Source organism: Astatotilapia calliptera, chromosome 7 (assembly GCF_900246225.1).
Source record: "Astatotilapia calliptera chromosome 7, fAstCal1.2, whole genome shotgun sequence".
NCBI lineage: Eukaryota > Metazoa > Chordata > Actinopteri > Cichliformes > Cichlidae > Astatotilapia > Astatotilapia calliptera.
In genome coordinates this window covers 41,661,685-41,733,773 of record NC_039308.1, presented here as the reverse complement: position 1 = coordinate 41,733,773, position 72,089 = coordinate 41,661,685, and the positions used below count along the sequence as shown (strand labels likewise).

Genomic DNA, 72,089 nt, shown 5'->3' with positions numbered 1-72,089 from the left:
TATATATGTCACGGTGTACAAGGTGGACTCACACACTGGACTCCGGGGATTGATGCACACAAGGGAATTTATTAATGAACAATGTCCAATGAGTGTATATACAAAAGGTGCGGGGCAGTGCTATCTACAAAGGTGAGAGGGGCAGGGCTGCGGGGGAAATCCAGGTGAACACTCTCGTCTCTCTCCAAACAATCCAAACACGAATCCACTCGAACACTCGTCACTCAGGGAACACCAGGGAAAACAGTCCAGAGGGCGATTCTCACAACGATCCAGCGAAGAACAGCCGTTGCTTCCTGGCTTAAATGCCATCCACACTGATGAGGCAGAGGTGTTTCCTCCTCCGAGGGCGTGGGCCAAGGGCGTGAACCCATAATGAGTTCTGCCCTGGCGAGAGAGCGAGAGAGAGAGCGAGCGAGCGAGCGAACTAGAGAGATAGAGAGAAACAGCTGATCAGCGACCAGCTGAACCTCCAGGCCGTGACAATATATCTTAAAAATGCACAGCGTGTTTGCAAGAGTTGTAGTTTCTAAGCCTTCTGTCAATTATCAGCCAATCATTAAGTTGATCTTGACGACCTTCATGGATGTAACTCAAATTTGAACAGATTGTTAACATGACCCCACTCTACACCCCTACAAAGTTTTATCAGAATTAATTCAAAACTTTTCACACTATTGTGTCTAAAGATAGAAGTAATTACACACATGTGCATACACACAAATACTGCCAAGATCAAAAACCAAAAAAATGCACCCTGTTGGACCCTAACTCCTCTATTCATTCATTCATTCATTCATTCATTCATCTATTTCCTCTGCTTCCATAAAAAACTTTAGTTGTAGAAGTGGTGGATCGACCAACTCACTAACATTTTATTTTGGATGCAGGCATTTGAATGTTAGAGACAATAACAGGCAGAAGTGGATTCTGGTAATGAGATGGCTGTTTATGTAGTTGTTATTTTTTGTGTTGATTATTATTTTAGTTAACACCTTTCTAATGAACAGCTGTTCTCTATTTGCTGGGTGTGTGTATCACTCAGTTCTTCTATATAGAGCTAGACTGGCTGCAGAAGAAGAATCTGGCATACGGGTCAGTGATTCTGACTGACATGTTGTAGCTGCTTGTATTATTCTGCTTGTTTATCATGTTTTTATTGTCTTTTATAATTAACAACAGCGTCATGATCACAAACAGGTAGACAGGTATATTTGCCTGGCTGTTCTTTTCCATCTTTAATGAGCCAGAGATGGCTGCTATAATCATCTGTGTTGTTCATTAGAAAAACTCACACTTTTCTAATGAACAGCTGCGCTATGACTGAGAGTGCTAGCCAGCACACACCCACGTGTATTTTTATTCTTATTCCTCCGTTTATACAATTCATTCCAAACAAACAGAGATATACCTTGAAACTGGGTCTTCTTCCTATCGTTCTGTAAACCATGACTCACATAAAACTTAACATATCTAGAATATCATCTATGTCACAACCCTCCAGACTTAATTTCTCTCATTGTCTTGACGTTTATTACATTTAGTTGCCTTTCTTGCTGAAATACAGTGCATTTTACAAGACAGTAGACAGTTAAATAAGAACAAGTTTGAAATAAATCCCATATAGTTATAGCTGGTAATGCTTTAATGAGAAACCTGAATAACACTGAGCTGATTTATTTTTTAGTAAAAAAAATGATTTGTGACAGCCTGGGAAACAAATAAAATATTTCTGTCTAAAACATCTACTGGAAGCTGGATATTTATGTGTGGCAAAGATTAAGATGTTTTTGAGAATCCTGCTGTCGCTGCTGTATCACTGACTAATGGAATTATTTAATTCCAACAGTACCCACATGCTGACTATGTATGTGGCAGTATGGCATTTTTAAAAAATATACAAATCAACTTTTTTTTAAATGCAAAATATTGTTTCCATGTTAAAGAAATTCTTAAACTTTAAAATTTCTCCCAAATGTTGTTACACTTCGGGATCTAAAGAAGATTGCGGCAGTGAGGATGGCTGCTGTTGCTCGGCATCCACCTCAATTTTGCATGTTTTGTGTGTTTTTAACACTATTTTCTAGGTTTTTTTTGTAACATGCAGTGCACTGATAATCTATGACAGACAAACTCTTTTTAGACATTTGACAGCATTCACAATCTGGGACCGCACCAACATACTTTTTAATGAATGGAGGTGCCTTACCTTACCAGAGTGGAAACTACCCTGGAGGAAAAGGGGAAATGAGCCAGAGAATGACAACACCATTCCCCAATTACCAGCATTCTTCTTGCTAACGTCCAAACTTTGGAAAACAAACTGGATGAACTGTGGGCCAGGGTGACTTTGCACTGGGATTGTTAAAGACTGTAATTTCTTTATTTTTACGGAGACGTGGCTTGATTCCTCAGTTCCTGACTCAGCTATTGTCCTTGTGGGTCTTTCCATTAACCACCAGGACTGGACAAAGGTCTCTGGTAAGTGCAGGGGAGGTGGTGTATGCATAATGACTAAGAAGTGGTGGTGTGTGGATGTACAAACAGTTTTATCAGGGTGCTCTCCTAATCTTGAACACCTCATGATCAGATGCAGACCATTTTATCTGCCTAGAGAGTTTAAAACTGTGTTCTGTTCCACTGTTTATATTCCCCTCCATGGCAAAGCCATGAAGGCACTGAATGAGCTGTATGATGTTTTCGACTGGCAGGAAGCACGACGCCCACTTACAGAACAGAGATGAGAGACTTGACATCACAGTGTCTGGATGTCAGAAAGACCAAAGAGCTCCCTGTGGACTACAGGAGACTGCAGGGCATACTCCCATTTACATGGAGGGGACAGAGGTGGAGAGAGTCAGATACTTCAGGTTGCTGGTTATTAACATAAGTGAGGATCTGAGCTGCCGACATCACAAATGTGATCACAAAAGCAACGAGACAGCGGTTCTTCCTTCTGTGGCAGCTAAGGAGGTTGGCATGGACCGCAGAATACTCGCCAACTTCTGTCGATGCACCATCAAGAGTATTCCTTCTGACTACATCATGACCTGGTAGGAAGTTGTAATGCTCTGGACCACAAAGCTCTATGGAGGGTGGTCAAATCAGCACAACGAATCACCAGGTCTGAACTGCCAGCCATCCAGACCTTTACAAACAGCGCTGTAGGAGGAAGGCCCAGAGGACCCTGTCTGATCCCAGCCACCCCAGCCATACACTCTTCAGGGACAGTTTCTACCCACAAACCATCAACCAACTGAGCTGCTGAAATATTGAGGAGGATATATTTCCTTTATTTATATAGTTTATCTTATTTTTATTTAGTGTTACTTATGTGCAGTTTTACTCTTCTCTGTACAATATTGAGGGGCCTAAGAATTTCATTGCTGGTATTGTTACCTGTATATGGGAGGGATAGCACTATGTTAGAGGAGAGCAGAGTTAATTCCAAGCTTCCAGAGATCCATGAATGTTGTAGATATGAGGATTGTGTACTTGTGAGTTGAGGAGGGAAAATTTCAGGAGGAGGCAGCTAGGCAAGCTTTGTGGGTGTTTGGGTCAGAAAAACCAACCACTTCTGTTACTGAGTCCAGAGAGCAAAGGACTCCAGGAGGGCAGGCAGGTAGGTGATAGGTGAGTATCCGAGTCCAGATACAGGCCATATATGGCCTGTATCTGGACTCGGGTGACTTTGCAGATGAGTAGTGCATTATTATAGTGCATTGAAATGCACTATAATAATGCACTACTCATCTTTTTGTGTATAAAATGTGTTATATGATAGGTGGGAATGTAAAAAATTGTTCTATTTTGAACAGCTTCATCTGACTAATATTATACAAAAACTTCCACTAAGAGCAGAATTTTATCAACACCTTTGACCAAAGTGTGACCAAAAGGTTCACAAAGACACGACGTATTTCAGGACAGCTGGATGACACTACAGGAGGCTGTACAGACCTTGGTATTTAATAAAGTGACGATGGCAGCCACAGTTTGACAATGAATACTTTGTCACTTCACTAATTGAGCCTTAATTCACCCAAAATGACGACATAATTAACTGTACAACAATGTCATTCACCCAGGATCTCTCCTCTTCACCCATTCCCTCTGTGGTCTTGTTAAGAGCCACGACTGAGCGACAGACAGGAAATCAGATCATAAAGGTGTCATCATGTCACCTCATCACTTCTGTTCCCATTTCAATTAACAGATCACTTCTGGTCTGTATTTTCAGGACAGATTTCCCAGCATGTGGTCCTGCGCTGCTCTTTGCTGGATGATTGCTCAGACATTTGGCAATGGAATTCAACACTTTATATTGGTTGTTGCGATACTTTAAAGTAAAATATCTTATCTATTTGCACCACAGTTTGAAACAATCACTAACACTTGTTTCACTTCCATGATATTTTCAGAGTTCAACTATTCAACAACTTTCTCTATTTACATAGCAACCATATTGTCCTTATTTTGCCCCTAATCATGTTCTGCAATAATTACTGTTGTTCTCTGGATAAAGGGAATTAGCTGTTGTTCACACTTGTTTTCCCAAGAAAATTCTCCAAATGCTCCAAGTTAATCAGAATTTGGTTGGTATCCTCATCCTATGGTAGCTGGGATGGTTTCCAGATTATCTATCTACTTCACAATATAATATAATAAAAAAAGTCTTTCTATACACATCAGTGTCAAATCATACACTATGGTATTAGTTTTTTTACCTGAGCCTTTTCCCTTTTGTTGACATATCTGTAGACAAAGACGTGTTTGACACTCTCACACTGCCTACAGGATTGTGTTGTACAGGGGACTGACAAATTAAAGAAATAACTAAAACGTTTTTCATCTTGTAAGTTTCAGATGTCATTGAGTAAGGGGCTTTGGCACACGATGTAGGACCCATTATTCTAAGTTTATTCATTTCAAGTTGTGCTAAATCAGGAGCGAGCGTAAATTTGTTTGTTTATTTTATCTTGTGCTTTTTGTTTTTAAAATGTTCTTCGTCGTTATTGTTCTATTAATGTAAAAATAAAATAAAATGTAAATTTTATTTCCTGATAAAGTTCGTTAACCAAATACGTTGCTACGGAGAAGGATTAGAGCCACTGGGTGGGCACGTCTTTTTTTCATCTGGAAATGAAAAAAAGACGTGCCCACTTTTTTCCCCAGTGGCCCCAATCCTCTTCCGTATGTTTATTACATCTTGTACAAAAGTAGTTTTATTTTAATGGGTGCCACTAGCACTGTTGTGCACTAGTCTGAGTACAAAACGGTACTCGAAGTGTTCTGTATTTAATTTTCCTAGCGGAACTCAAGCAGGCGGACCATAAATACACGGGCTGTTTTTAAGGGGACTCATAACAGCGTAGAACGCTATGTTGTCTCGTGTGTTAGAGGTATGTTCAGTCCTTTAAATGTAGGTCTCTGGGAAATATAGAAAATGTGAAACCATAAGCGCCTTCGTCGACCACATTTCGTCTGTTAAACTTATCTAAGCGTTACTTTGTCGTGAAGCTCGCGTCTTTCTTGACCCCGGCACACCTCTGAGCCCGCAGGTTCACACTGAATAACTGCCTATCATGTGTGTACCACACTGTGTTTGTGCAAGTTAACCGAGATTACCCACTGTAATTACTAATAATTTCAAACGAAGAGCTCTCGTTTTGTTGCAGTTCGTCCTGCGGCAGTGTGGAATAACTGTAACCCGTTCAAAGGTTGCGGTTTGATTTGACATTTTTAAGTGAGCACATTTTACTGAACTGACTGCTAAAGGTCCTAAAAACAGTTCACATATTTGCAAAAGACTCTCCTTATGATGGTGAATGCAATTGTCTGATGTCAGCATCGCACTTACGCAAGAATGAACCAAACAATAGAGAAGGATCTGTATGCTGTCCTGGGAGCAAACCCCTCAGACTCGGTTCAGCAGCTCAGACACAGGTACCAGCAGCTGGCCTTACAGGTAAATCCATTCTCTATTTGTTCCATCTGTCTATAGACCCATACTACCTATATGCATGCAAAAGCGGTCTACCCTCATGTATTTCCATTTTGTTGTCCACATTGTGTGCCTTTTCCCTCATTTCAGTCCCTGGAGCTGACCAGATTTTTTTTTTTTTTTTTTGGCTTAGGCAACTTACCTGTGTATTTTTTAAGCATAAAAAGGCTCTTAACTAAGTGATGAACCAGTGTTATGTCTATACATAAACAATTTGGGAACAAATCCACTTTAGATGTTATCTTTACACACTTTGTTACTAGCAGCCAGTTCCTTTTGTTTGAAAACAGAAAGGTCGTCCTGTTTTGAGCCACCACCTCATACCATTTGGAAAGCATCTGATCATTGCATTGTCATCATGATAAGATTGTATTAAATGTGGCGTTTGTATTCATTCTCACCACTGCATTTACACCTGATAAGTAATGCAGTGGAAGCATATGCAGTTTTTTTCTAATGACATATCTTAAGAGGAGGTGGATAAGGGATCAGCCCCAGCACATGTGGAACTCCATGACTGTCATTTGTGCATGGAAGGGTTTTGTTTGCATGAAGAGAAGCTAGCAATAAAATGCTGTCATCAGTTTTGTTAAATGGCGCACAGATATTTAGCTGGAGGATAGCTATTAGCGACAAGTGTGTAAAGCTATTAGAAAATTGTTGGCCAAGACTTTTAAGCCAACTGACCCACATTTGACTGCCTTAGGTGCCAAAAGGTGCCCAGATGAGACTGTGCTGTCTAACTAATTTCTGTGTATTTCTCTGTTACATACATTCTAATGGATGTATCTAGTATCAATAATAAGCTGTAGCTCGGGTGGTAGAGCAGACATCGACCTATCACAAGGTAGTTTGATTCGCAGCCCCTCCAGTTTGCATATCATCTTTCAACTTGCAGGAGAGATAACCCAATGCATCCATGAGAGTGTGACTGTGTGTGAATGTTAGACAAGACACTTGGGCAGGAATAAAAGTGCTTTTAGTGCTCATAGTAGAAAAGCACTGTGTAAGTGCCAATCCCTTTGTTTTTTTGGACAGCTGTCTGGGTCTTCTGAGCCCTCCAAATGTCAAATATTTGCAATAAGTTCATACATAGAAGATGAGGTGTCTGAATATACGTTTGTTTGTGTGTGCACAAATCTGCAGTACCACCCAGACCGTCTTGGAGGGGATTGTTCTTCCGAAGCAGAGTCTGGTGTGAAGAAGTTTCTAGAAGTTGACGCTGCATGGAGGGTCCTTAGTGACCAAACCACTAGGACACAATATGACTTGCAAAGAAGAGGTGGGACTTTAAATTGTGCTTCATTTACTTTATTTACTGATAAGGTTCGTGATGGTTTTCTTTGACGGGAAAAAATGTTTTGTATTACTTATGTTGATGTAGTTTTATTTTTCACTGACCAAGACTGGCACAAAAACGTGAAAATGCATATCTTCTCTTTACATCTCGTGTTGTTGTTTGATGGGAAAACACAGTTTTCCTATGTTTTTTTTGCTTTGTTTTGTTTTTTTTAAAGAAATGTAAAACTTTAATCTTGAAAATTCAGACTTTTTTCCCTGGTTTTCGCCCCAACTTTCCGAACTCAATCATCTTTTTTAAAATTTGAACCTGAATGTTCAGCATGAATGCAGTATATCAGCGAAATGCTACAGCTCACCAGACATTATTAATAACCTGGGTTTATTTACCAGCAGCAGAGTACAGTGAATGCACAGTCCACCAAAATTTGCTCTAACCTCAGTCCTGGAGCAGAAAAGGAATCTCTTTCAGCAGGCTGGATATATTTGACAAATATTATGGATGGAATAAAGTACCAGTACTTCAAAATATACAATATTTATACACAAGTACCAAATATGAATACTGTCATTTAAATATGCTGGCTCTGAAAGTAATGATGTATGAAGTAGGGCTGCCACGATTAGTCGACTAGTCACGATTACGTCGACTATCAAAATTATCGACACGTCGTTTGAAGCTTTGTAAGATCCCAAAAGATGCAGGAATAAGTAGTAGGATTTCCGAGTGTAATAACGGACTGAAACAGAAGATGGCAGCACTGCATGTACAAGGATGCCAGCTGCCGTTAAACTACGAAGAAGAAGAAGCTGTGTCCGGTATCGTAGCTGTGTCCAAATTCAGGGGCCGCATCGTCCTGTGGCCGCATTTGTAGGCCGATTACGTTACAGCGACACCATGAAGACTGTCCAAATTCAAAGACTCCGACAAATGCGCCCTTCATTTCCCCAGATTTGAAGGATGGGTCGGGTGCATACTTCATGGCCCAACCTATCCCAGAATTCATAGCGCGGCCCAGCTCAGTTTCCTTTTTTTAATTTTTTTTATTTATTTTGCGCCTGTCCCGTTTGGCTCTTTTGCCATCAGAATTGTTGTCTAAAGGCAAAGAAAGATGCCCAACGGATTTACTTTACCAAATTGACCATCCCAGCCTTGCCGTAATGGTCCATTTGATTCACCTTTTATTGTTCATTTTATTTTCACTTACTGAATACGGGACAGACTTGACTGGGGGAAAGAAGGGGAGAAAGAAAGAGGGAAAGAGAAACAGCTGAGAAGAGGGACGGGGGAGAAGGGCAAAAAACAAAAACCAACAGAATGGGCAGAAAAAAAAATGCATATATCGATCACCTGGATCACCTGCTGAGAAAGAAAAAAGAAAACAAGCAGAAGAGAACAAGAGTAATAGAATAAACAACATCACAATGATATATGGGAATATGACAGTAAATACTAAATATTAAACATTATTGTGCAGCACATAAGATCAACAGAACACAGTGTGCTTTGAGGTAGGAGCCAAAAAGGGTGTAGTTTGTGGGTGTGTACACCTGTGAGCATGGACGCGCTTGTTTTTTTTTGTTTTTTTTTTAAAAGGTTCCTTCATGTAATGATCTGCTAGAGGGTGTGGGGGGGCCACAGCCCCGTCCTCCAGGGCATGAAGCAGGTATGGAGGAGATCAAAACTCCAGACATCCAGAGGCCCCCAGAACACAAGAGACCAAGGAAGACCAACAGAGGGGCAGCCGCGCCACTGTCCCAGAAAGAGCTGAGGAGAGTCCCAGATGAGGGCTCACTCAGCAGCCGCGGAGCAGAAGCCAGGGGGAGTTGCAGTGACGCGCCCGTGAGCTCCGCCGGCAGCCAGCCGTGTCTGAGTGACCGAGCCCCAGGCCGAGAGGCCGGGGGCACCCCACCTCCGAAGTGGCCCGAGCCTCCTCTGCACCCTGGTGACATACCCCTACTCCAAGGTCCTGCATGTGTGGGTGGTTGTGGTGGAGCGGGAAGAGGGAGGCAGCTGGAGATGGGGAGGGAAGGAAGGGAGGGGCAAGTGACCAGCTCAGTTTCCAACAATGGCAGCAGCTAGCTAGTTTTAATGTTACTCTTATTATTCTTTCTGGGTCACAAAATAAACGTTTAACATATTTTCAGGCAAGAATTTATCTGTGTAAACTTCAAATATCTGCTCAGTTTATCAAGACACCAAATATTTTCAAAAGTGCGCCGACGTTTTCTGAGACGTCTGTTACCCACCAGCTCGATAGCTAGCCGGGGGCAAGGCTCACTAGAGCCGTGAGAACACCGGACTCCCGGCAAATCGTTTTCAAACCCACCGCCGTCTTTCGCTACTTAGGTTAATAAACATGATATATAAGTCACTTAGAGAACTTAAAATGTTATTGTTTGGCTTTTTTCAGTATTTTATTTGTTCCTGAGTAAATCGGTTTGGCTGAGATCAAAGTTATAGTTTTTACACAGCTGAATAAACGTCAAGCAGACAGCTGATTATCATAAGTGTGAGATGCTCGAGAATATACTCCGGTGTCCTGTTATATTTTAGATAGCAAGGAGCAGACGGCTGAGTTTATTAAACTCCACCGAAACAATCTGCAGATTTCATTAAAATTTAATAAACTGTCATCTTGTCTTTATTTTTAGTTAGCACATACCTTAAACATACCAGCTGTAAGCTAATGATAGTTATATAAGAGCAGATGCTGCTGGTGCAATAAGCTGTACGTTTTACGTCCAATGGATGCATGATCTGATTAGTCGACTAATCGCAAAAATAATCGGTGACTAGTCGACTATCAAAATAATCGTTTGTGGCAGCCCTAGTTATGAAGTGTCCAGTGACATTGGGATTTATGGGTTGGCTGTAGCTCAGGACGTAGAACAGGTCATCTCCTAATCAGTAGGTTGGTGCTTCTGTGTGTGGCTACTCCAGCCTACAATCCAAATATCCCTGGGAATTAGACAAGTTGCTCTCTGATGCATCCATCAGACTGTTAATGTGTATGTTAGACAGAAAGCACATCATACAAGTGGTAAACTGAATGGGTTTATGACACAAGGACCCAATGCACATAACGTTATGGGATGCCTGAATGTTTATGTATAATAGTTTTTGTCCTTTTGACAAGTTCAATTCAGTTTTATTTATATTGTGCCAAATCACAACAACAGTCACCTCAAGGCACTTTGTATTGTAGGGGGAAAGACTCTACAATAATACAGAAAGTCAGAGAAAACCCCAACAATCATATGAGCAAGCGCTTTGGAGGCAGTGGGAAGGAAAAACTCCCTTTTAACAGGAAGAAACCTCCAGCAGAACCAGGCTCAGGGAGGGGCGGCCATCTAACACGACCAATTTGGGGTGAGAGAAGGACGACGGGATAAAGACGCTGTGGATGAAGCTCCGGGCAGCTTTTCACCTGCCACACACAAGCTCACACCACACAGCTCCATCAAGTTCTCCACCTCTGCTTTGGGCCCCGGAAGCTACTCAAATAGGGAACCCATGATTAGACGTAATTTTCACTTAAGTGATTTTATTTTAAAATAAGTCGTATCAGTCTGGCTATAGCCTAGCCAAGGTGTTAACTTACTCACGTGGTGAGTATGGATTCACTGCCATCTGCAGTCACTGTGTGGCAAAGGTTTGTTAAAAATAAAATATCCATAGATGGTTTCAAAACTGTAAGAAATAAGATATTTGTTTACCTCTGGTGTGTTTTATGCGTATGTTCCTGAAAGCACTCGTCTCTCCTTCATTCTTTATCCTATTTTAAATTCGGACTAGTATAGCAGCAATTATTCTTCACACAGTATTACGCTAATTAAAAGCTAATCAAAGTTTAGCACTAATTATGCATGGTTCAGAGTCATTATCACTGTCAAACTGCATAACTTGATAATGACTGTTTTCTCAGTGAATTGTAAAAACAAAGAAAAAGTAAGTGTGAACATCTATCTTTTCACCCGTCTGTCCATCCTTCCATTATCAGTATGTCACTCAGTTCATTTATCCACCCTACAGTCATTTGCACTATTGTAGTGTTTACTATCGTCTATCCCAATGCACTTGACTTGTAAAAACCCGATATAAGATGTTATCTGAATGAATACAACTTTTCTGGGGGTTAAGTAGGAAAAAAGACTGTAAAGTTCAGAATGATTTACATTTTTAGTACATTTTGATTTACATTTTGAGAGCAGACTCTGACACAATAACTTTAACAGCAAATGTTAAATAATATTGCTTGTTTTTTCTATAACTGCAGCTACTAATAATGATGCATTGTCACTTCTGCAGCATGGACACTGAAACAGGATTGGCCAATAGATTCTACAGTCTATGTGGATGACATGACCTGGGATGATGGTAATGACACATTATGTACACTAAACATTCCCCCGGAAACCATATTTAGAGTGGCAGGTGCAAGTAAAGCTCTTTGAGTGCTCATGTAGCGTAGAAATGCTCTATACAAAAATCTGTCCATCTAAAGTAAATTGTGTGTTTACCTTTATGAACCACCATAGTGCAAAAATACTATCTTATGCCTGTGAAACTGTGTCATCTTTGGCCTTTTTTAACTAGATTCTACTAAAGAAACTGGAAAGAAAATAATGTTTTGTTTTCTTTTTTTACAAGCTGCTGGTAACAAAGTGCCTAAAGCTGCAATTTAAAATTAAGTTTTTGCTAAATTGTTTGTTGTCTGTATCGACACAAGGCGTTCTCATCACTTGAGTTGGGTGGGTTTTTTTTTTTTGACTTATTCATAGATTAGTGGTAAATGACAACTGTTACACCCCACTTAAAAACAAAGTATTATCTGGGGTGGGGGTAATTATTAACTGCCACATAGTTGATGTCAGTAAAACACTGTTTATTTCACAATTAACCAAACGAACCAATTAGGCCCAAAATAAAACACAGGGAAGCTCTGTGTCAGGTAGGGGTGCAACGATACACAAAATTCACAGTTTGGTTTGGTTCAATACTTTGGTGTCACGGTTTGATATTTTTTCGATACAAAAAAATGTTCATGCCTTTTTAATTTGTCATTTATTAAAATTATAAATATATATTTTAACTCAAAAGTACAGTTTTTAAATGTAATGTTGCTGAAAAAACAAAGTAATAAAAAAAATCTGATCGAGAAATCACTCATCTTTGGAAAAGAGAGAAATGTCTCTTTCCAAAATAAAAGCTATACTATCCGCTTCTTCTGGGCTATATTCTCAGCAGCATATTAAACATATCAGGTCCCCATAAGGAGAATCATGTGCTAACGGCTGTCTAAATGACTCGGATAAAGTTTGTAGCATGCATGCTTGTTGTTTTTGTCTTTGCACTAGGATGATGTCGCAGTAAATGTGCAGTCATATTCGTTGTGTTCCCACTAGTGCTGTCAGCGTTAATCTTGTTCAAATGACGTTAACGCCATAACGTGGTAAATCTCCGTTAACAAGTTACCGCGGATCGCCCCGTGCGTGGGGCTGGACGGTGTCAACACGTTAACGAGCTAACTGCGCTAACGCACTAGTTCCCACCAATGTAATTGAGCATTGCGTGGCACATCCGACATACTTTTTTACTTTAGTCCATGACGCGCTTACCTTCAGGGTCATACGTCACATGAAGACCAAAATAGTTCCAAACGCCAGATCTGAATGAGGGTGGGGGAGGTTCAATTTGCCATGTTGCAATGAGCTTAGCTTCTGTCTTGCTAGCTTGCGCTGCGCTCAGTGGATCTGCACTCGACAGTGCAGCCTAGGCAAAGTAGTCAAATGCAGATCCACTGAGCGCTCAACACAGACAGCATCGTCAGAAGAAAAGTTGATAAAATAAATTAAAAATTTTGTATTGTTCGATACATATGCGTACCGAACCGAAAGCACTGTATCGAACGGTTCAATATCGATACGAGTATTGTTGCACCCCTAGTGTCAGGGTCTCCAAGGCCAAAACGACAAACAGAACAGCCCAGTCTAGCTAAAAAACAAAGTAAGACCACTCTATCTATAAGAAAACAAAATACAATGACTGTGCTCCACGTCTTGCCACAAAACATGAGAAAAATGGTTGAAACAAAATGGCAGAAAACAACTACATGCTTTCACTGTGGTTCACAATTCTCTCTGTAAAGGGACACCTTTACTCACAAATATTAAAAACCAATGTTACACCAAGTTTCATAAATTGACACCGCTACAACCTGCTGCCCAAACCACTGCAGCTCACAGCCCAGAGAAAAGGGAAGGAAAGAAGGCACGGCATTTTGAGATACGGTGGCTGACGAGCTGCAAAACATCTTAGCTGCTGATTATGAGGCAGACCTGGAGCATAGGAGGAGCAAAAGCTCTCTCACATGGGGAGAGCCCCTAGAGGTCAGCGACTGTAACAACAACAAAGTTCCCTGAAAATAATTAGCTACAATAAGTGGACTAAAAATGTCCAAATGAAAACTTTGAATGACCTACAGAAAGGACTCTTACTTAATACCACTTTAAAAAATTACAAGAACTCAGGCTCAGCACTATTTTTGTTTTCTCAATTTTTATTTACCATTTCATGCTCTGTCTGTATATTTTCACGAGTACTGTCCCAGATGTACTTGGTTACAGCTGGTAAATTTCTTCCATCTCTAATTTTGAAAGTGTGTTCTTTCAGATCAGGGTCTATATACACACTCCTGTCGCTGTGGAGGAGTATTCAGTGTCACTGAGGAGGAACTGGAGGAGGAGCCACAGAGGAAACGGCAAGATGAAGGTGAAAAGGAAACTGAGGAAGGACCGCACAAAGGAGCAATTGTCTGCTGTGATACCTGTTCTCTCAGTGTGTATGTGACGTGGTCAACTAATGAAAAAGCTCAAAAATGTCAGTAATATTAATACTTTTTTCTTATAATTTCCAACTCTGACTCTGAGCCTTTCTTATAATCATTAGTATTGACATTTTCCTTTCAAGTGTGCACCAGTCAATTATATGATCAATACTGGCTTAAAGCTGAGACTCTCAGCTCTTAAATGTATTGCATTATCCACAAACCTTTATTTTGGAATCCCCTGTTTTTGGTATCTCAAATGTAATTGGAGAAATCGACACTAAACAATATTATACAATACTACAATATTATAGCAAGGACCACAACAATCCGAGCAGGCAGATCTTGAAGAAAGAACTCCCTTTTAATAGGAAGAGACCTCTGACAAGAGCAGGTTCAGGGTGAGTGATGGAAAGAGACGAGATAATAAAAATCACTGGTTCTTACCTTGTGGAGAAAATATTTTCTCTTAAAGTTTTCTCTTCAGGGTAGACTTTGATAAAACTATGCCTACTCCAACAGCAGGGGTGTCAAACATGCGGCCCGGGATCCAGAATCAACCCAGCAAAGACTTCAATCTGGAGCACTGGATAGCTTTGGAAAATGTGAAAGGGGGCATGGATTTTGAATTTTAACTGTATTTCCATACAGTTGAAAATCTATGGAAAATGTAATTCCATTGTGTTCTTGATAGCCAGCTTTTCCTGGTTATTATGACCTCTCTCACAGCCATTCATGCTACCACAAATTAGTTATGAAACAGATAAACAATTAAAGAAAAAACCCTGGTTTTTGTTTTGTTTGTTTGTTGTGGTGATGTATATATGTATTGCCTTAAACAGTATTTGGATTCCAAAAATGCAAGATGGAAAGATCATCTGAAATATTGTGCAGTATACAGTTGTATTTTACTTACTTGTGCTGTTTCACTGCAACGTTTTCACCCTTCAGCTGTAAAAACCTGATTGTCATCCATCCCTGGTGGCGAGGTGGGCGGTATGGCCAACCAAATTTGTGAATACAGTAACCCGAGAACAAGATTATGTAGGATTTTTTTTAAAAATTGGTACCATTAGGTGCATACTAAAAATCTTGGATGAGTTTGAAACTTGCGAACTCGAACTCAAGGACAGAGGTTTTCTAACGATTGTGTGAATGCTATAACTCAAGAAGGAAATCACCATAGGTCACAGATGTCAAACTCCAGGCCTCGAGGGCCGGTGTTCTGCAGGTTTTAGATGTGATCCGTTTGGCTCCGCCCATTAGAGTGTTATACTTCACTGAATCCCTGCTGCTGTCAACACCCAACCACTGCAATATGCATGTGTCCGTTCTGCTGCCGTTAGTAAACTATTTTTGAATCCTATACAAAATGTATATACATATACTTACTTACACATATCTAATAATTTTGCACTCTCCCTGCATGGCGGTCTTTATCCTTTAAGCGCAGGCCTTCTACCAGAGGCCTCGGAGCTTGACGGTCCTGTGCACTATCTTTGCTGTTCCTAGGATTGTGGTCTTCTGTACAGTGATTTCACATGTTTTTCCTGAGATCTGCTCGAGTCATTCAGCAGCATCTTTTCACAGCCTGTACTGGGATTTTTCCTGGTGTGTCTCTATGGATCTTGTGCTTAAAACGTTTGCCTGTGCTGCCATGATAAGTCCCTCTGTGCTATCTTTCAGTCCAGCTCTGTCCAGCCACTGGTAGGATTTCTTGGTATCCGCCACTTCTATCCGCCAGCGGGGCATGCCATGCATGAGCCTGTTCATCCATGATGGTTCTTTTTCTTGCTTCTCTTCTTTCTGTGATTTCTGCTGCCTGAGCTGTTCACTATCAGTTGTGGCCATTTTCCCGTTTCTTGATGTACTTGGGGATCTTTGTTGTTTCATCCTGGACAGTGGTTCTTACACTCACTACTCCCCTGCCTCCTTCCTTCCTCTTAGCGTACAGTCTCAGGGTGTTGGATTTGGGGTGAAACCCTCCATGCATGGTAAGGTAAGCTTCCTTGTCTAGATGTCAGTGGTTTGTACCTCCTCCGTTGGGCAGTTGATTATCCCAGCAGGGTGTCTGACGACTGGCAGGGCGTAGGTGTTGATTGCCTGGATCTTGTTCTTCCCATTCAGCACTTGCCTCACTCTCTGCAGCTATTTGGTGGTAGCGGCTTTCCTAGCGGCCTCTTCATGGTTCCCATTTGGCTGTGGGATTCCCATGTAGCTGTCAGTTTCTGCAGTATTGCCTTCTGGAGTACAATCCCACAAGTTCTGACTACCTTCCTTCTCTTTGTTGTGATCCAACTACACTTCTTCAGTCCAAATGGCACTCCGATGTCATATATATACGTTTATGATTTAATAAAATAAGTAAATACGTACACACTCAAACAACCTTGAGTATTGTCAAAACACTGATAATATGGTTATAAAAACTATAAAAGAAAACACAGACACATGTGCACACACACACAAGCATGCTGTGACTCAGAAAAAAATTATCCTGTGACTACATAGAGGTCCTAACCCTCCAGTTGAACCCAGTACCCTAAATGACAGAGCTATTCTCCCCTCAGCAGGGCTGCGACAGACACACAAAGGGATAACGACTGGTAATGACTCTCATATCTTTGGTCACTCAGCCTGCAAAGGTCACATCTAACAGGAGATCTGAGTGATGATCATCTTTCATCCATCCGTCCATCTTTGCATTTTTCAAAAATAGGAGTTCAAAATGAGGGGTGAGGGGCAAATAGTTGAGATTTGACAGAAAAGAAGATGAGAAGGAGTGACACATATTGTCTAAATTTTTCACTAATTATTTTCCTCTCTAGCAGTAACAGTCAAGAGTGCAGGGGAGATTATGTGGGTGGGGGAAGTGGTGTGTATATGTCTGTGTGTGTTGAGGGAGTGGGCAGGAGGAGGAGTTGACAGCTGATGTGTAATTGAGGGTTGGTAGAATATTGATGTGACAGACACAGAGACATGCTGAGATGTGCTGGGACACAAAATCCATTTCACCTGCTCACCACCTACAATTAGGCTCCTTTAGATCACTTTCTAACCATTTTCTGGACAAAAACTCATTACACCCCACCCTGTTAGGACCCCCTTTTCTCATCACACTGTAAAATCTTAAAATCCATTTAATTAAACCAAATGTAATTCAACTTATTTATTTTTTCCATACATGTTAAAAAAGATAAGGTTAGAATAAAGTTGGACTGTTTTTGGACTGTAGTTCAGAGTGAAATTATATAGACTAGATTTTGGATCTGTTTCATTATTAATTTTACTCCAATCATGTCAGTAATATTTTACAGAAAACTGACCTTAGATCAGTTTATTGATTGAGTCACAACCGATGCAGGGAAGCTAAAAGCGTCAACATGCCTCACTGAAAGTAAAATCGCTGCTACAGTGATATGAGTCTTCTGGATCATGTAAACTGAAAACACACGCAAGCCAATCAACCTGTCAAGAGAGCATGATGATTTCTAATGAAAGACCTTTTTGATGGAAGGAATGATTCACGAACAATGTGGAGCATAATAAGAATAGAACCAAGCAATAATATGATATTTTAAAAAATGTAATTTCGATTGAGTAACGTCTTTGTAAATAATTTGTCTTAAAATTCATTACAATCTAATTGAAAGGTTAATACATTTAAATATCAGAATGATTTAAATACAAATATTAGCAATGCTGTTCCTTTGAGAATGTGCCAATCTTGAATCCTCCTTTTGTTTATTTATTTATTTTGGGAAAAAATGGCTTAGCGGCACTGTATATGACCCTACTACTACCAAAGAAGACTATGTATACTGTATATATAGAATCCAGTGTATTTAAGTATCTTATTTTTGGAAAGTTGAAGTCATTCACATCCATGAGTTTTGGAACCATGACACGTCCACATTGCACCCATCTTTTGATGGATGTTTTCAGCAGAATAATACATGATGATGCATGATCATTAGTTCACTGTACTGAAGTGGCATCAGTCACCAGATCTGGATCCAGCTTTGGGCTGTGTTCGAACAGAAGATTTACGTCATGGATGTGCAGCCAGTTAGTGATGTTAATATGAACCAAAATCTCCGGGTTAGGAATGTTACCAGGACTTTGTTGAATCTATAGTAGAAAGAATTAAGTCTGAAGAAAAGCAAACGAAGGTCCAAATTGCTGCTTGTGCGACATACCTAATTAATTGGCTGGTATTGTATTTTGCCTACTTTAAAAAAAACAAACAAAAAACAAACAAACAAAGGGAACTTACAACAATATGACTATAACCATTTAGGAAGGGCTTGTGTGACAAAGCAAGTCACACAAGCAATAGCAAAACACAACCGACCCCTCTATGTTTTGGCATTTTTGGACTGGACATAGAGGGAAGGCTGCCTACTGAGAGGTACACAGAATAGAGGGCAGTGTTTCCTGGCTGAAGTTAAGCTGCTTCATTCCTGGTTTAGCGTGAGTAAGCTCTGATGGCTCACAAGGCCCCAAAAGGCCTCAGGCCACCACTCACTTCAGTGTGCGCTTTGCTTAGTCTGCCCTCTCTGCCTGCCCCCTGTGTCTCTACACTCACCCCCCAGAATGCTGCTGTCTTTTTATTATCAGTGAGATCTGTTTATATGTAGAATTTGAGCTCATTAAATGAAAATGTAATTATCAGTTGTACTTTATTAACAGGTTACTTTCTTTTTTTAGATTAATCTCTCAAATTGTATGCTGTTTATGATATAATATAATATAAAACATGTAATATAAAGTTATTAATTTAACAGAAAATAACATTCTAAAAAGCACAGCTAAATGTGGTTGCTTTTTGTTCATTTTTTTCTTAATGCTTTAATGCTTTATGTGTTTTAATTGAATTCTTTCCACAGAAAGTGAATCAGGAAAATGTACAGGGAAAAAAATCAGTCTTATTTGGCTAAAATCTCTGGTACATGATTTTGACTACATAAAATATATTATTTGACTGTTTTGGTTTCTACTTAGTTTTATCACTGATAACATGAAAATAATGGAAAAAAACAACTTTGTATTTCAATAAAAAATGATCCCAGTGTCAAATATTCTGTAATGATTGCAGCTTAAAAGCACATATAGATTTGATAAAAGATATATGATGATATATAAACAAAATCATATTGATTATCTAATTATAAGTTAATGTGCAATCTATACTCTTCCTTCAAGAATACCCCTAATCTCTTCCTATCTACATCATGGTACAACAGTTTGAATCTACCTCTAATGCTCCTGCCCTTAATTCCCTTACAACTGATATCTACACACACACACACGCGCACACACACATTATTTCTACTTTCTTTCTCTCCACCACCTGTTTGGGGCTTTTCTATGTGGGACGCTACGTTCAGATGAACAGAATAAAGTTTTGGGGGTGTTTTCTGTGTGGAGTTTGCGTGTTCTCCCGTGTATAGGTGAGTTCTCTATGGGTACTTCAGCTTCCTCCTACAGTCCAAAGACATGCAGTTAGTGGTGTTAGGTTACGTCTTTGGTACAGGAACGTCGCACGACACCTTCCACAGTCAGATGGTCTGTGGGCCACTCTTGCTCTTGTTGTTGGTCTGTCAGCCGTGGAGGAGAGCGAAGTTCTAACACACAAGCTGAAAAGCATTTAATCATAACTAATGATTAAATGCAGAGTGATGTGTAAACATATGAGTGAAAAAAGATGACTGAAGAAGAAACCCATCAGCCTAGGCTTATTGTAGCATAACTACGGGGATTCAGTAAAAAAGAGGAAAGACCTATTGGATGATGTGAGAGATGCATCTGGGCCTTCAGGTGGTCCATGTGTATGCGTTTGCTGCACTGGTAGTAAAAGCATACGTGGGCAGACAAACACAATTCTAAGAGACTGAGACCTTTATTCGTCAGACTGTGCTGATGAATAAAGGTGGTCATAACAAATAATGACTTTCAAGCATGTTACAATTGTATGAACGCTGTTTTTGCCTTATATGCTATATTTAATTGTATGTTTGCACATCTTTCAATAAATCAGTGGACCCATTTCCTATTTTTGGAATATAAAAATAAAGGAGGGATGGCTCCAGTCTTTCACAGTACTCTACATGAACTGCATTCCCCTGCTAAAACCTGTACAGTGTTAAAAGAAAAGGAAGAAGACAGATAAGTGGAGAGCGGAGAGTCCATCATTACATGCTGAGCAGCTCTGTGGACAGCTGGAAGCCTCGCTTCAGCATAAGCCGAATTCTGTTCTGACATTCAAACAGTATAAAAGCGTTGACAGGAGCAGCTTTTCAAATGTGACCTGATTGCTGAGAGCAAATGTTCTGTTATTAACAGCGCTTCTGCATGTGCTGATAAATGAAGTGAAGCGCAGAGGACAGCAGACCTGTCACTTCTTGTCACTCCTTCTCTTTCTCTACAGGACAAAAAAGGATTTGAACAGAGCAGTCAAAGAAATGTCAGAGAAGAAATGTCTTTAGTTTTCTTCCATAGTGTTCAGTAGTTCAACAGTAATTAATGATAGTGATTTGGAAACAAAACAAATGAGTAAACAGTAAAATATTTCAACATAATTGCACGTTCCATTTTATACTTTACTTTAGCAAACTTATGTTTACAAAGTGTGATTTGGGAATTTGTACATCACACTCCATATTTTCCATTATGTACTTTTATAAATAGTTGTGAATTATTGTGCAGTGACTTTTACAGAAAGGCAAAAACAATGTGGCGACCACCACCACACACACATAACAAAACAGAACAGGACCAGACTAAAACATCAAGCATTGTACTGCCTGTCTTTTAACTGTTACCGAAAAACATTGACCATTTTTCTTTCTGGTATTATTTATTTATTTATTTATTTATTTATTTATGTACAAAAAAACAATTAAAAACTATGAAAACACAGAACTATCAAAATTTAAAATGAATGTCCTCACATGTGAATCTCATTTTTCTGAGAAAAAAAAAACAGGTAAAAAAAAAATCAGGTAATTCTTTGTTTTTACATTCGTCAGGTCCCAATCAGCCCAAATAGCAAAGAGAAATTAAAAACGCATGCCATGAAAGAGGTCGGGTCTTAGAAGGTTAAGATAATCCAGTTCAGCCCAGGCACAACGCATTGCTGAGGCAGGACAGCAATGTGTTGTCGATGTGGAGTTGTCGTAGTGGAAGTACTGACCAGCACTCAGTCCCAGAAACTGGAAAAACGCTTGCTCTGGTGTAAAGCCACAGTACTCAGCCAAAAAAAATTCTTCCTCTGCTGACAGGAGGCCTTCATTTGCAGGCAATACTATGGCGGCAGTGGTAGAGAGAAGCTGGAGAGTGAGTGGCGGGTGGTAGACTGAACCTGCCCACTCTTATGTAAAGGGTTGGGTACAGGAAGAGCAGTCAAAGATGAGACTCAGTGTCTTTGAGCCCCCCTCAAGCTAGGCTCCAAAATAAAGCGACTTGCACTCAAGGGCAAACCTAAACTCCTACCACAACATTTTTTACAGGAAAGAAGGAACTGCCTCTTGCCAATCACTCAAAGCCGAGTCCACTGGGTCCATACTGGTATTAAACTTCTATCACATGTTGCTGTGCGACAGGCAGGTAGTGGACCCAAATGCAGGACTTGTGAGATAGGAAAATGAACTAAAGACGATAGCTTTAATGCTGTAAACTGGGGGGGGGGGAAACAAAGACACAAATAATCCAGGAATATGTCTGGGGAACTAAAAAACACACTAAGCACACAACATGAGGAAAATTGCAACAAGAATAGAAAAGTGGATATTTAAATACACACCAGGTAATTAGGGAGATTAAAACACCAGGGAACACAGCTGAACAAAGTCAGGAAAAACAAGACAGGGGAAGCAAATCCAAACACAAACCACACGAGATGAGGAACTAAAAAAATAAAAAAGGAAGTGAGTAATATAGAGACCCAAACTAAGGCATATGAAGCTGAATTAAATTGGGACCACGGAGATAAGGCACATAGAGGCCAGACAGATACAGGGCCACAGGCAGGGGTCAAAGAAATGAAATGAATGAAAAAACCTAATAATGAACAAAACAAATCATGAATTCAAACCAGAACATGTAAAGTTGCCACAACCTACAGAAAACCAAGCCCGAGCCCAGACTTGAATGGATTGAAAATATCGGTTCCCAATATATTTTTTTTCCATAACTGGGCAAAGTCTAATCGGCCTTCCTGTTTTGGGGTGTGACCAGAGATTTGCAGCTTGTTGTAAACACTCTGTATTTGGATTTGACAAATCTACAGCCTGTCTGTGAGGCCCTACTCTGTACCCTGTGGTGCAGTCAAGCAAGCTTCCACATTATTTTGCATTATGCATATATACTCTGCATTGCAGTAAGATAAAGTAAGATCTTTTTTTAACCGATCTTCAAGTTAATGTGGTTTTAGCATTAACAAACACATCAAATTTTTCACTAACACTAAACAAAACAAATAATGTAATATGCAACAATGTGGAAACTGAAATATTGAAACATGATAAACTTACTAAAACCTGTGTGAAACTAGAATTTATATTTATATAATTACAGCAATGTGCAGCATAAAAGAAAAAAGTTTTAGTTTATATCGATTCAGTTTGATTTTCAAAATAAAAGCCCTTCACAATTGGTTATTTAAATCAAGTGTGATAACCAAAACAAAACCAGTATATACTAACTGTGAGAGAGTATACTTTAGAGCTACAGTGACACTAGCTTGTGGAAATAGGACATTTCCTTTTAAAAGTAGTTTGAAAAAAAGAGTTTTCAGTTTGAATCAGTGAATACTGCAAGAGTAGAATTCAGCTGTCTTGCTTGCCTGTAATAACATGTGATCTCGGTTCCAGATCAAATGTTTCTTAAAAAAAAAAAAAAATTACACATAACATAATGTAATTGCAATGAGGTATTTCTGTAGTCTATTGATACTAGATAGTGGAAAAGGGGTGGGATTAAATAAGCTTATGCTTCTTCCTGCTCCTTTTTGAACATGAACGTTATTTGGAGTTGTGGTTGCTCGTTTTCCTTTTGTTTTGCTTTGTTCATTTGTCTCTTTTAATTCTATTTTGTTGTACTTTTTCAACATGTTCAAAATAAAGATAAAAAAAAAAAGGAAACAGTACAAAAGTGCGCAAAGGTGGTAAATATGTCCTTATTGTGAAAATATATATATTTTTTAAATATTAAATAATTACAATATTTCACATATTGTCTTTGTACTATTACAATCATAGAATTTCAATTATTGCAAATGATTGTACTGTAAATCATTCTGCCTTTGAGAGTTTTTAAACATATTTTAGCTGCATTCAAAGGAAATGAGGAAATGAAAGCAGCAGGTAAAATCTAATTTATTAAATCCCATGGTAACATTTGATTCAAGAGCTGGTCAAGCCTCCATTGACAAGATAATGGTAATGATAATGATGATTGTGTGCGTGTGTGTGCGTGTGTGTTTATGTCTGTGCATATGTGTATGTGTAACTTTGTGACACCAATGAGGGAACTGTTATGACATGCCCGTTGCTATAGAAACCTCTGGGTGGGGCTATCTGTCAAGAATCATGTCTATTCCCTGAGGAGCACACATAAACGGTGTTGTTTTCCTCTGTGTGTGTGTGTGTGTGTGTGTGTGTGTGTGTGTTCGCGTGTGCACACAAGTTTATGTGTTTGAGCACATGCACACATATGTTTGGCTGGCTGAAACACAGCAGAGACTTTCAGGTTCCCTTTGTGTGTCATTTTAGTCCCCAGGGCCTAAAGCAAAACAACTGTAGTCACCAGCTAAACGATGACAAACACTGTTTGGGAGACTGATTGTGTGAGTTCTGTATCTGTATATGTGTAGAGGACAGAAATTGATATTAGCAACTGGAATCTGCAGCCCTAAAGAGACTATTTCTGGAAATTCCAGACTTGAAAGAAGAAAAAAGTATTTAAATGATATGTTTTAAGCTTAAATATAATTAATTAATTAAATGTAATTAAATTATACTTAGTGTGCTTATATTACTACTGCTTTGCATTGCTTGAATAAAATTGTACTCATCGTTCTGTAAGACCAGGAAAATGAGACTCTCGGCTTTTGTTAAAAGCTCAAAAGTTATTCCACAGATTACCATGAAATTTAATACAGATACAGAACCATAAAGATCACGTTTTCATTTACCCTGCAGAATATCACATTTACTGTAAAGTTTCAGTATTGATTCAGTATTCTAATAGACTAATAGACTATCAGTTTTAATGATGTGACCCACTGATTTTTTCTCAGCCTTGCAAGGCTGTCATTCCTTTTTCTTTCTTTCTTTCTTTCTTTCTTTCTTTCTTTCTTTCTTTCTTTCTTTCTTTCTTTCTTTCTTTCTTTCTTTCTTTCTTTCTTTCTTTCTTTCTTTCTTTCTTTCTTTTTTTTTAATTAAATGACTACTAATTTAAAAAGCTCTGAACAGCTGAATTAATGACGGGTGCCTTGCAGGAAATACTATCTCTCTCTCTCTCCCTCTATCATTTTGTTTTATATATATGTGTATATATATATATATATATATATATATATATATATATATATATATATATATATATATATAATAAATTATCCTGATGTCATGTTTTTATCCAGTTGCTTGTATACACCCCCTTAAGGCCCAAAATATGACATTATTCCAATTTGTTAAAAATTGAGAATTTAATAAACCATCTGACAAATTTGTTGAAAAAATACAATTTTTTTTAATTCCATACATTTTTAATTTGCTACATGTGCTACATGTAGCTTTTTTTTCTTTCTTTTTTTTTACAACAACAACAATTGCTTAAAAATGTGTTGTGCAATTTATTTAGAGGGGAAAACAATCACATCGATAACATAGAAGTCTCAAAAACTCACAAAACACTACATGTGTCAGAAGAACACACACACACACACACACACACACACACACACACACAGAGACCTCATTAAATGATAATTCTAGCATCTCTCAATGACAATGTATTCAAATTGTGTAATTTATCAGTGTAAAGCTGAAGCATTGATAATGCTGATTCTGAACTACTTTTGTGTATTTGATTTAATTTAAAACACATTTTGCTCTTGATTATGCTTTGTTTTATATGTGTTCAGCAAAATTTTATTTTATTTTTGTAAATTCTCTGACATTTTTTTCACCTCCTTCTAAAAGACAAACTAATTAATGTTTTATTTTTTCCCCATGCAACCACTTATTTGTGATGTGCAAATACATTTCTGTCGTACCGATTCAGCACCAGTACTTTAGATTTCTGAGTTTTCTGAGTTGCTCAAGGGCAATTTGACATGTAAACTGGAGTGTCTGTGTCAGCTTGCTCGACCTCTTCTTCAACCCACAAAAAAGAAAAACAAAAAAAATGAACGAGAATTATTAGCATCGCCTATAAAAGCAAATGTTTTACAATTTGTTATCTATTATTCATTTATTAAATTGTATAAAACTGTCAGATTTCCAAGGCACTGAGATCTCATTAACTAACAGTCACACATGATTTGAAAGTGGTAGTGGTGCTGTGATCAGTCATTATTGAGACTCTGGATCAGCTGAAGCCCTACCACATCTTTTTGTCTGTCAGCCTTAAGTGACCGGGGTGGGCTAGATGTCTTCATCACCTCTTTGTCTATTGAACTGAGGTCTTCAGTGAAAGCCTCTTACTGGACCTCCCTCCCTTGCTTTAGCCAGTTAGGGTAAGCCCCAGTCATAGCAACATTTGTATTAGACTGCTTTATGCTCTCTAGAGTTGTTTATTGTTTGGCTTCCATACAGCTAGAGAGCAATCAAAGCCTCTTATATTGCCAAAGGAGCCAGTAAGTACTAGTACGTAATGGGTACCTGCCTTCTTTTCACATGACTCTCACACCACTGACGCCTCTTAATCAAGCTCCTGTTCAGCTTCAACTTAACTGAGTAATTGTTTGTTCATTTCTGAAAAACTGGTATCAGTGTCAGTTTATGTGAAGTGTGATTTGTTTGCAAGTCTCTCTTCTTAACCACAAAGCTTGTAAATACAGTCCATCCAGTGATCTATAATAATAACCAACAGTTATTTAAATCCATCAGGCTTCTTGACAGAAACAATAAGACCAAAATCAGTGAAGAGTCATTAAAAGCAGCTGCATAAAGCATGAACGTTTTTGTTTTTTATTTCCAAAGAGTGAGTGACTCTTATTTGAGAAGAGCTTTGAGTTCATTCCATTTGAACTGAAGTTGATTGCATATGTGGGAAAATAAGTAATTACTGGCTTATGGACTGTTTCCAGATTTAACTGAGAGAAGAGCTGCGATGTACTGTGAAATCTGGAACAGCAGAACTTCATAAATGAATACGTCGAGTCCACTGGTTGTGGGTCCCATGATAATAATGGAGAGATGTTTCTCCAGCTTTCACAGTGCAAAAAACCAAACTGATAGTGGAGTTTTGAAAGACTTAGTAAGAGTGAGGTTACAGACTAGTTAACCCAGGCAGGCATGTTGCTGCCTAGATTGTGACAAAGAAAAGAAACTCCAGATTCCTTATTCATCCCATCTAGTGATTTCCAGCACACGTGCTCTTCATCAGACACTGAAACACCAAGCAGTGTCATCAGTGTCACCTGTGAATGATCACACGACCAGTTACATCAAATCAAAAATCAGATCTTATACAGGACAAATGACAGATACGTGAAAAAAAAAACCTGTCAGTGGTGCAAATATTAAAAAGTATACACACAATGCACAATATCAAAAACCTTTGAAATCTCTTACACTGCCATCAGGTAGTTCTGTAATCAAGTGTAAGAAAAACTCTTAAAGTGGTGCCTACATTATTAGATGCAGTAAATACACTATAACCCTCAAGTGAAAAGTCATGAATCCATGGGAAATATACAGAAAAGCTTAAACTTATATTTTATTGAAAGAGCTGCAGAAAAGGACAAATGTTCATATTTTTATTAAGACTTTTTGGGGCCAAAGTGTCCAGAGCAAAAAAAATCCAATGAAGTTCAAAAAAGGAAAAATGGAGTATTGATGTCCCCTCCTCTTTATGGAAGCTTTACATGTTCAACCCCAAATCAACTAAGACAAGGCACATTGTGATTCATTTTCTTAAAATGGTTGGCAACTGGACTTTTCTGATCATGATCTCTAATAGCACACCTATGTTTTCAGGGGCCTATATAACCTATATAACCTTTTTAAAAATCTTTGTTCTAAATCTGCTGTTTCCTCTTTAAAGTCACCATTAGAGCTACATATGCAGTGGATCTGAGACACAGTAAGGCTTTTTTTTAAAGATGTGTAACGAATGCCCATATAGAAATGAACCATGTGAACCATTTCCCATTTTTGCAGCTCTGCACTGGCCTCGTAGGATGAAGAGGATGTGCATGGATTCTTTTGTTTTTCACTGTCTGGACTGTAAAAAACCTCTCTGGCCAATGAGATTACTTAGATCTGGTAAGTGTCAAATTAGACCTTCAAGTCTCCAGAATAGTCTCGTTCAGTGAATATTTCATATTCACAAAACCTTTTTAAAGACAACACCAGTGTGCTTACTTTACTGATGATTAATACACACACTGACCTTGGCCCACTTTTCAGTTCATCCCTGCTGAAAACAACGTCATCCAGACATCCCCCGTGTAACACCAATGTTCATTTTGTTAAGCTTTTACAGGCTGTTTTTCTCTTCCCACACATAGTTCCTACACCTCCAAAATTTCCAAGGATTTGCTGATTTTTGAATTTTTAATCTTTATTGCATATCCTCTTCTCCAGGATAAATCCGCTCCATTTTGTTAATAAAGTCTCCATCACAATAATGAAGCCGTAAGTGTAATTGTAAGTGTGTGTGTGTGTGTGTGTGTGTGTGTGTGTGTGTGTGTGTGTGTGTGTGTGTGTGTGTGTGTGTGTGTGTGTGTGTGTGCGCGCGCGCACGCACTTGCCTTGATAAAATGCAAGTTTATTTTTCTATTCAGGTGAGAAATATATTAACAAAGTTAAAAGTCACTGTTTGCTTATTATTACAAATGCATACATTTATGTGCTTTATTGACACAGTCTGGAGATCTCACTGAGCGAGCTCCTGGTTGTTGGTATGTATGTGCATGCTTTTGGAATTGTTAGTCACCTGTGTCAGCTATTTGGTTTGAACTGGTTTGGTCTGAATGCTATGAGACACAGCAGTCAGTCGTCCACACACAGACCACTACAACTTCCTTTCCATACAACTGTCAAAAATAAATGATCAAGATAATGTGGATTCATTGTCTTGGTTCATTGTCTCTTTTTGAACAGAAACGTGTTCACCACATATAGCAAGATTTTCACTTGAGAATTTACTGTTTTAATCATGAAAACATGAACACTAGCTACACTTTTAAGTTATGTTTCACTCCACCTGCTCAAATTATGTGTGTGCAGAAAAAACAGCTCAGCTTGTCAGCACAACTAATCTGATGACAATGGGGGTATAATTATTGAATTCTTCATTATTAACAGCTCCCCATCTCTTACTGTATAAAAACCAATAGCCTGGCCTATGAAGAAAAATGACTATGAAATAATAACAAAACTAAGAGCTACTTAGATATAAACATAAATACTTTACATTCTTCTTATTTTTACCATTTATGATTTCCTTGGATATCAGAGCTCCACATAAATCTAGCTGCAGGTCAGTGCTGCATAACATATCTGCCTTTTTTCCAACTGGTATTCAGTCTGTATTGCTACAGCTCCATAAAGCAAGCACACCAAATTTTACTATTATTGAACTCAAAACAAAAGAAGAGATTTATGTTCTCTGCAACAAATGTGTTTTTACCATTCATTGGCTTAAACATTTGATATTTTATAATAAGTCTTTATCTGGGCTTTTAATTTAAATCTTTCCATTAGTAAAAGAGTATGCCATCCATCCATCCATCCATCCATCCATCCATCCATCCATCCATCCATCCATCCATCCATCCATCCATCCATCCATCCATCCATCCATCCATCCATTTTCTTCCACTTGTATTATACTAATTGCAAAATGTAAACAAGTACTTTTGCTTTAAATGAGTTTCACCTCATAGTTACAAGCTTAGTCAAAATGTTTATTCTTCTATTCAAAGCTCGTGAGAGGACAGTAAACATTGGCACACTCTATTTGGGGTAACTGCTGATCCACGGATGGTGTCAGGCATTCTTAGGATGTCCACAGCCAGCCAAAATACTTCAGTTAGCAGCACTGACAACCATTCAGTTTGTTAAGTCAGCGTTAAGCTCCCATCATTATGGGTCAAGCTGAACTCTTGACTGATCATCCCAACTGGAATTCTTTCCATTCTATCATTAATTCATCCACAGCAACAACAAACTGAGCCCAAAATGTGGGTTTCAGGTAGTGAATCTCAGCAGCTCAATGGCCTCATAGACCTGCACCGAGGGTGTATTTAGATCTTCTGCAGCCATATTGAGATGTACTGAGCCGTATTAAGACGTAGGGATGGAGTACTGAAGCTGCATTGAGGAGCACTGAGCTTGAATTGAGATGTTTTGAGCCATATTTAAATTGTACTGAAGCCATATTATAGGTGTATTGAGATGTATCAGAGCAAAGCTAATTGAAGCTGAGCAGCAGAGAATGTCGTGCTTTGTAGCTGGACAGGATTGTCCATGCTGCTGCAGCAAGGCATTGTGGTATAAAGGGATCCTCCTTGCTATTGTGGCGTAAGGAGATTGTCCATAGCAGATGGCAAGAAAAGGGAAAGCCCATGAAGAGAAGGAACACTGTTCCTGTGTAAGTCTGTTCGGCTGTGTGTTGGCTGTCTGAGCTATCTGTCCCAATAGGAGAGCCAGGCTCAGATTAAATGTGTGCAGTGTGTGGCCTAGGCCAACTGCTCTATTTGATACATGGATCAGTTTGACCTCCACATTTGATGTGCAGAAATCCCCGACCCTTCTTTTGTCCTAAAGAAAAGCTTCTAATACTGAGAGCAAAGGCCTTCAGAAGATTCCACTCAGGAGTTAGTGTGACACATGAAAACTGCTTAATATTCACACTGTGTAGTCCAACCTCTCATTAGGTGTAGAACTCTGTATAAGTATTGTGCAGTGTACAGTTAACGTTTTCCAAACGGGTGGGTTTGCTGAAATTACCAAAAGACACATCACTCAGTTTATCCAGTTTCTATCCATGCAGGTAGTTGTGTATGTCCACAGAGAGTGTAGACGAATAAAACATTTGATTTGGTGCTGAAAATTTTAAAAAGTGAGAATTTAAAAAACTAAAAAAGCAGTGACAAATATAAATATTAGTTTTAGGCAGACTAGATTTTCTTTAGGTTTTGAAAACTTACATTTCAGTTAATTAAATACGTTTTAATATTAGACAAAGATGTCTTCATCTCTTCAATCCCAACCAGTCGCAGCAGATGACTGCCCCTCCCTGAGACTGGCTCTGCCGGAGGTTTGAAGTTTAAAGATTTTCCTTCCCACTGTTGCCAAGTACTTGGTTGTAGGGTCATCTGATTATTGGTGAAGCTCAAGCACACTTAGGATGTCAAGTTTGGACTTGATATGAGATTGAGATGTTTTGATATTACCTTCAACAGGCCACTCGTGCTTCGAAACCTTTAAATGTGGCTGATTTAAAACTATTCCATAAAAAAGAGCTGAGAAAAATGTGTGACGATAATGCCAAAAAATACTTTACAATGGCTTTCTATATAACTGTGGTAAAGCTTTTTATGTATAACCTGAGAAACAGTTTTTTTGTTGGTTGAAATTTTACATTCAAATTGATTTTATTTATATAGCACTAAAGCACAACAACAGTTGCCTTAAGGTGCTTTATATTGTAAGGTAATGACCCTAAAAAAAACACCGTAATAACAGAAAACCTCAACTATCAGACGATAGTAGCAGGTACTTTGGCGACAGTGTGAAAGTAATACTCCCTTTTAACAGGAAGAAACCTCAGACAGAACCGGGCAAAGGGAGGTTTGGCCATCTGCTGCAGCCTGTTGGGAGTGAAGGGAGGGAGACAGGAAAAAGACATGCTGTGGAAGAGAGCCAGAAATTCATAATAACCAATAATTAAATGCAGAGAGGTGTATAAACACATAGTGAGTGAAAAAAATGTGAGTGAAGAACAAACACTCAATGCATCATAGGAATCCCCTAGCAGCCCATTGCAGCACTACTAAGGGAGGATTCAGGGTCACCTGGTCCAGCCCTAACTATATGCTTTTGCAAAAAGGAAAGTTTTAAGCCTAATCTTAAAAGTAAAGATAGTGTCTCTCTCCCTAATGTAAACTGGAAGCTGGTTCCACAGAAGAGGAGCCTGAAAGCTGAAGGCTCTGCCCCCCATTCTACTTTTAAATACTTTAGGAACAACAAGTCAGCCTGCAGTCTGAGAGCAAAGTGCTCTAATGGGGTGATATGGTACTACAAGGTCATTAAGATAAGATGGGGCCTGATTACTTAAGACCTTGTATGTGAGGAGCAGGATTTTAAATTGGATTCTGGATTTATTATGGAGCCAATGTAGATGGCAGTATAGGAGAAATATGCTCTCTCTTTCCCTGTCAGTACTCTCACTGCAGCAGTTTGGATCATATGAAGCCTTTTACATTAGTAAAGTAGCACAGAACCCTGTGAAACCCCATAATTAACCTTAGTATGTAAACAGGACTCTCTATTTACTTGAACAAAGTGAAAGCTATTGGATAGATATGATTCAAAACAATGGCTGATGTAGGTACCTTTAATACCTACACAATGCTCTAATCACTGTAATAAAATATTATGGTCAACTGAGACAGGACTCTTCCAGACACTAAACCAAGGAACAATGTACATTTCAAATTCCTTTAATTTTAAATATGTTTATATTGTCTATCCTGTAAAATAGTCAGATGTCTATTCTTATTAATGTACAGAATTCACCTGCTTGCTGCTACTACTGCACATTCACCCAATGTACATACTATATGTATATATATATATATGTGTGTGTGTATATATATATATATATATATATATATATATATATATATATATATATATATATATATATATATGTATATAATGTTCTTCCTCTACACCCCCTAACACTGTGTGTTATACTTGTATAACTATGCATGTGACAAATAAAGAACCTTGAACCTTGAACCTTGAACAGTGTCAAACACTGCACTGAGGTCCAGCAGGTCAAGCACGGAGATGAATTTCTGTACTGTGATGAGCTCTGAAGCCTGCTTGCTGCTACTACTGCACATTCACCCAATGTACATACTATATGTATATATATATATATGTGTGTGTGTATATATATATATATATATATATATATATATATATATATATATATATATGTATATAATGTTCTTCCTCTACACCCCCTAACACTGTGTGTTATACTTGTATAACTATGCATGTGACAAATAAAGAACCTTGAACCTTGAACCTTGAACAGTGTCAAACACTGCACTGAGGTCCAGCAGGTCAAGCACGGAGATGAATTTCTGTACTGTGATGAGCTCTGAAGCCTGACTGCAGGTCTTCAAATAAACCATTCCTCTGCAGAACATCTGTTACATGTTTTACAACTACTTTTTCAAGAATTGAGATAAAAGAACGCTTGGAGACTGGCCTACACTTAGCTAAGACAGCACGGTCAAGTGATGGCTTTTTAAGTAGTGATTTAGAATGAGACCCATAAGTGAAAAACAGCTTTTTAAAAATTCTGCACAAATCCACACTGTGGCCATTTGTGTATCATCGTGTACAACCCCTTTCTTATAATATATGTTAAAATGCAACTACTAAACTGAAGTGTTTTGAAATGAGCATAATTCCTTTACACTTGCTTTTTTGTCAGCACTACGTTGGTTATTCTGAATGTCTCTGCAAAACCATCACTCTGAGATGTCTACTCTTTTTTCTTCCATAAACATGAAATGTTTTTTCCCCACTTCATTCACTGCTTATTCACTGCAGTTGTCATATACATCTTCATTATTTATGATTATTATTATTTAAAACAGGTCAAAAACAATGTCTAAAGCTGGACTGAAACCATGTCACCTTGCAGGAGGGCCTATAAGGAAATGATGCCTAATAATGGCACGACCAAACCGTTCCCATTGAACTGACGTCTGCACGTGACTTAAAAAGAGCTGAAAAATGAGATTGTAGCTATTTAACAGGATGAATTCTACAAGTGTCTGTGAAATGATTAAGCGAAAAGATTTCATTTATTTCACTGTGTGGAGGGAGATTGAATGAGTGAATAATTGATTTGATAGGATTTGTCCTTTGATGAAACAATTCTTCACTAATAGTTGACAAGCATTCATTGTGGTCACAACCTCCAGGTCTTTTATTTAGTTGTTATCAGAGGGCACAGGATTGTAGAGCTCATCACCATAGAGTTTATTTATTAAGGCCTGTTTGTACAGAGGCCTCTGGGGGAAAAGAATCTCTCCCTGGCTGGAATAAAGATGTCAAAGCGAATCAGATGGCGAGCTGATTCCCATCTGCTCTGTGCGGCTGCATTTGAGTTTGCCGTCATTTCTCTGCCTGTACCCTCAGTCTGTCCATCTCTTTATTTGTCTGTGAATAGGTAGAATGCTTCCCTGTCACAATTCCATCCTGGTGTGATTACCATGTAAATGTATTTCATTAGGATGTAAATGATCAACATAATGATGATTTTTAATTAAAATGTAAATGATGATTATTTGTATGAAGATATCAGCAGCTGTGAGAGAGAACTGTGACAGCGAGCTGTTGTCTCTGACTGACTGAGTGAATGGATGGATGGTTGCTCTTTCATGTATATAACAATATTCTCTCCTTCTCTTCTCTTTCGCTTGTCTCTGTTTCTTTTTGTTGTTGTTGTTCTTGCGTCTGGACTAACAGAGCATACACACAGAGTACATCTCTTTCTTCGCTGGACACAAGCGACAGCACTTGCACTTCCAATTAAGCTTAATAGGCTAAAACTGTCCTTAAATAGGAAGTCTTCTGCCTTATGAATGCTGTGCTGGGACAATACGACACACTGGGAAATCAGACAGAAACAATGCAGAAACATTAGTATTATTCATTTCTCTGACTAATGAGAGTCTATTTCTTACTTCAGGGCTGCAGTATTGTAATTCCTTAATATCAGATTGATACAAAAATGTGATCCAAAACATTGTAATTAGAGTCCTGGCAGACTTTTTTCAAATGACTATACATGAAAAAGAGTTCCACAGCCTCTTTACCTACAATGTAGCTGTTATCTACTATTATTTTGTAGATTAGCTTAGCTTAGCTACTTTCCACTGCTCCCTTACCAAAGTGGTTTCCACAGCAGGTACTAAGGAAAGACTGTGGCTCCCCAACTTGATTTGGCTCAATTTTACAACATATGCCCTCTCTGAACAACCAGAAAGACAGTTTTCATGTTCAGATGGAATTCAACCAGCAACTTTTTACTCGCTAAGCAAATGTGTAAACCAATGCACCAAAAACTTAACTTATTAGACGAGTGCTAGCCTCAGAAATCCTGTTACGACCAAAATAACCCAACGATCTTTTCATAACTCTTGTTTCAGTGAAGGACGGCAGGAAGCAATCATTGATCACTCTTCAAATCCTCTTTGATGATTGGAGTTCCTATAATGGTGTTTGAGGCGGGCAATAATTGATAGGTGCTGACATGATGTGGATTGTGAGAGATGTAATGGAATTAAACTTTTCATCAGGAGGCTGCAGGTCATCTATCTTGCAAGCCCTCTCTCTTTTCTCTGAGACAGCTCTTCTTTCTCTCTTTCTTTTTTCCAGCCTTTTGTTAGGTAAATGAGGAGAGGTTGACCCCATTCTCATTTAGCAGCCACCCGCTGGCCGATAGAAGACAGAAAGCAATGACGAGCTGAATGAGTGAATGAAACAAAGGGAGAGATTTTTTTTTTTCCTTTTCACCAGTGGCTCACTGCCGAATTTGCAGTGTATGCAATTTGTGTATACCTTGTAAATTAGTTCCTAGACTCTTGGATAGGATGGTAGAGACTAGCAGGAAAGTGGGTAGAGAGAAAGAGGGAATGAATTATTAATTATTAATTTAATAATTAAAAAGTATTGTAAACGTGTTAACAATGCTGTACTAACTGGAAGCTGATTGTGCTTTGCAAAACTGGATTTTGATGAAAAGAAATTAATATAATTAGATCTAAAGGATTTCCCTAAATCAACAATTTTCCCAACTTACTGCTTTGATTAAAATAGTTTATTCCTTTTTTTAAAGTAAAGAAAAGTTATAGTTGTTGACACATTTCCTTCAGAATTATTTGCTACTGCAAGGCAGGCGGCATTCGGTCATGTGGTTTCCACACGGTGACAACACACTGTAACCATTTGCTTGCAATGTGTATTTTCTTTGGTTTTATAACTAGACATAAACACTACTTTAAACATTCAAGCAAACCATTTTTTCCAACCAACAGTTGATTGCACTGCACCAATTAACACTACAATTATTAAATATTTATATATAATGTCATTTTATTTGTGCATGTAGTGAATGGCATATTTGAACTTAAACCGTGATACTGAAAAATGATTTAGTTCATTTTTACTGATCAGTTGAACTATTATCTGGTTGATGTAAACGCTCAATGAGAGAACCACCACAGACTAGAAAGAGAAATCACATTGCTCCCATATTAGCTTCACTTCAGTGGCCCTTTAAGTTCAGAAGTGAATTCATGGTCAGTACCAATAATAACTTGAAAACCTTATAGTACCACATTGTCCCAGTTCAGCACTCTGATCCAATCATAGCAGATACCTTTAAAAGGGAGTTCTTCTTGTCCTTTCTTCTGGGGGATTGTCTGGTTATTGTGGTTCTCTCGGTAATGTTGTAGGGTCTTGACCGTCCAATATAAACTGCCTGAAGACGACTGCTGTTGTGAACTGGTGCTATAAAAACTGAACTGTATTAATCCTAGCCCTTTTTTGTTATTAAAGTGAAGTGCAAATGAAAAGGAAATTACAAAACGCAAAGTTCTCAAACGGGACTTGAACCACAGTCTCTTGCTTTATCATCTTATGACTTATGGCACTACCACTTCTGTGAAGAGAAGTAGAAAGCAGACAGGTTTGTTTATTATCATGAAATTTCTTCACAGCAGGCTGGAGTTGGCTAACATTGGCATTTATGTCCTGCATGGGTTTAATTGTACCCGAAGATCTGTCAGGCTTCCTGCATGCACCATAAAAATGGTGATAAAGAAATTCAAAGACACTGTCAACACGTCAGGTTAGATGAGAAAATTTTCCACAATTCAGCACAGAAGCTGAAAAGTGCGCCAGATACAGATGAACCCGTTTAAAAAAATAACAGCAGTATTAACATTTGTCTAGAGTTTTCATCAGCCTTTTAATGTCATCATTTCTGGCGTTGAGTTTAAATAAATTAATTAATCAATTCATATTAGAGTTTGACATGTTGATGTACGTTCAATAATCCAGGTAATTAAATACCAGAACACTGATTCAGTTCATCTGGACACGATGTTTTCAGTTCTGTGTCCAGTTATACGCAGGACAGAGAGGATGGACAGGAGCAACAAAGAGAGAGACAGAAGGTGCAAAATTAATGGCTCTCAGAGTGACAACTGCATCTTCATGGCAAGTACCATGCTGGCAGTCGGGAAAACACCAAGATCAGTGTAGTCATTCTGTGAAGAGAAAAGGACTGTGTTTTGGTTTCTTTGTGTAGCAGTCATGCTGACCTCTGCATTACAAGTTTACTGCTCATCATACCAGCAAAACATGGAGATTTACCAGCCCAAATCTGCTGCTGCATACATACATTGTACCTTTTCAGTCCTTTCCTAAACAGTGTAAATTCTTTCCATGTGTAATAACTTCAAAATAGGTTTTGTTTTCATCTTAATGTGGGGTTTTTTTTGTTACTAACAGTTAATGATTAGAGAATAAAATATCTTTTTGGACAATAATGGATTAATATACTACAAATCCTGAGTTTGAATTTAAAAAGAAAAATTATAAAAGTGCCTGTGATGGCGCTCAGAGCTCCTGAACCTGAGCACAGCAGCTGTGTGTACCAAATGACATCTGTCTCATTAATAACGTCTTGCAGACAGCTTGTACCTCCATCAGTGCAAACACAGAAACTGTATTCTGGGCTAACACTGGTGCTGAAATGCAGGAAGAGGCTGTCTTCGTGCTATGTGCACCTCTTGTTTAGCCTAGAAGCTAGAAACTACATACAAAGATACACTAGCTTTACATTATGTATGAAAATCAGATTTCTTTCCTCTTAAACTGAATGATCTTCCACAGTATTCTATGATATGCACAAGTCGTCTTCACTGGTCTGTACATATTAGTACATGACGAATCACCACCCTCATGAATCTTCTATTGATTTGTCCTTGTTAAAAGATACAATTTAAAAACACATTTAATTGAAATAACTTTATTTTGGAAAACCTCCCAAATAACTTGAGAAGACAAATACTTTACACTTTGAAATTAGAAACAGGTTTATATCCCAGACTGAATCCAATGTTCACTCTTTTATTTTATTTTTTTAAGTGTTTTTACCTTCAGGCTTTGTAAATTAATGAGTTTCTGGACATTAGACCTTTAGAACTGGAACAATCTTTCCCCAACAAAGACATAATTTTTCAGTTTAAGATCAGAGTCCATGCCTGTGTTGGGACTTCTACAATACAAAACACATATCACCAGAATTCCCATTCTGAAATTCTATACACATTCCAGGCCAAGGCTTTTGGAATCTGCTTATGAAAACAATCACAGCAGACAGCTTCAAGTTTCATTAAATTCTTCCCTTTACATTTCAGTTAACATCCTTGGGTTTGTACAAACACGCCAGTATGATAAAAATGACCAACTTAAAGTAGAGGTAATGTGTCTTCCCACAAACTCTCCCAGTGGACTCTCAGGAGTTTATTTCTGTCTGGAGGTTATAATCACCAGGGTAAGGATCCACTTTCCTGAGCTTCCTCAGTACCACTCAGGTAACAGCTTGCATTCTGGACAAAGCATCCACACCATCCAGACTCTGAACGGTAGCCGATAAACATGAGGTCCCAAAAACCTTTGATCCACTTACAGTCGAACTTGTACTGTTTTGCAGCAACATTAAAATCCTTCTAGTTCTGAAAACCATTTAAAATCCTTGCATCCTGTTTCTTCACAAGCATTAATAAGAGTAATTTATATTTCATACGTATTTGCTGAAGTCCTTTTTTTACATTCAAACTGGAGCAAGAAGGAATAGTTTCCATTTTGATGAGACCCCAACCGTCCTGTGGTTGAATTCACTGTTGATGATCACAGCAGGCATGAATAATTGCCTTTCATCACTACAGGCGTGGCCAGTACTGTGACATGTCTGTTTCATTTCCTGGAACTTGAACTGGAACTGAGACACCAGGGGAAATCAAACCTGGTAAAAGAGAGAACAAAAGCTTTCAGTGGTGAGCCATTAAAAGCGCCACATGTCGTATAACAGGTGTGTTAGAATGACTGCAAAGGGGCAGGTGCAAATATGTTTAACACAAAGTCATGACCAGGTGAAAGTCTTTCTGTTCTATACTGATGAGAATCTACACTGTGTGTCTACACAGACATTTGGTGCTGATGTTCTTGAACACGGAGGTCAAAGAAAGCCTGTCTGAGGTCCTAATGTTGTTAGTTAGTGTGAATTTATAGAAAGAAAACACTGAACCTCGTTTCAGCATTCGGAGTAAGTCAGGACAGTAAATATATGAATTTATCTTATATGCTTATGTATAAGAAAAACTCTGAGAATGTTGGGACATATAAAATGTCAATCAGATCAATCAGTTTGTTGATGCTGCATATACCAGTAATAATCTGTCACAGCAGATAGCTGTCTCCCCGAGCCCTATTCTGCCCAGCTAGCTCTCATGCCAGTGCATTGTATAATGTTGTTTTGGCATATACCATTTGCATTCAAGGTGTCCTGTGGACCAGGGATATATTGGCTATAAACAGTTAGGCATGTCACATACACTTTTACTTTCACTCACTGCTTATGTTTAAGCACCAAAACTTACTTAATTGGGTTTGCACAGTAAAATAAGTTATTTAGGTTCAGGTAAAGCTCATTGTGAAGAGTGTAAGTAAAGCCCTTCAGAAGTGTAACAGTACACATTTAAAAATGATGGTTAGATGCCGTGAGCATGAATGATTTAATTCAATTTAATTTATTGAACTGAATTAAATATGAGCACACACCAACAACAAAACACCATTACTGGACACCATGATGTTGACAACAGGGTGTTCTCTCCATGCTCTTACTGTCTCTCCACTATGTCGAAGTACTTTCTCCTAAAGAACTCTTTCTAATATTGTTAGGTCGTTACTTTGCAGCATAAACATGCGATGGGTGTTGGTGTATGTTGCTGATATGTAAATAAAATGTAACTAAATTGAATGAATTTGAATTGAATTTAGATTAACTTAATTGAAATTGAAATTGAACAAAAATCAACAAAAAGCACTTTGAGCGCTCAAGTAAAGTAGAAAAGAACCGGTTCATTTATTATTTAACTACGTTGTTATGGCCAGTCAAATAATTCAAACCCAGACTGACAGACATGACAGGCACAAAATGTTTGTATGTCTGAATGTCTGAAACCTGTAAGATCAGAAGGGATGACATAAAGTGCCATAAAGGCGCAGCTTCATAACTTCCTACCTGCTGACGACGTTGCAGACGATGTCATTGATTGGTTGATGTGTGGCTGCATGTGTGGAGGAGTATATGTCTCATAACTTCTTCCATTTACAGTGGGGCTGGTGGGCAGCATGCAGGAATAAGAGGTCTGGTTGGATGTCTGAAAACATAAATTAAAACCCCTTAAAAAGCAGAGTTTCATATTCCAATGTAATCAACTTTTTCTGGTATGTGCCAGTAACCACAGATGCAACTGAGATGACACGTGAAAATACTATTTTTCTTATTTTATATAATAACTCTTTATGATGCTTTTATTGTTACCCCAACTGCAGAAACAAAAGAATTTTCCAAATATGACATAAATATTGTATTTCTTATTCTTATTTGTTGTTATTCCTAACTCTATTGGGTTTTTTTGTTGTAATGTGAGGAATTACACCAGGACTTCAGTTCATTTCCTTGACAATGTCACTTTTATATCTTAACGCTGGTCTAGGGTAATGAGACACTGATCCTACAGGTTACTGCAGAATGGTTGCCTGGTTTGCTCTGAGCAGATGGAAATGGTGTTTACATAGTGCTTTGTTATCTTACTGACCACTCAAAGTGCTTTAGATTTGACCATTGAGCACTTTATTCTATGCGCTTGTTGCACTCTAGCTGCCTTACATGCATAGCGAGCACAAGACACATGTCTTCAGACGGAGGGACTATTCAGTTAAATCCAGAGGAAACCAAAGCAGGCACAGGAAAAACAACCACCACAGAGAAACCCTTTAGCCTACATTATAAATTATAACCCGATAACACAATTGCAACATTGTGCACTTTACTTTCCTAGCTCGGCAATCTAAATTTGTTTTCAATCAGTCATTCTACTTTATAAAGTTACTTTTGAAGGAAGAAGAAGGTGTACTTTATTGATCCCCGTAGGGAAATTCCTCTCTGCATTTAACCCATTCACTCAGTGAAGCAGTGGGCAGCCATTGGGCGCCCGGGGAGCAGTGTGTAGGGTATGGTACCTTGCTCAGGGGTACCTCAGGGTAGCTGTTCAGGGGAATTGAACCCCTGACCTTCCGATCATGGGGCCACCACTCTACCTACTGAGCTATCCCTGCCTTTTGCCAGCAAGAAATCCGGCAAAGACCACAACCTTCAAACGCTGCAAGATGTACAAAGCATCCCGCCAGAGGGTGAAGGTGCAGCATTTTCACAGCTCTATTGTGGTGGACAGAAACTGAGCCTAAATGTGAAGCTTTCCATTTACTGGTCGATCTGTGTTCCTAACATCTGTCAGTCAAGCAAGGCAAGCAGTGTGTGCCCAATAAGACAATGTAAAAGCAGACATGAAGTAAAACCTACCAAAACAAGAAGAAACTTTTAGTCACTTCTTGTGTACATTCACTATGGAAGCCTTGGTAGTAAAGCTTCAAAAATGAAGAGTGGACTATCAACTGATGTTGGGTAAGGTTTGACAAAACATGCAAAAGTGACAGGCTCCAATACATATTTGTGAATTAGCACATTGATGGGACAAACTAATCTACCATGCTAAGTGCTTTTAAATCTCCCTGAAGATATTGACAGGTAACCATGCCACATATGGTTAATTCAACTGTAATCTTTTGGTTATTATCTTAATAGGGTTTAATATCTGTTTTTGAATAAAGGTGTAGACCTGTTTTCTGAGCTCATTAAAATTATTTAAAGAAGACAGACTAAAAAGATACTTTTATAGAATAGTGTAGTGAGGGTTTTTTCCTATGATGGTTTTAGTATTTAGTATTTTAGTATTTATTTATTTATTGTCATTGTCAAGAACAATGAAATTGCGTTTGGGGCTTCCATACAACCCAAAAAAAAGAAGAAAATAATAAATACCCCTTAAAACCCAAGTGTACATATTTAACCCAGTGTGACTCCAATGCAATAAGACAATCCTTAGCAATAATGTTCGTAGAAATTCAGACAAAGACCTGAGAAACATGACAAAATACAACAATGCAACCCATTCAATATTATTGTACTGTGAGATATGATATCAGATATGATAGTTATCTATTTAAGAAAGAGGGGGGGGGGGGGGGAGCAGGAGGGGGAAGAGAATAAAGATATGATGCACCAATGCAGACCAGTTCATTGCTATTAAGAAGTTGGATATGGTTATTGTCCGTGAGAGGGGGGCAGAGAGTTCAGGAGCCTCACAGCCTGTGGATACAGGCTGTTGGCCAGTCTGGATGTTCTGGCCTGTATAGACCTGTACCTTCTCCCTGAGGGCAGCAGATGGAAAAGGTGGCGCGCAGGGTGATGTTGGTCCCGCAGGATACTGTGCACCCTCCTCAGACAGCGAGTGGGGAAGATATTACTGATCTCTGGCAGACTTGTTCCAATAATTCTGCCAGCTTCTTTGGTCTGTCTTGCTGGTGTGTATGCATGATGCATATGACTGAGATCTGCTCTATGCTATTGGGTTGGCAAAAAAGAGCCCTAGGTTTTCCAGCGCCTTTATGCAAACTGTTGACTATTTGTATATTGTTCTATCCTGTAATTTAATCTTACTTGCATAGGCAGGCTGGCAGCCATACTGAAGCTGGGCATTGCTGGGAGGCTATAGCTGTTGGACAGAACTGGATCTGACCTTCCCAGCATGGATCCTGATGAAAAGGACACTAGATAGACAAAAATGGAAATATGGATAGAGCAACAATGTGAAATTTTAACAATACTGGAGGACATCACAAGCAAACCATTTATGCAATCAACAATCACTGTCCAAAGTATCCAAGTATCCAAGCATAGTGGGGCTGGACAGCACATACCCAATATGATGGGAAAAGTAACTGCATAATAAATGTAACTGGACTGCTAGTGTCTGACATTACAGGCCCAGATGAGTTTCCTTTAAACAATATTAAAAAATACCAGTGTGAGAGAGAAAATATACATTTCATCTAAAATATGTTCACAATATAATTCATTGACAAACTACTATTGTTCTTCTCTGCTCCCTTGTTGTATGTCTTATAGTACTACCAACTGCTCATGAGTGGAATATCCTGAAATCACTGGTGGCACTGTGTATATGATCATGTGCATGTATCTACAAACAAAAGAAAAAAAAATAGAAACAAATTCATAAAAGACATCCACACATGAAAAAGGCCCAGATGGACTTTGTGTGAAGTATTTCTTGAGTATCTTTGTCAGTACCTGGTGTAGTAGGCTGTGGTAGAGGCTGGTAAACACTGGTGTTAAAGCTGCTACTGATTGGAATATGGTTTGAAGGGTTGGACACCTGACGACGTTGATTTCTCAGCTTTTCCTCTCTTCTCCATTTTGCTCGTCTGTTGGAAAACCAAACCTGCATGTAGCATGAGATATAAGAAAAATAAATCACTGATCATAAAAAAGACAAAAGATTGTAATCACAACATTTCAGTAGGGTTTAAAGGTTATCCTTTAATTTCTTTTTTGTTAGTCATTTCTTGTTTCCATAAGTATACTTTTGCAAGTGTGCTTATGGGAACATCAAAGAAAGAAAGTCTGTTTCTATTTAAACTTTTGGGAAGACTGCTTCAAATGATCTTCAAAAATTCTCCAGCATGATACAGAATCTATTTAGTATTTAGTTGTTTGAAAACCTTTCCATCTGCAGATGATTTTCCTTACTGCTGAATCCTTTATTTTAAGTGATTGAGAGATTTGCTTCTTTTAACTGAATTCCTTTGAGTCTTCTTTCAATCTTATGGGCTGACACTATACACAGACAAGATGCTCCACTTCTAATCTTGAAGCCCTGATTCAAATTATATAAGACGTGTATATATGTCAGTATAATGATTTAACCCATTTATTTAAATGTCATTTGTAAATACTCGTTTGTTTCAAGAAGGTCAAATGCTCACACGGTAAAAAAGGCAAACATTTCCATGTGACATAATTTTTCATCTTACTGTACACACGTTCTTTGTAAACCTAAAAAAAAACCCCTAAACATCAAGCATACCTGTATTCTTGCCTCTGGAAGGTCTATTTTGTTGGCGAGGCGTTCTCGGGCAAACACATCTGGATAGTGTGTCCTTTCAAATTCTAGAACAAAATAATTTACACATTATGTTGAATGATTGTACTATTCAGAGGTGTGGACTCGAGTCACATGACTTGGACTCGAGTCAGACTCGAGTCATTAATTTTATGACTTTAGACTTGACTTGAAAAAATGTTGTAAGACTTGTGACTTGACTTGGACTTTTACACCAATGACCTGGGACTTGAATTGGACTTGAACCGGTTTACTTAAAAAGACTTGATATTTTACCCCAAATATAAAATTTAACATGCATATTATATAGAGATTGAAAATGTGACGTCATTCAGGGGTAGAACCGCAAAGGATTCTGGGAACTCGTGGCAAGCGGTACTAGCGCACGCAGGCTTTCAATTGAAATCAGTTACACAGCGATAAAAAGAAACACAAAAATGTCAAGAAGCCGTTGTATTATTAACTGCAATAGCCGGTCACATGACAGCCACGGGAAGCCGACGGGTAAAGAGATCAGTTGTTATCGGATTACGTCGTTGAAGAGAAATTGTTCGAGCCATGTTTCCGAAGTAACAAAGAGGCGACGGATGGCCTGGATTGCAGCCATTCAAAGACCAAATATAACGTCCCAGAACACTCCAGCTCACAGGTTAGTCTGCTCCAAGCATTTACACGAAGGTCAGTCTGCTGTTGTAGTTAATACGTCATTTTCATAACATAATTGGTGATATAGGTTACAAGCAAGTCTGGCGCTGAACAGAAATGGTCGCGCTATGCTCCTTTGTTTATTGTGCATAAATAGTGAATTGTCCTGACACAATATTGCGTTTCGCTTCTGTTATTATGGTACATTGACAAAAACATACTTTTATTCACAGGGTAAAACAGTTGTTTTGTATCACTAATTGCCCAGTACGATTACAGCATACAGTATTATTGTCACTGCTACATTTCTGTGATGCTACCAGAAATTATTTCCACTGCTAATTAATTACCGTTGAGCTCAAAGGTCCTATTAATAAACGGTTAACGAATGTGTATTTATGACGACGATTTGTGAGACTGGTAAACTTATGATATGTACGATGGTCTTTCGTTCTACACGGTGCATTTCAAGGTCCTGCACCCATCCGTCGGTAAACTGTACCTGGGCTTGTTGCAGTGACCTGAAGTTACTAAACTTCATGAGTGTATGCACTCACTCCAAGAACCGTATAATTATAAATATGCATATAAATATGCTACGATGAGATAGCTGACTTCATCTAACTAGCAAATGTTTTCCAGGCTACGTTGGTGATGCAGTTTTTTTTTAATGTGTATGATATTTTTGTCATGCGATTTTAAAGCTGGTCCTACAACCGCATCCAAGAATAACATGCAGCGTATCTCAGAACTGTCGGTGAAAATTATTCTTGGAGCTAGGTTTAATTGAGCTGCATTTTAAAGAGGTGCAATTTCACAATTTGTGTATATTTTCTAAGTTCACTATTTTGTCATGTGTTGAGAAAAACACAGGTTTAAAAATTACATGGTCTAATATTTACATTTAGCATATAACTGCAACATGCTTTTCTCTCTTTCTTTTTTTTTAAAGACTCAAAAGGACTTGAAATTCAAAGTTTCAGACTTGTGACTTTACTTGGACTTTTACACCAGTGACTTGAGACTCGACTCTGACTTGCCTGACATTACTTGAGACTTGACTTGAGACTTGAGGATAAAGACTTGAGACTTACTTGAGACTTGCAAAACAATGACTTGGTCCCACCTCTGGTACTATTACACATTAATTACACAATACAGTATCTGTTTTGGGAGGGCCCCTGCTTCAAATGGACTGAAAACATTTGAAAAAGCTATTGCACAGCCCTTTTTAAAATCTTATTGACCCCTTAAAGCACCTTTGCACTACATTTACTACTACTTTGCAAATCAGTAGATGTGAGGTGAGTGGGAGTAGTTAATAACACAGGTCCAGCTCATTTGTGATCTGACAAGCAAAACAAAAAAAAAAAAACAGTTTAAGCACAGGTTTAACACTTTACAAATGTTGCTCTTTGGAAACCTCATGGCAACACAGACCAAAGAGCAGCAGCAAGAAAAATAATATGTTCTGATACAAGGGTGAAGGCTTCAGACGGACACTGAGAACGACTGTTCTCTGAACTGTGACAGGTCAACCACAGATGTGCCTCTTTGTTGGAAACCATTCTGCCATAACAACACAACTGTAGACCTTTGTGAAAAAATACACATTTAGCCCAATTTACAGATTTGATTTAAATAAGATTATTGCAGCTGTGCTATGTTCATAAATGCACACATACCCGTCTGTTGCTCTCTCATTAAGTCTAATATTTCAGCAGAAATTACCTCCTGAAAGATATTTTCCCCAAATCTACAGGGAGTGCAGAATTATTAGGCAAGTTGTATTTTTGAGGAATAATTTTATTATTGAACAACAACCATGTTCTCAATGAACCCAAAAAAACTCATTAATATCAAAGCTGAATGTTTTTGGAAGTAGTTTTTAGTTTGTTTTTAGTTTTAGCTATTTTAGGGGGATATCTGTGTGTGCAGGTGACTATTACTGTGCATAATTATTAGGCAACTTAAAAAACAAATATATACCCATTTCAATTATTTATTTTTACCAGTGAAACCAATATAACATCTCCACATTCACAAATATACATTTCTGACATTCAAAAACAAAACAAAAACAAATCAGCGACCAATATAGCCACCTGTCTTTGCAAGGACACTCAAAAGCCTGCCATCCATGGATTCTGTCAGTGTTTTGATCTGTTCACCATCAACATTGCGTGCAGCAGCAACCACAGCCTCCCAGACACTGTTCAGAGAGGTGTACTGTTTTCCCTCCTTGTAAATCTCACATTTGATGATGGACCACAGGTTCTCAATGGGGTTCAGATCAGGTGAACAAGGAGGCCATGTCATTAGTTTTTCTTCTTTTATACCCTTTCTTGTCAGCCACGCTGTGGAGTACTTGGACGCGTGTGATGGAGCATTGTCCTGCATGAAAATCAAGTTTTTCTTGAAGGATGCAGACTTCTTCCTGTACCACTGCTTGAAGAAGGTGTCTTCCAGAAACTGGCAGTAGGACTGGGAGTTGAGCTTGACTCCATCCTCAACCCGAAAAGGCCCCACAAGCTCATCTTTGATGATACCAGCCCAAACCAGTACTCCACCTCCACCTTGCTGGCGTCTGAGTCGGACTGGAGCTCTCTGCCCTTTACCAATCCAGCCACGGGCCCATCCATCTGGCCCATCAAGACTCACTCTCATTTCATCAGTCCATAAAACCTTAGAAAAACCAGTCTTGAGATATTTCTTGGCCCAGTCTTGACGTTTCAGCTTGTGTGTCTTGTTCAGTGGTGGTCGTCTTTCAGCCTTTCTTACCTTGGCCATGTCTCTGAGTATTGCACACCTTGTGCTTTTGGGCACTCCAGTGATGTTGCAGCTCTGAAATATGGCCAAACTGGTGGCAAGTGGCATCTTGGCAGCTGCACGCTTGACTTTTCTCAGTTCATGGGCAGTTATTTTGCACCTTGGTTTTTCCACACGCTTCTTGCGACCCTGTTGACTATTTTGAATGAAACGCTTGATTGTTCGATGATCACGCTTCAGAAGCTTTGCAATTTTGAGACTGCTGCGTCCCTCTGCAAGATATCTCACTATTTTTGACTTTTCTGAGCCTGTCAAGTCCTTCTTTTGACCCATTTTGCCAAAGGAAAGGACGTTGCCTAATAATTATGCACACCTGATATAGGGTGTTGATGTCATTAGACCACACCCCTTCTCATTACAGAGATGCACATCAGCTAATATGCTTAATTGGTAGTAGGCTTTCGAGCCTATACAGCTTGGAGTAAGACAACATGCATGAAGAGGATGATGTGGACAAAATACTCATTTGCCTAATAATTCTGCACTCCCTGTATACAACTATCTGAAATGCTTTTCAGCAACAGTTATATAGTATTTTCAGTATATCAGTATTTTCAATAGTATTTTTGCAGACATACATGTTATAAAAAGAAAATCACTCCTCTTCACCACAGGAAATTCCTGATTGGATAAATCCAAAACTTCCTGAGCTGTCATCAGTTCAATCCACTTCAATGTTATTTATATTTATACAGCTCCAAATCACAATAACTGTTGCTACGAAGTGCTTTTCATTGTGAGGTATAGGCCCGACAATGTTAGAGAGAAATCCCAACAATCACACAACCCCGCATTAGCAAGCACATGTCAACATGGACTGGTTCTTATAAAGAGCTTTTCTACTCTACCTGACCACTCAAAGCCTTTTATACAACATGCCTCATTTACCCATTCACATGCATACACCTTTTTTTCTGTGCTTATGTGCTTTCTAACATTCACACATGTTCATATTTTGATGGATGCATCGGAGAGCAACTTGGGGTTTATATCTTGCTCACTGATATTTGGCTTGCAGACTGGAGCAGCCAGGGAGCAAACCACAAAACTTTCGATTAGTAGGTAACCTGCTCTACCCCGTGAACTACAGCCCAGTGATAAGGATCCAGCCCTAACTATATACTTTATCAAAAAGGAAAGTTTAAAACCTAATCTTAAAAGTAGAGAATGTGCCTCTCTTCAATATCCAAACTGTGAGCAGATTCTCCAAAAGAAGGGGTCTGACAGATGAAGGCTCTGCCTCCGATTCTACTGTTAAACACTCTGGAAACCACAACTAAAGATGCAATCAGAGAGTGAAAAGCTCTATTAGGACAGTATTATGTTATGGGGGTTCAGATATGATGATGGATTTTAATCTCAATTCTGGATTTAACAACCAGCCAACAACGAGAAGCTGATATGAAAGAAAAATACTTCCTCTTTCTTGTTCCTGTTATAATTTTTGCTGCAGCATTCTGGATCAAATGAAGGCTTTCTAGGAAATTTAGGGAACAACGTGATAATAATGAATCACTGGTTTTTGAACTAAGTTTAAGCATCACTCTGAGATAGAATGGTTCTAATTTTAGAGATATTGCCCAAATACAGGTTTTATCCACACCACAGTTTTATCTGAATTTAGAAGCAGGAAGTTAGAGGTCATCATAACCCTTATGTCTTTAAGACATTCCTGCAGTTTAACGAATTAGTATCTGTCATCTGGCTTAATTGATAGATAAAGGTAGGTGTCATCTGCATAGCAGTGAAAATGTATCAGAATCAGAATGAGCATACTTTATTAATCCCTAAGGAAATTATGTATGCTATGCCTTTTAAGGATAATCCCTGAGGGAAGCATTTATAATGTAAACAAAATTGGTCTATTACAGAACCCAGTGGACCTCCATAATTAATCTTGGTATTTGAATCTAATTCAATTCACTTTTAGTTATAAAGAGCCCAATCACAACAACAGTCAAGGCATAAAGAGGTTATTGTACTCAGCCCTGAAAATCTTAGAAATATGGTGTCTAACCAGATTCTTACGCTGGACGGCATTACCTTGGCCTCCAGTAACACTGTGAGGAACCGTGGAGTCTTTTTTGACCAGAATAGGTCCTTCAACGCACATATTAAACAAATATGTAAAACTGCTTTTTTCCATTTGCACAACATCTCTAAAATTAGAAACATCCTGTCTCAGAGCGATGCTGAAAAACTAGTTCATGCATTTATTACTTCCAGGCTGGACTCCTGTAATTCATTATTATCAGGATGTCCTAAAAACTCCCTGAAAAGCCTTCAGTTGATCCAAAATGCTGCAGCAAGAGTACTGACAGGAAAGAGACAGCAGATTTCTCCTGTATTGGTTTCTCTTCATTGGCTTCCTGTTAAATCAAGAATTGAATTCAAAATCCTGCTTCTCACATACAAACATACAAGGTCTTAAATAATCAGGCCCCATCTTATCTTAATGAACTTATATTAACATATCACCCCGTTAGAGCACTCCGCTCTCAGACTGCAGGCTTACTTGTTGTTCCTTTAAAAGTAGAATGGGAGGCAGAGCCTACAGATTTCAGGCCCCTCTTCTGTGGAACCAGCTTCCAGTTTGGATTCAGGAGACAGACACTATCTCTACTTTTAAGATTAGGCTTAAAACTTTCCTTTTTTCTAAAGCATATAGTTAGAGCAATAGGTGTATGCTGGTGGGGGACTCCCATAAATCATTCAGTTCTTCTTCTTTAGTCAGCTTTCTCACTCACTATGTCTTAACAGACCTCTCTGCATTGAATCATATTTGCCATTAATCTCTGCTTGTGTTCCACAGCGTGTCTTTTGTTCTGTTTTCCTCCCCTCAGCCTAACCTGTTACGGCAGATGCCCGCCCCTTCGTGTTGGTGAGCCTGTTTCTTCCTGTTAAAAGGGAGTTTTTCCTTCCTACTGTCGGGGAAGTCCCACTGCGCTTGCTCGTATGGGCTCATATGAATGTTCAGTTTTTCTCTGTATGTATTATTGTAGGGTCTACCTTACAATATAATGCGCCTTGAGGTGACTGTTGTTGTGATTTAACACTATATAAAGAATTGAATTGAACTGAAGAAGACTCTCCATTTACATGATCAAACTGGAGTCTAGTTGATAGATATGATTCAAAAGTCAGGCTTATAAAATAATTAAAAGGAAAAAAAGGGAAAATCAGGATACTTGGAGAGGGTCTTTATCTAAGCGCTTAAATGCAGACTGCAGCCTTCTTTCTTTTCTTTTGTTTGTGTTGTTTATGGTATCAGCAGAAAAGTGTTCATTATCCATTTTCATGCAAAGATGGATAAAAAAATATTAAACTAGTTTGTAATGCATGCATTACAAAAAATGTAACTAATGGAATTCATTTTAACACATTTCACAAAGGACAGAGTTTCCAGGAAGAGTTCCAGTTTTGGCAAAATCAGCAGGCACATATAGGAGGTTGTATTGTGTAGCTTTATGATGTTATGGTGAATGCCAGAAATTACCTTTTTCTAGTGCTTCTATTTGGTCCTGTGTAAAAGATGTTCTATTTCTCTGGAGCTTCCTCTTCAGCTGTAGTCTCATCTGAGTCTCTTCTGAGTCCTCACCATTGGTACAAACTGATACTGCGTTCTCCCCTCCCTCTGCCTGTGGACACTCTGCACCAAAGAAGAAAACAAGAAAACACACACCAAATGTCATGACATTACTCCAGTGTTTCATTTTTTTTATTTTTTTTTAAAAATCTTACTATGTTATGTTGTCAGACTTTGGAATTTCAGCACATAAAGGTCTTGTATCTGATTACCAGATGATATTGCATCTTGGTACTATACTGTATTCAGAAGAAATTTATGTTACTATTAACTAATTTGAACCAGATTTAAGAAGCCAGTAGAAGACATCAATACTGTGTTGCTCCAACCAAACCTTGTATGTAGGGATGTCTTTATTGTAGAAAGGTCCTTATCCATGCACTATGTCCTTACCATGAATTTTAGAGTAGAGCCCCCAAAACTGAAGTGAACTTGTGGAGTGCTGCAGGAAGTGGGAGACTCCATTTAAGTTGGTATCATGTACTGGGGTATGTCTTAGATACACACTTGTGTCAATAACATGAAATGTATTAATTTTTTCATGTAACTAGCTGATAACCTGATATTTCTGACATCTCTAAATTAAACCAATTGAGTTTAAAAGCACATCAGGTAGGAGATCTACAATTTGGTCTTTGAGCATACAGGAGCTCCAGCTCCCTGTGGAATGCATGTTATTTGTGGTGCTAGCCTAATTATTCATTATCCCCAACAGACAAGCGCTGCACAACAGAATGAAGCTATTGCTCAGTGTCATAGTCAGTCAGGCAGAAAGAGATGGAAATGAGAGCAGACTCCCCCATTCCCTCTGGCACACATACACACACAGGCACAAACATGCTGTAGATGGATAGGAAGGCAGCAGCCGTGGTAGTATAGCATGACTTTGTTTCACTGTTGTACTCCCAGGGTGCTGCAGGAGGGGCAGCAGCATATGAGCCTACTCCATACAACAAATGGGGCCCTCATCCACACAAATTGAAGGAAAAGAAAAGCAAGTTGCAGATATCGACGCTATAAAATGTAAACATTTTTGCATGTGGACAATCTATTTAAACACACTGCCATTGAACAAAACACTGGGGGAAATAACTTTTTTGTAATTTGATAAAATGTTCAAATCTTGTCACGTTGCCACCACCACTAAATGTAATAACACAAGGAAAAGCATGACCTATAGGGCACCTAATGTGAAGTAGGGCAGACTCTTTACTTTGAAAGCAAACAGTTGCAAAATTATACAAAATTTCAAAATTACGTCTAAAACATATTTTGTAATAGTTGTTTGGCTTGTCCTGTTATGAAAACAATTATGAAAAACAAATGTAATTAGCACATCATTTCTTACAGTGGTTTGCTGCTGTTGGATGTCACTCATATTGTACTCGTACAAAACACTTTCTAGCAGCAAATGCTGGTTTATAAATCCAGTGACACAGCCCATTTAAAATGACCAACTAACCTACTAAGCATATTATCTGAACTGTTGTAAAGCAGTATAGCACAGCACTGTGGCAGCACATTGGGTCAAAGTTGATAACTTCTTTGTGTGTTTGGATAAAACATAAAATGGGGAACTGCATGAATTTACAATGAAGTAAAATGCCCAGAAAGCATTTCAGCACTTTTAGTGTAGTTTAAATAGTGACATTGAAATAACACAAAAAAGGAAACCCGTATTAGAGTAAATACACCAGTTAATAAATCGGGGCGATATGCTGTCATTGGATGAGAAATGATTTCTTCGGTGAGCGTTTTGAATGAAATTTGTTGACGTTAAGGAATCTGTGTCTAGATAGATGGATAGAATATTATGTAGAAAGTGTGCACCATTAATTCAATTCATTCATTCATTTATTCAAACCACACTCCGTACGTATGTGTGCGTGAGCTGTAGCACAGCCAATCTAATTAACCAGATTTTTTTTTAAGAAGAAAAAAAAAACGCTCAAAAATGCTGCAAGGAGTTATTTTTTTCAGGTACATAAACTATGAAGTAGTCAACAAACAAACGAAATGCAATATGCAAAACATCCAAGAAGAGAATCACAGACAGAGATGGAACAACTTCCAACTTTGTCCAACAGTTGAAGTTCCATAAAGAAAGGTAGGTGGTGCTTCTCTTTTGCTACGATGAGATAGCTGACTTCATCTAACTTTGTGATGTCAACTAACTTTAATGTGATATTTTTGTCATGCTATTTTAAAGCCGGTCCTACGAGCGCATCCAAGAATAACATGCAGCTTATCTCAGAACTGTCGTTGAAAATTATTCTTGGAGCTAGGTTTAATTGAGCTGCATTTTATAGAGGTGCAATTTCACAATTTGTGTATATTTTCTAAGTTTACTATTTCGTCATGTGTTGAGAAAAACACAGATTTTAAAACGACATGGTCTAATATTTACATTTAGCATATAACTGCAACATGCTTTCCCCCCCTTTTTTTTTAAAGACTCGAAAGGACTGGAAATTCAAAGTTTCAGACTTGTGACTTAACTCGGACTTTTACACAAGTGACTTGAGACTTGAGTTGAGGATAAAGACTTGAGACTTACTTGAGACTTGCAAAACAATGACTTGGTCCCACCTCTGGTTAGAACTATTACTATAAAAACTACTGTAATCTCAAAAAATAATAACATACATTTCATTGTGTTTGAGACTCTACATGTTGCTTATTCATATGAGCAGATGGTTTGAGATATATCTTCATTCTGTAATGCCAAAGATGTTGATCTGTTTCATGAAGCCGTCTACTCTCTTTGCAAAATGTTTTGCAGTTTCTTGGAGAACTGAGAGAGCAAACAAACAGCCCTGTAATTTCTAAAATGGTGTCTTTTACCTGCTTTATATGAAGATATTACATTGAAAATGTGTGAAGAGAAGAAGAGACAATATTGAATGCAAGATAACAGCTATAAGCTAAATGACTGACAGCATGAATGGATGGTGGAAATGTGAAGTATGAAAACAGTAAGAAAATAATTCACAGCACATGAGTTAGAACAATTCATTTCAAATTGAAGCCCTCATAACCTTTGGAGCATACTGCTAATCACAATTGAGTTTGCTCAGTTGTGATTGCATAATGTAGGTGTGGAACCTTGGTTATTGATATTTCAATATTACTCGCGCTTTTGGGAACTGTTGATTTTGTTGTCCTTCTACTATTAGTATACATTTCCAGGTCACTTTATTGCTTCATTGCTGTTCTGAGTTTTCCGAAACCTCTACTTTATTAGGATGTCCCACACAACCATCTGTAGACAGCAGACAACAGTTCATGGAGTGAAAATGCTTATTGATGCCAGAGGTCAACAGAGAATGGCCAGACAAACAGTAACTCAGATAACCAGTCCTTTTAACCAATATATGCAGTAGCGCATCTCCTAACTCACAACTTGAAACTCACAGCTTGAATCAAATGGGCTAAAGCAGCAGAAGACCGCACTGGTCACATGTCAGATATGGCTACAATTCACATGAGCCCACCAAAATTTAACACCAATTCAAAACATTTGGTTTTTGTAAAATTTGAAATCGTCTCTTCTGTGAACGAATTAGTGAAGAAGAATCGCAGTGTTACTTTGAGTTAATGTCTCACCAGTGGCAGAGAGTGCTGTCCCAGGATACCATCCTGAGCGTCCTCCCCAGCTGCTTTGTGCATTGAGCATCTTGAGTTTGTCAAACATCCCTTCAGCTCCCACTGTGCCCATTGGTTGCTTGTCACTAGCCAAATTCCTAAGCACTCGATTTATTGATGAAACCTGGTGACAAACACAACAACATAATTACATAAGACACACTTTAGTTGTATATTGTTGTCATTGGTGGGTTGAGGATGTAGCACTTGTGCAGGGCCAGAAGTAATGATTCCTCCTTGCTTGATAATAAAGAAGTGTTTGTGTAATTAAAATCTCCTCTCTCTGTGGTTATTGAGGTACGCTGCTAGACTGCAAACAGTAGGAGAAATGTTGGAATCACAGCTAGTGCAGCAAGCAGCTGATATGGCACAGATGCTGGCAGAGGAGTTGGCTGTGCACTTCCTACTTGCTTCAGGGCGGCTGTGACTCAGGAGGTAACGTGAGATCAGTCTGCTATTCAGAAGGCGGGTGGTTTGATCCAACCTGCAGTTCAAAAACATCCTTGTGAAAGATACTGAACCCTGATCTTGTCCAAGATGCATCCATCTAAGTTTGAGTGTATGATCATTAAAAGTACTTAGGATTAGAAAAAAGCACTGTATGAATGTATGTGTAAATGAGGCTTGTCATAAGAAAAGCACTTTGAGTGCTCAAATTGTATGGAAATTGGGTTCCAGTCATCTGGAAAGTGAACTGAACTGGCCCCCCAAAGATCATCACTGCCAGTTGAGAGGCACTGCAGTGGGGACTGTTCATTCCTCATTCATTTACACACAGGAGCTGAAAAACACAGCCACATGGTGGTTGTAACTGAGAGATGCAACTAGAGACCAGCAGCTGTGGGAAATGGTGGTCTTGGAGCAGTTTGTGGATGGACTGTCAATAGAAACAGCAGACTGGGTGAAGAGGATAAGTCACTAGGAAGCTTGAAGGCAGCGGTCACAGATGAATCCATGCGGGGGACCACGCAGCAGCAGGCTGTGGGCAGAAGGCTACATATCCGATTCCAGCACCATGGAGGAAATCCCTTCCGTCTCAAGCACAACACAGCACCTCTCTGCCAGGTCACATTAATCTCATACAGCATCATGGTGAGACTTCCCTGGGAATGATGGTTCAGTCACTACTCTGTAGGTTGTCAGAACAGAGATGAAAAGTAGTTCTAAAAGAATTGAAAGACATGCTGGAGATGGAGGGGAGAACCAGATTCTCGATGGACTAAGGTGATATCTAATCCCATGCCCTGGCTGAGTGAGCTCCTGGACTGGTTAGGCACTTGGAATTTAACACTACTGGCAGATTCCCTTATCTCCAGAGACCAAGCGAATAATGCCTTCTCCACTGTGCACCAATTTGTCATACTCGCTTTTGTTTGCTTGTTTGGTGCTCCAGCCATCTTCCAATGCCTTCTGGTTGGGTGCCTCCCATGTTGGATATGTTGCCTCCTACCTGGATGACATGATCATACACTGCAACACCTGGGTTGAGCATATGCAGCAGGTAGCTGCAGTGCTGGAGTCCTTGTTGCAGTTTGGAGTCACTACCAACCCAAAGAAGTGTGCAGAGAGAGGTGTAGTATCTGGATTACCACTTTTGCAGCAGGCAAGTGCACATTACAACCTGCCCACAGATGAAGATCAAAGAGAGGTACATCAGTTTTTGGGGTTAGCTGTTTACTATGGGGAGGTTTATCCCAAACTTCGCAGGCCCCTCTGACCCACCCAGAAAGGTGTCTCACATCTGGTCCAATGGGCGGACTGGTTCCAGATGGCATTTGAGAGGGTGAAACACCCCAACCTTCTTTCTCCCTGTTATCTTGCAGACCAGTGCTTCAAACTAAGGCCTAGTGGGCATTTATGTCTCATTGGGTGTGTGGGGTCGACTGCCCACTGCTCCATATTCAGTCTATTGATTTATCTGTTTACATCAGCAGGAAAATGTCAGAATGTGAACCCACTATAGCAGGGTACAAAATAAATGCTTGTGAGTCTGGTGCACTGTTGATTGTAAATGTGCTACAGTGTAGTAAATAGTGGTGGTGGTGGTGGTGGTGGTGGTGGGGGGGGGGGGGTAAGTTAAGTGGGTTAAGTCAGGTGGTGGGGTATGAGGCTCGGCTGCAAGAGGGAGAGGTGGAGCAGGATGGGGAGAGTGGCACATCTGGTGTGCATTTGATAATCATTCTCTCTCTCCATACTGTAGGCATGGGGCTGGAGGATGAACAGAGTGAAGCACAGAAGCAGTAAAGCTTCAGAGCTGGGCTGTTTGGAGGAGTAAACATTGTTCCTGTGTGCTGGAGCCGTTTGTGTAGTTAAAATCTCCCCTCTCTGTGGTTACTGGGAGAATTTGCTACAGCCTCCTATAGTTTTCTGTTGGACTGTTAACAATATGACTTAACAATGAGTAAATACAGTGGCTGTCCACAGTCAGATCAGGTTTATTATTTGAGTGAAGTGTTGTTTTAAAGACACTTTTAAAGACAATAATGCTTCTATATATGTAGCAACCCCACTTGCAGCATGTCACCGCAATAGATATCGTCTCATAAAACAACTCACAAGCACCCTGCGACAATTATTTTTGTCATTTGTTTCTATACAAATAAAAGTAAACTCAAAATTTACATGAAATATCTAATTAAATATGGTGAAGGGGGTTTTAATGATTAGTCTACCTTGTCATGGAAAGATTTTTAATTACATGACTTTGCTGAAAAACAGAAGGGTCTTACACTGGGTATATTGTCGTTGGTGCAGACTCCCTCTGCAAGCAGTCGGTCTCTGATCTCCCAGGCAAAAATGGATGGACACTCTCTCTTGTACTGAGCAATTCTTCCCACCACCTCTGGAGTGGCCACTCTGGGTTTACTCCCACCTATGGCCCGTGGACGGATTGAACCTGTCTCATAATACCGGCCTAAGATCTTACTCACACAGCCATTAGACACCTGGGCAACATAATAACACACATCTTTGTTAGACAATCTTTGGAACAATTATATATTGCCAGTAAAAAAAGAAAAGAAAAGAAAAGAAAAAAATACTTCTCTATTTTTTATTTGTTCACAATGTCTAGCAAGAATTTGCATTTTTCTGTATGACATGTGATGGATATTTTTGTGGTGTTGTAACCACCTTGCAATACCTGCAGTATTCTGGATATGTCACATGGTCGAGCACCGCTGTGTGCCAGCTCCACTATCTTCTGCCTGGTAGAGTCAGGTAAAGGTCTCCCATTCACAAACACACCTCCCAGCTGGTTTACTCCACTGTGGCCTACACAGATATACCCACATACCCACCATACCCACATGCACGTGCACACACACACACACACACACACACACACACACACACACACACACACACACACACACACACACACACACACACACACACACACAAAGGTTTTCAGCAACTTATTTACTGTATTATTTACTCTTATTTTACTCTATAACAGCAGAGGCCCAAAGTAATAAAAAAAAGCAGCACTAATGAAACAAGTGGATGAAAAGGGCAGGAAAACCAACCCGAAACATGAGAACATAAATAGAAAGATTTCCTCCGACACTGTGTTTTTTGCGGTATCCTTATATATTTTAGTTATTGCATGTACAGCATATAGTAATGTCTAGCATTTCCAAATGTTATCTGTCTTTTTTCTGTCATCAGTTAAATAAACAACTATGTTCTGATGTTCTTCCATGCGTTAAACATGTTTCGTTTTAGCCTTCTTTGACCCAGGCCTTTTGTTGCTGCACTTCTTCTTTAAAATGATTGAAAGCTCTTTTTTCAGTCAAGTTATAATAAAATTGAATAGCCCTTTATTGTCATTGTACATGTACAATGAAATTATGTTTTTTTTGTTTTGTTTTTTGTTTTTTGTTTGTTGTTTTTTTCATAATGTTTCCATGTATTCGAATGTTTGGGATCATTGATGTGACATTAAATTCACCACCTTTTCAAATTCCTCCAGACTGGGGGCCACATTTTCATTCAATATTGGGTTAAACAAAATTGAAATTATAGTGCATAATTTTGCATTAGATACAAGAAAGCTGTGGTGGTCACAGGTTTGTCATTACACTTTTCATCCAGTTACAGTTACCTGGAAATTGTATGCTTAATTACTTTTGTTTTAGTGAACAAAGGAGTACTTTATTTGTACACAGATAATAACTACAGCATTTGCTAAAGTACTGAAGTTTCCTTCAGGATTACCACGATGAAACAAGCATACACACATAAAGACTCACAGGTGAAAACAACACACATCTGCTGTTGCACTTTTTGAGTATTACTCTGTATCTATTTCTGATGTGCTCACATTCATTGATCTATAGCAATAGCTGTATGTGATCATCCTTATTATTCCTGAACTGCAGCAGCTTAGGTTGGAGTCCAACCTCCAGTCTCCTTTGTAAAGTAAGTTTGAATGAAGCAGAAAACACTTTTAACATGTTGCAGGTCTGAAATGTTTCAGCGGCGGGAGCTGACACATGCTGTGCCGTGACACTCTTGGGGTTAAGTAGAGATTTATGCTGATTCAATTGTCTATTGTGTATTAATGGCTGTGAGGGGGGAAGCATATTGCAGATTTTTTTTAAATCCTCATGGATTAATAAATCAGACAACCATCCAATACACAAAGACACACACACAAACAAAGATAAAGCAAGGTTGTTGTTTTTTTGCAGAAGTCATTTAGATGCACAAACATATACTCTGTTAGAGTTTTGTTTCTTTATTACTAATGTCATCCCTCTATCTATCCGTCCATCCAGCCAGCAGCATATAGCAGCGGTAGGGACATGTAGGCCTGCAGGGTGGAGATGGGTGAGGGGGATCCCACCTTCCTCACCTGCCAAATCACACCCAGTGTATAAAAGAAAGAAAAAAAATTACCTCAGCTATTCTCTATGTGAGAAGTCAGACATCCTGTTTCTATATATTTCATATATACCAATGAAAAGTAATGATGGGTGGCTGCAGTAGCTGTTGCAGTAACCTGCAACCAGCAAATGCTACTCTGGTCTCTGCATGTCTCTGCATTTGTCTTTAAATAATGATTAATAAAATAATCAGCTGTGCAATTCAAAAAGCTGTCTGTTCATTTAGTTGCATGCAGACAACAGAGAAGACCCCAGTCTTCTCCTCTATTGCAGGAGAGCTTCTCAGCTAGAAAAACAAGTGGATCAAGTGGATCACAAAAGGTTTGTGCTCCACAAAACCTCGCACTGTCAAAGCTTTGGCTTTGAACAGCTCTTCTGCTTAATTAAATTATAGAAAGAGTCACGGCCTCCACAGAGGTTACTGCTGACTTTAGGTGTGAGACTGCATTATTTCTAATTGTCCTTCATGCTGCCTCACATCATGTTCACTTTGTGTTTTGGGGTTGATAGTTTTACTGAAAAATGTTAATCACAGTCCCACTTCCCCAGGGAAACACTCAGGCCTTCCTCTCTTGACACACAATTAATAGACAGACATATGGAGTCAATTTGGACCTCTCTCTCTCTCTCTCTCACACACACACACACACACACACACACACACACACACACACACACACACACACACACACACACACAAAACAAGAGCAGGTGGGCTCTTGGGAAGAGATCAGCAGCTTTCACATTAAATCAGCTCTTTCACACTGAACCTGACTTCAATTAACTTTCACTTTAACAGTGTAGTGCTTTCATTGACAAAGATCTTCAAATAAAACAAGAATATGGTTCATTCAAACCTTCCGTTGTTCAGTGTCTACACAGCACAGCTGTTTCCCATCAAACATTCTAGTAACAGGAAAAATATTGTTTGTTGTTGCCTTTAAACATAAATGTTTGATGTTGTAACAGCAGCGCGGTTAAGATTTAGTTTCTCTTACAAAAGAAACGGCTTGATAAAGCTGTGTAATGCATCTATTTTTTCCTACTTATCCAGTTATGGCTCACAGGTGCCTATCCTAGCTGTCTTACCGCTAGAGTTCAAACACACGCTGGACTGTCACAGGGCTGACAGACACAACAAATGACACTCACAGTTTAGAATAAGCAGATAACCCATACATATTTTTATACTGCCCAGAGAAAAGCCATGCAAGTGCCAGTAAAACCTAACACAAAGGCCCCAGCCTAGGCTTGAACTAAGGAGCTTCCTAAAGTCAATGTTTGAGGCAACAGCACTAATCACCACACCACTAAACTGCTAGTTTGTATTATTGTGTACTTTGCTAAGATCACTCAAGGCTCATCTATGTAGTTACACTTTCCAGCGATGGTAACTGTGACAAAGCTAGCTAGGTTTTAGCTTCTCATGACCAGTGTTTTGGAAAATCGATTATCTAAAACCTCCAAACCACACAGCAACAGCGGTAGAGCAGGTCTGCCAATAGGAAGGTCAGTGTTACAGTTCCAGATGAGTGGCAGGGTACTGAAGTGTGTGCATGATAGATAAAAAACACTTAAAGGTATCGAATAAAGTACCGTGCAAATGGGTGGATGTGGCTTGCAGTAGAAAGCACTTTGACTGCTCAGAGGAGAAAAGTATTGTAAGTTCCAGTCCATTTTCAGGGTTGCTGCATTATAATCTGTTCTGTTTTGGACTGCTTATTTCTGGCTACTGAGAAGCAGCACACTTCTTAGACCTCCTTCTAGGCAGAGGAAGAAGAGATACTCCAGGGGAACATACTGAGCTGCTTTCAAGGTTTGGCCTCTTCTCACTTGTACTTGCTCTTAGTTTTATATTGGGCCAAACGCAAACTGTCTCCTGAAGTGTGCACATTTGCACCTTTTACCACAGAGAACAAGTGGGAGAAACAGAGATTTTTTTATAGTGCAGCAATATATCTATGGACCGCCTATACAGTTAGAGGTGATATATGAAAAGTGCCAAACAAATGCAAACTGTTAACATTTATAGACAAACCAGAAGACAACATTCATATGACATCAAGACAATGTAAGGTGTGAAGGGAGGGGATGCAGGTCAGACTACGCAAAGCTGATGCAAAGAATGAGGCTGTCTCAGCCATGTCTCAGTCCAGCATCTCGAGTGAAAGGCTGGAGGAATGACAAGCCAATGAGCCACAAAAGGGCAAATGTTACAGTAAAAATTCTATTCAGTTGACATAAGTTCAAATATTGAACATTTCATTCCTTGATGATTTGGTAACACCTGTAATTGTGGTAACAGCAACTTATTTAAACTTATTTTAAGTTGTTCTAATAACACATCCAACATAATTCTGTAGAGGAGCAAAACTGTCAGTTGTCATCTTCATAAAGAAACTGACTTATAACTGGCCTCTTCCCGTGCACATAACATGAATCTGGTAACAGCAACAGCATGATTCTGCAGCTTATTACCTGAATCCCACATCTTATGGCTGTTTTTTTTTTCATTCCTTTATTACTTATACACTATTAAACAAATATTCATTATCAGAGTTCATAAGTGCTATGGCTGTTGTTAAGTGTGCTGCACGTAAAAGTCTTTTAATGCTTTGTTTTTCTTAGTGAAACAAACGATGAAAGGTTAAGTTTCACCGAAAGGATATGTTGCCCTGTAACTGAAATTAGCATTCGAATTAATAACACAGTGAATAACGAATGTACGTAGTTAGCTTTCCTGAGCTAGAAGCTCAGATTCACACTCTTGCCCAAATATCATCATCATGTTCAAATTTAAAATCCAGAATTTGTCTGAGACTTCAGAAACACACGACTGATCCCACAATTAATAAGTGAACAATTCATTTTTATATGCAGTTTTATACAGCAATCTTTGCAATTACCACTGTATAGTGATAATCTTTGTTCTCAATTGTGACTTTTTTGTCTTTCACTTGTTTCCTATTTAGTTTCAAGTTTAAAGAATTCTGTTTAGAAGTAACTCTTAGACCTAATAAATCAAAGTCGTCTTCCGTTTGGATTTTTTATTTTTAATGAGTTGTCGGGTTCAGACGTGTGTTCATAGGTCATACTGCACACTGAATTATGTTGACTACTGTATGCTAATCAGTCATCAATAAATCTTAAGGCATTAATGATCTAAGCAAATAAATATTAGTCATTTTAAGGATCTAATAATAAAAGCAACCATTCAGACATTTAGGAATAATATTCTGTTTTTAAATGTTTTTAATTTCTGTCATTTGCTTTTATCTGACTGTTTTTAATCTTACCGTCGTCCATTCATGACCTTCCAAACCTGTCATTAAATATTTCTTTTTTGATCACTTGGAAAATAAAGTTAAAGAAAAGTAAGCTTAAAAAATAAAATAGAAGAAAAAACTTAATTAGATGATGAACTAAGAGTAGCTGAAACCACATTTGCGCAGCAGGTCTGGTAGATAATCTCTTCACTACATCACGTATACAGACTTTCAAATATTAAGCTATTTTATTTTGAAAATGTTTTCCTTTATATTTGGTGTGTGTGGGAATGTGCATTTCATGAGGCAGCTTTGCTATTTACATGTCCGGCACGCGTGCCGATGACATTATGAATTATTTGGAGTCAGATTTCTGACCACTTAGTGAATGTGAGGCTAACATTAATTCAGATCTGACTCTGTTTCTGTCTGCTCTTTCACGATGGACAGATATAGTCGTTTTTAAAGTTTTCTGCCAGAAAAAGCTGATTACAAGAAAAACAATAAGCTGAAAGTCACTATAAGGACTCATAAAGCTGTTCCACATCAACGATCAACTTTTTTTCATATTGTTGCCAGGTACACTGATGCTATAGAAAAACCACAAAGCAATAAACCAGAATTGTCATTTAATGTGATCAAACTGTTTTACAACATAAGTTATTATTACAACATAAGTTATTATTACAACATAAGCATTTCCAGTGTGACAGAATTACAGTCAGTGACTTAAACATTTTAAATGATTGTAGAGGTTAGAGATTTCTACATGTATGTATAGCGCTATAACCCTTGATAACACCAGACCTGATTTTTTTTTTTTTTTTGATAAAGTAACATTAAAAATGAATAAGAACAACATATACTTTTGAGAAGAAACTTACTGTTTTGCATCATGGAGGCCACACCACTCTCCCAGCTTGTTTGACTTCTGTAATCTGCACAAACAGAGAAGATGTGAGAAACAGCGTACTACACATGCCTCTACCTGGATAGTGAATTGCAAGAAAGAATAACCTGAATCTCTAAAGGTCAGATTTGCATCATTAACTTTATGCAACAATATAGAAGATTACTGACTATGTTGTTTTTAAGATCTTTATAGGGGTGAAGATTAGATAAAACTGAAAAAAAGACCTTGTCTGGATGGTGGACTAGCTATCCTATGGTTGGTAGTAATGCACATATGAGCGCTCAAACTCAAGATTTATGGAATGGCATGATTTAAAATGTACAAAGAATCCTTCTCTATACTTCTTTTTTTAATTACCTGACTGACCATTTATTATATTTTCTTGCATACATGTTTTAAAACTAGTAAGAAAAACTATATGGCTCCAAAGAAATAGGTCTAGTCATGTAGAAAGTAGGAGTGAGAAGTAGTTGTACCACAGACAAGGATCAAGCAAAAACACCCAATAATATCTTTTTCTCAAGTTTCTTTTTTTGTTTTTAAGAAAATATCTCCAGCAATACTATAAATTTACAGGACGAAAATATTTCTTTTGGGGGAAAATGTGACTATTTAATTAAATACAGAAAATAGCCTAGCTAGCCAAATAGCCTAACCACTGAGCTGTCTAAGTGACAAACTATTTTTTCAGCTTTGTTTCATATTTTATTCTTCATTATTGGAATTACATGTGGATCATAATAAAATAATAGTCAAAATATATAAATAATAATCTAAAAATAAATTATAGAAAAATGTCAATTCAGACTTGTGTTACAACTAAATGAGATCATAGTATTCTGTCACAAGATACAAAGTTTTGCACAAAAATCCTTTATTTTGTGCCGTTTCAACATAATTTCGAGTAATTTCGTCCTGCTGAAATATATATAGATATGAATTGTTTTCATCTTTAGTAGAGAGCCCCTCATCAATCATTCAATAAATAAGTCACCATTATGAAAGCATGATTAGGCAGAGCAATAGGAGCAGTTTTTTGTGATTCACGTGTAGAGAAACACATGACACCCCTGTTCTCAAAATCACAGCCCTATTAGGTTAAGTTGAGAAAAACCTAACCAAGAAAGGCTTCAAAGCAGCTTTCTCTTAAGCGCTTGTCATTAACAACCTGCATAATGAACATTAAGCAGCTCCACACAAGAACAAACGCATACACATGCCGACTGTGGCACCTTGTTCCCGCTATAACTCGGGCTTTTCTCCCAGTGAAAGAAGACAAAGAGCCGGAGGAGCGGAGCGGCGGCTCAGCTCGGTAAATACCCGCCGGGCTTTGTGTGTCCGCGGGGTTTTAGTGTCGTCGCCTCGTTAGCTGCGGCTCGTTAAAAAACTCGCGACACAAAAACGCAGCGGGGAGCCCAATTTGACCAGTACAACTGACATAAAAGAGTTCTGTTGGACGCAGTGATGACAATATAAAAGTTTCATTCAGCTGCATTCACTGCGTGGATATGAGAGACAGACGGGGAGAGAGAGACAGAGAAGCATTTCAATTTGAAAATTTGAAATCAGGAGTGTGTGTGTGTGTGTGTGTGTGTGTGTGTGTGTGTGTGTGTGTGTGTGTGTGTGTGTGTGTGTGTGTGTGTGTGTGTGTGTGTGTGTTTTATTATATATACAGCGTTTCCATATAGCTCTTGACCGGTACGACTTAAAGCTTTAGGCCACATCAGTTACAAGAGACCACAGAAATAACTTTTTACTGGAATCTGTTCCCACTTCATTTAGCAAAGTATCAAGAGGCTGGACTTTTTGGTAGCTCATAATTAAGCAGTGTGTTCACGATCAAGGTCTTTTAGGTCACCAGGGAACACATACACTGTCATACTGTGGATCTATACTTTGTACTTTGTACATCTGAATATAATTTGGTATTTAGTGCTGGTAGTTTGGTTGTTATTTGGTTAGTTTTGTATTATTGTAGGGTCTTTGAGGCAACTGTTGTTGTGATTTGGAGCTATATAAATTGAATTGAATTGAATTGGGTAGATGAGTAGCCTGTGTGTTACACATATATATAACTAACTGACGGTATTCGGTTAGCTTCTAATTGAAAATATTAACGTGGAACATGAAATGTAAAAAGAACGCCTTCTATTCTAGTTTTTCATCATAAAGACGGAGGCATTTTCTCGCTTCCGTCAAATGAACAAAGTATCAGATGTGACTCAGGTGCACAGAGCAGACACGTGTCTTAATCCTCCTGTCCCCAGTACAACATATGGCAGCAGCCCCACTTCGCTCTCATTCTTTAGACACACACACAAAAATAATATGTTCTGAATTCGCACGCTGGATGAATTTATTCCGGCCTGATTAATCATGCGTTTAATTGGCTTCAATTTGATTAAGATGTTCATTAACGACTGACTTAATTAGATCATCAATTAAGAAAATATTTATCGTAAACTGCCTGTGGATTTCAAAATCATCTCAGTCAAAACAGCATGAGAGTACAATGACAGCAAACGGTAGACTTTGAAATAATTTCTGAGGTGACGTATTTTTAAATGTGCTCCGTTTTCCAAACAGGGATTTTGAGTCGAGGCCTAAAAAGAAAAAAAACATTCAAATAAAAAGCAAAGGTCTTCTCCCACAGTGTGATCGTGGATAGGTTTAAATAAACTGACGAGAGTAACTTTAATGGTTAGTGTCCACATTCTGTCGTTTTAGGGTTTGGGGGATTTTATTTGTTTGTTTTTCGTTTGTTTGTTTAAAAATGCTAAAGGAAGGATACCTCCTGCATATTTTAGATGCCGTCTTTACAGACAACAAGTGGCTACAAATGGTGATGAAGTTCGTGTGTTTTATTTTGACCCTTCAGTACTGTTTAAATACAATCGTTTTAGCGAGATGGCAATTATTACCATTATCACTATGATCGCGATGATGATATGATTGTTATAATATAATGAAACATCGCCAGTCTAGTGTCAAACAACGCCCAGGCTCGGTAGAAACGCGGGGAGTGCGTAAAAGTGTTAGAAAGCGGTGTTCACCACTGTTCATTTGTCCTTATAAGTCTGATATTTAATAACTGTTCAATAGAGGATGCGCAACAATCTCTGGGTGGTAGAAATTGTATGGTAAATATATTCCTATATGTAACCCATTTGTTATGGGTTTAAACAGAATATCCAGCATACCCATAATATCCGACAACTTTGTTGCTGGATTGTTTAATTCCAATCGCAATGAAGGAAAAGGCGGGATTAAGTTTATTAGTTAAATTAGAGTTTAAGGCTCCTGCTTTTTTTAAAAAAACACTCTCGTTACTTTCTGCGGTAAAGTTCGGGGAAACCTTGTCCTGCGTGAAGGCAGCAGCGGCTCAGTCCACAGCGGCCGGGATCACCTGTCGCTCACCGCACCGCACAACTATGAAAAGAAGGAGGTTTTTTTGTTTGTTTTCTCTTTTCTTCCTGACCCGGCTGTTTTAGTCTGAAAGAACATAACCCTGAACAAAGCACAGCAATCCGGCCCTGTGCAGAGGCCATTGGCCCGCGATCACACACACATCAATGTCTTTGGAGTTTAAACCTAAAACCAATCAATGAATAAAAATCTTAAAAATTTAAATCAATTAAATCGCACACTTAAAACAACACTTCTCTCTGTCTATAATGACGTTTTTTACAGTAAAAGAGGGGAAGGGCTTGTTTGGAAAAGTTGGTCACCGTTACATGTTCCGTCTTTCTTCTCTTTTTCTCGTTCTTCTGTTTTTTGGTAATTTAATTATTTTTAATTAAAAGGGGGACCGAGTACAATTAGAAGATAAATGTTGCCATTTCACGCATTGTACCAGTTAGCGTAACGCTTCTGATAATTTTCTCTTTCTTCCAACAACAACAATAGCAAAGAAACAAACCTAACGAGCTAAAATGCTTTTACATCAGCACTTGGTTCTCACCCTTCAACCTTATCCGTTATAGCGCGATAACTTTTCAACTCCATCCTTGACTAAGAGAGAGAGAGAGTGAGCAAGCTTACCTTTCTGTGGCATGTTGCAGAATCAAAGTTTTGGTTTGTTTAGTTTTCCAACAACCTCTTTCTTCTATTCTTTCCTTCACTTAGTTTCTTCTTGACTGAAGAGACAAGTGCACAGAGATAGAGACACAGAGCTGGTCCTCTGAGAAGGAGGAGAGAGAGAGGAGGACAAGTGGGAGGGCTGTGCCAGTGAGAGAGAAAATGGGGACCAAGAGTGGAAAAGATGGGGAGGAGGGTTTGAACGGTATGGGCTAAGTTTGCATGTGTTACTCTGATTTATTGGGTAAAATTGGCAAACATTTAAAGAGATAGTGCTTTAAATTGTTACAACTGCATGCACATGCTTTGGACAGGCGGGTTTTGACCTGGATTGCTTCAGTGGTTCGTGCAGCGGATTTGAAAAGGTAAAAAAAGCTTGGACTGTTAAACATGATTAAACCTGTTGTCACTGCCTCCCCGAGTTTCGTGTGCCTTTTGTGTTTCTTTAGGTCTCTTCACTAAAAAGTCATGAGGGGTGACGAATTTGGCAATATGAACTACATATGTTCTGTGTTACTAATTTCTATTTCTCATCTAAGCATGTCTTAGTTTTGTACTTTACTATTTGGCCTTGAAGCACTTTTAGTCATTTAATCATGTTGAAATGAGGGGAAAGTTATATTTTTCACTTCAACTACACCCTCTGGCCATGGAGTAAAAAAGTTCGTACGGTCTTCCATTGTGTGCTCCAGTTTGAAGAAAAATGATAAAGTACTATTGAAAAAAAACGCACACCCTTTAAAGTTAAAACTGAAATATTTTATTTCTGTATATTAACTGACTACAACAAGCTTGTGTCACTGAATTGCATTTAAGTAGTATTGACTTAACAGTAAATGCAAAAGACTGTATTCACTGTTGATGTGGCTGCTCTGTTGGAAGTGTGTGAGCTGTAATGTTACACGTAAAATTCTCTGCAAACAGGGAAGGAAGTGGGAGGAATACCAGGGTCTCAGGGAAGGTGAGTAGGCAGGAAGTATCACAGGCAAAAGTAAGTCCAAATCCAGAAAGTGTTTAATTCAGCCAGAGGATTCATCAGTCACATGTACTGTAGAGGATAAGACAAGAATCCAAGCACAGCTCAAAAAAGAAGGTAGACAGTGAATAAAATACCGCTACTGGAGTGCTGTGATCTGTCAGAGGATGGTGAAGCACACAGGTCCTTAAATCCACTGGAGGTAATGAAGAAAAAGAGAAAAGGTTTAGCAGCTAACCCTCAGCAGCAGCTGATGATGCCACGCCTCCTGGTGGAGCTTCCAGGGGCTTACAGAACGAGAGAGAGAGCAGTTTCAGTGTGTCACACACACACACACACACACACACACACACACACACACACATAAATTCTGCTTTTAAATAGCCCAGGAACCACGAGTAAGCCAGCAGTCCGTAAACAAAACAATCTGCTGGAGTCAAATGTTACTATATTGTGATGGATTTCAAATTATGTTCTTTTGCCTCTTTTTTTCCCAATTCTTGATTCAACAGAGACACTAATATGGACCAAATTATTTAAGATCTATGAATTTAGAGGCAGGAAATTAGAGGTCATCTGTGCCTTTTTGTTTTTAAGACAGTTCCACAGTTGAACTAATCGTTGTCTCATTTATAGCTGTAGCTGCACATAGTGACATGTCTGTGGAAAGGTTTTCAGAAATTTTTCTATCATGGTTAAAATTTTATTTGTAAATAAATTCTTCAAGTCATAACTAGTTAAAGGAAGGTTTGGCTCAACAGAGCTCTCACTCTTTGTTAGACTGGCCACGGTACCGAAAATAAACCTGGGGTTGTTCTTATGTTCATCAATCACTGATAAATAATGAGAGGTCCTAGATTTACACAAGTTTTGCTAATTTCTTTGTTTTGTTTTTAATACAGCAAGAAGGCTTTTCCTGGGCTAATCGAAGGAAAGATTTTCTTTTGTTTGTTTTAAGATGCATGTTTATTATACCAGGGAGTCAAACACTTCTGATTTGACACTTTCTTTTTAGAGTATAGAAGGTGGTATGCAGTGAGGGTATAATGCTGTTAATGAGATAATCGAACTCTGTTGGAATAGAGTTTAGGTAGCTTCTCTGCATGGTGTTGGCCCATGGCATTGAACAAAACTGGAATTACTTCCTTAAGTTACAGCACTTTCAGAAAGACATCTACTGTAATGAAATTTATTCTCCACTGCTGTGTAATAACATTTCAATTTATAGTATGAATTAAGAAATTAGTGAAAAGAAGATTTTCAGGGCATCTCGTTAAGTTTTCTGTCAGGTTTACAGAAAACCAGGATCAAACGCAGGACTTCCTGATTTGAGAGAGTGAGTGAGAACAAACAATCAAAACTGTGCAAATAGTCCAAAGAACATGGTTTCCTCCATGGCAATTTCCTGACTCCCGTGCGGTGAATCACTCACGAGGTGTCATAATATGTACAAATCTTTCAACAATATTTACAAATGTGCTCAGCTCCCTCCACACTCTCCCTTCAGGTCTCCTGACCTCACCGATGATGGACAAAGACGGATTCACCTGTGCAAGCTGGTGTTTACTGACCGTGTCCCTCAACAAGCCAGCGTTGACTGAAGCTCAGCCACTCAGTTAAGTAGTGAGAGAGTGACGAGGCTCATCAGCAGCAGGTGAGTATGATTACTGGCAGGTGTAGCTGGCTTCAGCTCAGGAAAACACCGTCACACACACAAACACAAAGACAGAGAGGGAAATGAGGGACAGCAAACCCAAAACAAAACAGACGTGGCAGGTTGACCGGCGGGGACTGGTGGTCCGTGACATTTTCAGTTGTTATGTCATATATCAGAGCAAGATCCAGAGTATGATTAAATTGGTCAGTGGGCTCATTTACATTTTGAGAGAAGCCAAATGAGTATAATAATAGATTAAATACAGTGTTGAGGCTATCATTTTCAGCGTCTACATGAATGTTAAAAACACCCACTGTAATTATTTTATCTGAGCACTACATAAGATGAAATGTGAGACTTCAAATAGAATCTCGGAGTGAGGACCAGGTTAAACGACAAAATAAATTTATCAGAACAGAGATGCCAATAACCGGAGCTTTTGGCTGAGTTGGTAAAAATGATTTAAACATTTCATATTACACCTTCCATTCTGAAGTTGCCCTGCTGGGTTTCCTCTGGGCTCTGCCGCAGTCCAAAGATTTAAGTGAGGTCGTGTTAATTGGTGATTCTAAACTGGCTGTTGGTGTGAATGTGAGTGTGAATGATTGTCTGCTTGTCCGTGTTGGCCCTGAGACAGACTGGCAACCTGTCCAGAGTATACAATGACTCTTTGGCAGCTGGGATAGGCATCAGCACCACATTATCCTGAAGTGCAAAGAGGAAGAAGAAAGAAGGAAGGATGGATGATAACACAAGTGAAAATCAACTTTATTAAAACTTAAGTTCTAAATCTTATGAATTCATGCAGCTTCATACAGCAGGGTACCCCTAGCGCCGGACTGAAACCGAAGCATGTTATTTTCATACCAGCTCGGTCAGCGCCCAGGTTAACAATGACTGCCTCTAGTTTTTTTGACTTACAGGGTTCCAGTGACCAGGAGGTTTGGGGTAGGTATGGTGTTAAGGAAAGAAATGTGAAAGGACAGACGGTAGTAAAATTGAATTGAATTAAATCGTATTCTGAATTGAGTGAAGGCAGAGGCAAGAATTAAATGGTTCCATTTAATTCAGTTGCTCATTTGCTTAGACAGCAGTTGTCGTTCTTCTCTCCTGGATCACCTGGAGCTTTCTTTAGGTGCCTTCCCAGCTTTGACAAATGCCCAGCTGGGACAACCATATTTACTCAGGGCCTTTTTGATATGATGTTCTTCTGCTTCACTGCTGAGGTATCTGTGGTGATGGTGTTTGCTCTGTGTTGTAGCATCCTGATGACACCCAGTTTGTGCTCCAGTGGATGATGAGAGTCAAACCTTAAATACTGATTCTTATGTGTTGGTTTACGGTACACATCAACTTATAAATGTCCCTCATTACTGATGGAAATCTCACAGTCTAAGAAGGCTAACCTGCCACTTTTCATATCCTTCCTGGTGAATTTGATTTGTCGGTCCACCGAGTTAATGTGATCCGTGAATTGTGGTATGTCCTGAGATCTGATTTTCACCCAGGTGTCATCCACATACCTGAACCAATGACTTGGTGGTGTTCCAGGGTAGGATGACAGAGCCCTCTTTTCCATATCTTTCATGTACAAGTTGGACACAGTGGGTGAAACTGGGGAACCCATGACACACCCATATGTC

The 72,089-nt window shown here is 38.8% G+C and overlaps 2 protein-coding genes across 4 annotated transcripts; one reads left to right on the top strand and one right to left on the bottom strand.

The window, feature by feature from the left end:
• The first annotated feature begins 5,178 nt into the window (after window positions 1-5,178).
• On the top strand, window positions 5,179-14,921 carry dnajc24 (DnaJ (Hsp40) homolog, subfamily C, member 24). Of its 3 annotated transcripts, XR_003272899.1 has the most exons (6): window positions 5,182-5,968; window positions 7,151-7,286; window positions 11,616-11,684; window positions 13,980-14,186; window positions 14,448-14,534; window positions 14,656-14,714. XR_003272899.1 is itself a non-coding variant. In XM_026174812.1 (5 exons), exons 1-5 carry the CDS (start codon window positions 5,867-5,869, stop codon window positions 14,766-14,768), a joined length of 627 nt encoding a protein of 208 aa, XP_026030597.1. In that variant the 5' UTR covers window positions 5,179-5,866; the 3' UTR covers window positions 14,769-14,921. The 3 variants fall into 3 exon arrangements, 2 of the variants coding, with proteins under 2 accessions (XP_026030597.1, XP_026030598.1); XM_026174812.1 differs by lacking the exon at window positions 14,448-14,534 and having other exon boundaries at window positions 5,179-5,968; window positions 14,656-14,921; XM_026174813.1 differs by having other exon boundaries at window positions 14,448-14,723.
• Window positions 14,922-37,728: 22,807 nt separating this feature from the next.
• On the bottom strand, window positions 37,729-68,442 carry LOC113026255 (paired box protein Pax-6-like). Its single transcript, XM_026174811.1, has 11 exons — window positions 67,778-68,442; window positions 63,708-63,761; window positions 57,811-57,941; window positions 57,398-57,613; window positions 54,630-54,792; window positions 50,934-51,086; window positions 43,928-44,010; window positions 43,132-43,282; window positions 42,481-42,590; window positions 39,940-40,078; window positions 37,729-38,658 (listed from the first exon to the last, which is right to left on the bottom strand). Exons 1-11 carry the CDS (start codon window positions 67,788-67,790, stop codon window positions 38,576-38,578), a joined length of 1,296 nt encoding a protein of 431 aa, XP_026030596.1. The 5' UTR covers window positions 67,791-68,442; the 3' UTR covers window positions 37,729-38,575.
• Between the last annotated feature and the right edge of the window lie 3,647 nt (window positions 68,443-72,089).

Bases quoted from the DNA above. Each gene is read 5' to 3' on its own strand.
- dnajc24 (XM_026174812.1), top strand. From the start codon at position 5,867: ATGAACCAAACAATAGAGAAGGATCTGTATGCTGTCCTGGGAGCAAAC. The intron at 5,969-7,150 runs GTAAATCCATTC...ACAAATCTGCAG, and splicing joins ACCAGCAGCTGGCCTTACAG to TACCACCCAGACCGTCTTGG. The intron at 14,187-14,655 runs GTCAGTAATATT...CTACTCCAACAG, and splicing joins TAATGAAAAAGCTCAAAAAT to CAGGGGTGTCAAACATGCGG.
- LOC113026255 (XM_026174811.1), bottom strand. The intron at 57,942-63,707 runs GTAAGTTTCTTC...ATATCTGTGTAG, and splicing joins GGCCTCCATGATGCAAAACA to GCCACAGTGGAGTAAACCAG. The intron at 38,659-39,939 runs GTAGGAAGTTAT...CTCTTTTACCAG, and splicing joins GTCTGCAACGTCGTCAGCAG to GTTTGATTTCCCCTGGTGTC.